General features: G+C 34.8%; 5 protein-coding genes, 1 long non-coding RNA gene and 1 pseudogene across 8 annotated transcripts; 2 read left to right on the top strand and 5 right to left on the bottom strand.

The window, feature by feature from the left end:
- Positions 1-1,163: 1,163 nt before the first annotated feature.
- On the bottom strand, positions 1,164-2,797 carry LOC123721040. Its single transcript, XR_006756129.1, has 3 exons — positions 2,708-2,797; positions 2,434-2,470; positions 1,164-1,238 (listed from the first exon to the last, which is right to left on the bottom strand). It is a non-coding gene; the product is annotated as an uncharacterized LOC123721040 (long non-coding RNA).
- A 13,368-nt stretch (positions 2,798-16,165) lies between these two features.
- LOC123721021 lies at positions 16,166-23,517 on the bottom strand (annotated as a pseudogene).
- A 4,033-nt stretch (positions 23,518-27,550) lies between these two features.
- LOC106708717 lies at positions 27,551-29,055 on the top strand. Its single transcript, XM_045677979.1, has 3 exons — positions 27,551-27,665; positions 28,051-28,181; positions 28,272-29,055. The coding sequence occupies exons 1-3, from the start codon at positions 27,556-27,558 to the stop codon at positions 28,955-28,957; spliced, it is 927 nt and encodes a 308-aa protein (XP_045533935.1). The 5' UTR covers positions 27,551-27,555; the 3' UTR covers positions 28,958-29,055.
- An 880-nt stretch (positions 29,056-29,935) lies between these two features.
- LOC123720922 (ribose-5-phosphate isomerase) lies at positions 29,936-30,909 on the top strand. The gene has a single exon (XM_014500263.2). It carries the CDS (start codon positions 30,059-30,061, stop codon positions 30,854-30,856), a length of 798 nt encoding a protein of 265 aa, XP_014355749.2. The 5' UTR covers positions 29,936-30,058; the 3' UTR covers positions 30,857-30,909.
- Positions 30,910-32,408: 1,499 nt separating this feature from the next.
- Positions 32,409-33,582, bottom strand: LOC106708781 (caltractin). 2 transcript variants are annotated; one of them, XM_014500337.2, is made up of 3 exons: positions 33,505-33,582; positions 32,799-33,171; positions 32,409-32,601 (listed from the first exon to the last, which is right to left on the bottom strand). In XM_014500337.2, the coding sequence occupies exons 2-3, from the start codon at positions 33,136-33,138 to the stop codon at positions 32,438-32,440; spliced, it is 504 nt and encodes a 167-aa protein (XP_014355823.2). In that variant the 5' UTR covers positions 33,139-33,171; positions 33,505-33,582; the 3' UTR covers positions 32,409-32,437. The 2 variants fall into 2 exon arrangements, with proteins under 2 accessions (XP_014355823.2, XP_014355822.2); XM_014500336.2 differs by lacking the exon at positions 33,505-33,582 and adding an exon at positions 33,381-33,498.
- Positions 33,583-34,343: 761 nt separating this feature from the next.
- On the bottom strand, positions 34,344-44,529 carry LOC106708898 (sterol regulatory element-binding protein 1). Its single transcript, XM_014500495.2, has 16 exons — positions 44,336-44,529; positions 43,634-44,263; positions 43,115-43,389; positions 42,269-42,499; positions 41,772-41,964; positions 41,074-41,261; positions 40,423-40,610; positions 39,904-40,140; positions 39,521-39,707; positions 38,920-39,055; positions 38,241-38,391; positions 37,189-37,288; positions 36,765-36,842; positions 36,002-36,163; positions 35,756-35,891; positions 34,344-35,681 (listed from the first exon to the last, which is right to left on the bottom strand). The coding sequence occupies exons 1-16, from the start codon at positions 44,397-44,399 to the stop codon at positions 35,464-35,466; spliced, it is 3,174 nt and encodes a 1,057-aa protein (XP_014355981.2). The 5' UTR covers positions 44,400-44,529; the 3' UTR covers positions 34,344-35,463.
- Positions 44,530-47,000: 2,471 nt separating this feature from the next.
- LOC106708756 lies at positions 47,001-50,887 on the bottom strand. 2 transcript variants are annotated; one of them, XM_045678054.1, is made up of 2 exons: positions 50,716-50,887; positions 47,001-49,437 (listed from the first exon to the last, which is right to left on the bottom strand). In XM_045678054.1, exon 2 carries the CDS (start codon positions 49,418-49,420, stop codon positions 47,921-47,923), a length of 1,500 nt encoding a protein of 499 aa, XP_045534010.1. In that variant the 5' UTR covers positions 49,421-49,437; positions 50,716-50,887; the 3' UTR covers positions 47,001-47,920. The 2 variants fall into 2 exon arrangements, with proteins under 2 accessions (XP_045534010.1, XP_014355793.1); XM_014500307.2 differs by lacking the exon at positions 50,716-50,887 and adding an exon at positions 50,249-50,298.
- Positions 50,888-72,089: the final 21,202 nt, after the last annotated feature.

The raw sequence follows: 72,089 nt of genomic DNA on the forward strand, positions 1-72,089 counted from the left end.
TAAACTATTAACAACAAAAACAAAAAATCCCGATTTAGATATGATATGAACTGCTGCCTTAAAAATAAAACGCTTATTTAAGTACAAATTCCAATTTAATTCTTCAAGCTAACTGACATTCGAAGGAACTTGAAAACTGAATTGAAAATTATATACATTGTGTCCGTTTAACACATGGACACAATATAAATCTATCATCAATTTCACAGAAATTTAACTATTCATTCTTTCTTACAAATAGTCATACAGATTAGATACTAGCCGCTATAAATTCTTGATAAAAAGGTGACATTACTTACATGATGGGAAGATTCATTTTTTTTATTGTCATTACATTTTTCATTATCTTCTTCAGAAGATGATGATGAAGATGACGATGAAGAAGATGAAGAATCATCTTTACCGCGGCCCTGTAATGTTAAGCATAAAAATTAATTTTCTGAATCTTTTTGGCTTTACTCTAAAAATCTAAATAATTAAAATTCAAAAACTTAGCAGCCAGGATCTCAAAACATAGATTAAATTATCTTTCAAATTGAGACATACTTTTAGTTGCTAACTTGCCGTCTAATTTTTCATCTTATGTTCATAATAATAACTCTTAGTTATTCTCAACTCTCTAGAATGTTGATATGACATGTTAAATAATTGTTTATTAAATGGAAATAAATAAAATTAATATAGAATTTGAGATTTGTTACCATACTTACATATCTATTAAACTGGAAAAAATAAGACGGCAAAAGTTGGGGGAACAGTTTCATCATTATTGCTCATTAGAGCCGCAATTGAGGCTCGCTTGAAGAAACCCGCCGCCGTAACGCGAACATTCTCCAAACAAATTGGAGTGTTCCGCTGCGTACACTACAGCAAGCCTCTAGGCAGCCAATATATATAGGTATACCTCTAAAAACTTTTGGTAATTAAAACCCGCGTATTGAACTATAAATGTAATTTAAAATAGCGCGTTTACTAACTACTAAAATAGAATGTACCAAATGAAACTGAAGCATATAAAAAACCGAACCGAAGCAAAAATTTTTTTTTAATTTAAATGTTGAGAATTGCTTATACTTTTCTGATGTGTGCATACATTCATCATAAGACAAGTGTACCCAAAGGTACAAAATAATCGATCTAAAAACTAAATTCAATTACCATACCTTTTTTCCATCATCTTCTTCCGATGATGATGATGATGACGAAGATGAAGACGATGAATCATCCTTGTCTCTATTCTAGAATAAAATGGTAATGTGTTTAAGTATTGTTGGTTTGTTACATAACAAGCAAATTAATACATATCGTAATATATAGATCTAAACAAAGATAATAAATATGAACATCAACAACAAGAGCATAACCTTTGCTCTGATCTAATTTAGTTGTATTTACGATAACCTCCTTTGTATTCAATAAGTGTGTCAATAACAGTTTAACCTTATTTACACAAAATATTAAGGTATGTACTATACTACCTACTGTTGTTGTACTATATAAAAAAATATAGAAAAAGATCGTCGGTGGCTCAGGGGTTAAGCACTTGACTTGCAATCTGCAGGTTCTGGGTTCGAATCCCGCCATGTATCAATGTGTTTTCGATTTTCGATTTACATATGTACATTTATCCGTTATCCGAAAACATGTGATGCAACCTGCACATTTATTTCTGAGAAGAAATTCAATGAAATGTGTGAAGTCAACCAACCCGCACTGAGCCAGTGTGGTTGACTATGGCCTATTCACCTCTAACTTGGGGTAGTCTCCGAGCCCTTCAGTGGACCCACAGTACAGTGAGCTGATGATGATGTAATTATTATTTATAAGCTAAGGGGACATACGAGCAGTGGGAACACCGAAATGTTCATCCACGCCCATGGACATTTGCAATACTGGAGGAACCGCAGATGAGTTGAAAATAAAACGCTTGCTTCTTGAAGGACCCTAAGTAGTAGCGGTTTGGAAATACCGCCACGGACAGACCATTCCAACGAGGCAGATAGCTTCGCGAAAACTGCACGGTTTTGGATTGCAAGCCATCGATATGGTGTGGATGCTATCTGGCGGTCTGCCGTGTCGTCCGTTGACGGAACTCGACGACAGGAACTGTTCCAAATAATTCTTCAGCAATGAAACACCGTCTAGTGATACATCCAGTGATAAAGTATGGTGTATTTTTACTTGTATCTTCTTCTGGTCAAGTTAGCGGGACTTTACATAAGTTTGGCTAAGAAATGATGCTGATTTTAGTGCTCTATATCCAACAATCTAATCTAACAGGTGTTAAAACAACGATGATGATCAATAATTGAAGTTAAGTCTTCAAAACACATTTATACTTCTTCTGTTACTTATTAAATCATAGCTCATTTCAGGGTCTAAAAGCTACAGATATCTTCTAATTAAAGTAAAATTGTATATTGTCGTACTCACCTCACTGCTACCACATGATGAATGAGAAGTTTTCTGTCTGAAAACAAATGACATGTTCTTTTTCAATTAAAACTAATTAAGCCAATTTAGAGTATGTTCTACAAAATATGAGGTAATAGGTTCACGTTATTTTTGTGAAATTAATGTTTTTTTCGTTCTTAAGTTCTTATGATTGGTTATTAGTAATTTTAGTTTTGTCTTTATTAATGTAAAAATATGTCATATCAATAAGTAGCAAATGTCTCAAAAAAAAATTTCCAAAATTAAAACTTACCCCGTGGAACAGGACCTGGCGTCTGTAACCGCCAACAGAACCAACGTACACAATATTAAAAGCACACCTTTATTCATGATGGACTCGTTCGAAGAACTGAAATAGTTGTTATTGAATTATTCATTTAATAATAAGGAGTAACTGCCAAGTTGTAATTTACAAAAAAAAAAACAAAATACTGTTCGATACAAAAGAGAATTGTTGATAAACAAGTAATATTTATTTATATATTTTACTCACCTAAATTAAACAGGTTTCTTACAAATCAATCAACACGCCTGCTTATGTCGAAATTAAGATTTGCACTACAAATCCAAGCAACTAGTTTGGGGTACGACAACAGTGGGTCACTTGATAAGCCGTAGATAGACAACAAATGCAATGAAAACATCGCATTAATAATGCCAGTGCCTAATAACATTAGGGAAACCAAACTGCCAGTTAAGCTTTCGAACAAACGCGTGCTTTGTTTTTTTTATATAAAAATATAACCAATATTAATTTGACAAAACCACACCTTTAGTTACTTACAATCTCTTGCTACTACTTAATATCAAAGTAGAACGTGATTACACAAAAGGGCTAACTATGTTATAACATCCTTTAGCAGTAATTTTTTTCATTTGTTTTTTTTTTCTCTCTTGTTAAATTCTTAATGCTGCAAACCAGCAGATGGGCACCTCTGAACGGGCGCAACACGGCCCACCGGGACAGGCTGAAAACCAGCTCCACAAGATTATGCCTTGCGGTACATGCTGAGTCTGCAGCCCATTGTTGTCATATTTTTTTCTGTTATTAATGCCGAAATATTGTATTCCTTATGATGACAATAAAGTAGATTTCTTTTTATGATTAATTCAAAAACTTTATTAATCTTTTTAGTAAGACTGATAAGTATTAAACGTACTCGTATCATTGTGATTGAGAATACAATAAGAAAGCACTTCAAACGTCCCGCTCAATTATGTGCGGCTTAACAACATTCTTCGATAAACGCTTCACCGTCAGCAAGAAAACAAGCTCCTTACACAAATAGAAGGGATTTTAATATTCTTAAGTAGTGATGATACTGCTGCGCTCTCTATAAAGGACTTGCAAAGTAATCCACTGAAGGCGCGGGCTATCTCGCAAATCTGCTTGGGTCATCGCAACCTTTTCAGAAATAAACAGGTTTTAGTCCTATAAAAAAAAACACTTATTTACGAAATATGAACGACTATTTATTCTTAATCCGTTTTAGGGATCCGTAGGCGAATTTTATATCATCTAATATACTTTTTTTTTACTTATCTTTAAAATTACTAATCAATTCTGATATTCTGGAATTATATGCAATTAGTGTCCGACTATCAATATCTTTATCCTTAGAAAATTTATTTCTTAAAAATATTTATATCTCCCACCGAACATCGCGCGACTTATTCTTTTTTTTACCTGAATTAACTTATTTTTTAGTACAAAAGTAATAAGAAAAATTATTTACTAAAACTTTCAAATACAAATCTTTCTGAAATTTTATAAACATTTGAGCTACAAAAAGCGAGTTTGGTAAATACAGAGTAAACTTTAAAGATCCAAACAGCGAACCCTTACCTGCTTTGGTACTTATTGAATTTAGCTTGAATGAGCGCCGAATGTATTAGTCGCGAGTAAAATTACAGACCGGTTTAAACTTTCCGATGGAAGGGAGTTCGAAAATGGCATTATAAATTTAGCAGTTTACAATCACTGCGCTACTCGGCGGAGGCAAAAAACCTTCGCGGCAAACTCGTTCTAACTTTTCCTATTTTTCTGCGTTAATTTCACCTGAACCCATTACACTTTGCAACAATTCTTAGTGCGAACGTTTCTATTAGGATGTTTAAATTGTATTTTAAATGGCTTTTTCAAAGTTTCGAAGGGACCAGAAACGATTGCGTTTTTAATACAGAACAAAAATCATTTTAAGTTTTTATACCCCATGAAGTTTTATGAAAAAACGATGAAGTTTTCTTAGTGGCCTTAATATGTATTGTGTTTTTTACAGCTTACGAAGCTGGTACCTTTTTACCGTCATATCTTATATATATATATATAAAAGAAAGTCGTGTTAGTTACACTATTTATAACTCAAGAACGGCTGAATCGATTTGACTGAAAATTGGTGGGCAGGTAGCTTAGAACCAGGAAACGGACATAGGATAATTTTTACCCCGTTTTCTATTTTTTATTCCGCGCGGACGGAGTCGCGGGTAAAAGCTAGTTTTGAATATCTCCATACCTTTATTAACCTCGTAATTACGTTTCATACTAAATCAAGTGATTTTTAAATTAATTGCGTCATAAGTCTGTACGTACGTATACTTTTAACTAATATCAAAATGTTATTAATCGAGAAATATGATTATCCAATTGTGTGTAGGCTGCCTTAATTACAGCGAATCAACTTACCTGTAACGAATGAAAACGGTTGTCGCAATAGTAACAGAAAATTGGTAGCAAAGTTGAGCAATGAAATGTTAAGGATGAATAAGTTAATTGGGCCCCGGAGCGTATCGGCGGCCTGCTGCGGCACAGAGGAATGCATTTAAATTGGATTTTAAGAGTAGAAATCACCGGCGCCCCGGCCCCGCCTGCCCCAGCCTTGTTAGACTCAATCTCAAAGTTTACGTAAACGAATAAAGCTTCCCCGTGGAACTGAATTTATTGATATCAATTCGACTGTGCTTTTTATACTTATGTTGCTATTCATCTGCATCACAATGTATTTTCAGTTCAAGGAACGGCTCCGAATTAATTATTCATGCATACGATTATTAAAGCGCTTCAGGCCGTTCTGGCAAAATTTGCCGGAAAAATCAACTTACTTTCTATTAGGAAAATGATACCAATTTTTTCATTCTGTTCGGGTGTTAATTACAGACTGATCAATTGTACAAGTCATTTGTCACGAATGTTATGGAGCGATAAATATGGTTATCTTAACCAATGCGTATGCGTTTTTTGATATAAGCTCTAGTAGAAAGTTTGCTCGGGCAGATTGTGTTATTATTTTCTTCTTTTTTCACAGTACTGTAATCGTTTTTATTTAAAAAATATGAAAAATAAATTGTATTATCTTAAATATTTCTTATACAGTATTATAAATTTCGTGAATTTATAAAAAAAATGTTACCCAGCTAAACTGCAGAAAAGACATTTAACACTACAAGTATAACAAATTAAATCATAACATTAAAATTATTTATAACAATGTATCACAATTTATCCGGTAGGTGGCAGTGTGCATAAGTAATACGTCCCGACTGAAGGAACTTCAGCAGAACAGTGGGTTAGCAAGTTCGGAAAATTTCAACCATGAATATTACATCTTTTAACCCATAAACTTTTAGTTTCAAGACTTCTCTATGTAGGAAACAGGAACAGGTAAATAGTAAATGGTTATATACCCATGGGTAAAATGCCTACCGGACTTTACCAATTCGTGATTTGTGTGTAATTTTAAAATAGAAAAAAAAAACGCAGAACACACATTGTACACGCTCGTTACTAGAAATTAATTACAAAACAATTTATTTTGTTTCAAATATAGTACCAAAAAAGAAATCAGTTAATAAATATAAAAATTCCATAAGGATTTAATTTGCGTAATACATTTTGCTACGCTCATTACATAAATGTAATTTTAATTCCGTCCCTCAAAATACATCGACGCAAAATATCGTAACGGTTTGGTTAATTCCGGGGAAAAACGGCGCGAGTGCCCTCGTAAATGTTGGTTGAGTGTGTAGGGCTGTGGCTGTTGCTGTGGCAAATCATTACGGCCAACAAAAATTACTCCATAGGTAGACCTTCTTTTGTCGCTTTGTAATTTCCTTAACAACATACATTTTCGAGTCAAAAACCAACGTCATTTTAGGAACTTATTTTACATTAGAAAATATTTTTATATTTCAAAAGCATGTTTTGTGAAAAAATAGAAATTAAAAAACAATATTTCATTAATAAAAAGAACTAAGATGGCTCCCTACTTTCTTGAATACTGAAACGGAAATATCTTTAAAGAAATCATACTCTGAATATCTGACCAGTATTTCTTATACATATAATAGCTTACAATTATACTTCATCGTATATTATTGAAATGTTAATATTAAAATCATTACAGGACATAAATAATATTGAAAAATTTAATGTGTAGAAAAATAACAAAATTCAAGTGTTATTTTTAAGATTCATAATCTTTTCAAACAAGGATTCCGTTTTTTATAACAGCCGACCGATTAAAAATGATCGGTATACATAGGTGAAAGTGTAGTAATTATAAAAAGTACACATATAGCAGCACAAGATTATAATAAATGCGAGAACGCAGCGGTGTTGTGTCGGTGCGTATCTCCGCGGAAAGAAAACGGTTTTCTTTACGAGCTATTCCGCTGAGCCAATATTTCTTCGCGACAGTGCGCGCCATCATAAAATAAAACGAAAAATTCCAGAGCGCAGCCCCGGGCCGCCATGAAAATCATAAGAGGCGAGGTTTTATTAGCTATCGGCGCGGCCAGTGCCTTCCTCAGGTGATTAATAACATAAACAATACCTATATGCTTTTTACAACTATTGGATGGAGTCAATAAAACCAGCGAGAATGAAATCTATCCATTCGCAGTAAAGATTTTATGCGGAACAGGTATGATATCAAAATAGACTTGAATATTAGCAGTTTACTTACCAATACTATAAGAGGTTTGTTTAAGTTTTGAACGTTGTCACTGACAACAACCTGTATTTTCCACTGTTTTTCTTCAGGTAATTTCGTTATTACATTCATGTCATACTTAAGTGCGGTCAGAACGAAGCGATCGATACGATGTTTTCAAACAACACAACCAATAATGTTCAAATAATACTCTTTTCCTGATAACATACGTTAACTGCTCTCGGTAACGACGTCTATAAGCGGATTGAGTGCACTCAGAATATCGTCCTCTTGAAAATACTCCAACAACAAATGCTTGACAAAATACTCTGCCAATTATTTACTTCCCCTGCTTCGAGTATTCAAAATAAGAAATGACTTATACAGGTTGTTCCCAAATACGTATAGGTAGCGTACAAATAGTTACATCATGTCGAAAAAAGTATGTCACAACACATCATGCTTAAGAATTGAAACTTTTGTTTTCCCCAAAGAGTTGGAACAAACTACGACCAATTATTTTGTAATTTTTGCCCCAAATGGTTGGTACTCCAAGTTTTTGTGCTTAGGATATAACCAGAGCTGGGCATTAACTCGTTAATCCGTTAATCGTTAATTAACGAAGTTAACATTTTCCTTAACGGATTAACTTTTAAGTTAAATTCAAAAAGTGTTAACGCTCTTGTTAACTTCCGTTAAATTTCACTTCCGTTAATTTAGTCCGTTAATTGTAACAATAGACACTTATTGACAGGTTGTCATTTTATTTAAATTATGCATCAAGCTACATTCGTAAGTTCGGCTATGTTCGGGGACCGTCGGCGAGTCGAATGGTGACCGAGAACGAGAGTGAACGAGAACGAGCGAGTGTGATGCATGTTATACAATACACCAAGCGGCCGGGAAAGACGTGATCAAAAGAGTACCGCAGAATCCTTGTTAGAAAATAGTTACGATTTAACCAAACTTACCTCTATCAAATATTGCGAAGTTTAGGCGCTAGACACCTTCAAAGTTTTTTAATTATTTCACATTTACACAAATATCTCGAAAAGTCTATATTACATTTTATTCACATTAAAACTGGTTTTCATTTATTTAACATCACTTTTTTTTAGAACATGATTTTGTTATAAAACCAACATAAGGTACGAAAGTACTTTATTCTAAATACAATAATTGTACACTTATATATATATAGATAAACACTGCGTTGAATTGCAATCAAAATAATCAAGTGTGCATAACTCTTCAACGTCGTAACTAAATTACAACTAAACTTTGTTGGCGACGAATATGTTTATTTTAATATTGAAGTTTAAAGACAGCAAAAAATATAAAAAAAAATCGTTTATGGTTCATTTGAAAAAGCGTACAAATAGGATTTTTTTGTCATTGCGTAGATAAGAAACAAACAATGAAAAATAAATTTAAAAACACGAAAGACGAAATGTGCACGCAATAAACATTCCTCAAAAACAAAAGGGATTAAGGTGTTTATTACCGTCGTTTGTTTTTTTTGGGGCTTCTTCATAGTCAACGAAAAATAATTTTGCATTTTAAAAATATGAACAAAGGATTAAGTGGACAGCCCGCACACAGAATGCGATAACGAACTCGATGGATTTATGGCCCCAACCCTTCTAATGGTCGGGGATGCACGTGCGCTGCACAAAGACAATAGCGAAGATAATTTGTTTGTTTACAAAAAAAAAGTATACGATAAAACGAGAAAGAATGAGGAAAAAGATAAAATAATTATGTTAGTGAAATAATGTTAAATTGTGTTATACTAAAATTAATATATGAAATGTCGTCGGCACAAGTGACCTTTACAATAACATAAAAAACAATCTCAAACAAAAAGCACTGAAAAGTAACAAAATAATGTCATGAAAACCCTCTAAACTCTAAAGAAAGTTCTCTTCTTTCTTGTAACATTTATTGTATAATTATTGTTATTTCGCAGTCGGTGTCGGCCGAAGTAAATAGGTGACATTTTATATTTGAGATGTATTAAACATACTTACGTTTATGTCTCTTCTTACTGCATTTTATTTGAGATTGATATTCTTTTGAATATTACCATAATACGAGTATGTCTCACTGTTTAATAGAAAACTTGTGTTGTCTAAATTTAGTTAGTTCTCTAATTCCGTGAAGTTGGATGGTCGATAAAAAAATGACTGAAAAGGTCAATTGTCCATCATTGTCAGTGAAGTATATAAGTGTGTGTAACTAGTGCATGCTATGTCATTAATATCGTACAGGCAGTAGTACATCACCCCAATCGTCAACATTTTATTTGAGTATATTATATAACTAAACTATAGATAGGATTAGCGCTCGCCCGAGATTTCGTAAGCGCAGTAAAAAAATAGCCTAAGTTCTATAGAAAGTCTTGACAAAATCAGTCCATATGATTCGGAGATTATTCGTATGGCCATTTCCCGCTTGCGCCCTATATTCGTAATATAAACCAAAATTAACTTTAACTGTTAACTTTAACTTGCGTTAAATTTTCTTAAATTAAACGCTTTAACGATTAACGAAGTTAAATTTTTATTTAACGAATTAACGATTAACGAAGTTAACTTTTTGATTAACTGTGCCCACCTATGGATATAACACTTTGAAAAGTGTAACCATCATGATAGCTTAACAATTTTTTTGTTAAAATAGCAGAGCGTTAAATTAGATGAATAAATGAAAGACGTAAATTGTCGAAGGAAATCATAACAGAGATTTTACTGGCCGACATTCGAAGGCGGAAAAAGATTCTTTCAGAGCTCAAACAGAAGCGAGGCGATAATAACAATGTCGTCACTTCCTCAATATCATTCCTCCAATATTTCTAAAGCACGAGATTCCCAATAAATTTTTATTTCTTTGATTTTTTTCGTTTTCTTTATGGGGTCGTTGTAAATTAAGCTCCTAGACCTATAAGGTTTTGAAAGCTTTTTGCTATCCCTGGAGATCATATTACATTTTTATTTAATTGACAGAGTTCATAAGATTTACGAAAATATTAAAATTCAATAATTACACGAATGCTATTACCCCTTTACCCCTTTTTCTTTTCATTAATAAATCTTAACATGTCTCCGAATAAGTAGTTAAAACAGATCAGGGCAGCTCAAAGGCAAATTCTTTTTACCAAGGAACTTGTTTTGTTCCAATTACGTCGTTTGTCCAACACCCAGCGTGTTTACAAGTTGCTTTACGATCCATCTAATTACTACACAATTGGAGACGGGTTTATTTGGCATATAGCATTAAACAAGAAATTTGCTCACTGACTATTCTATAACAAAACAATATTACTATATAATTTGAGTTTAAACTATATTGTACTCACTACACTGGACTATAATTTATAATAGCAACGCAATTTAACCATCTGCGAAACAGGTGTTGTCGCTGTACTCGTCAGGAATCCAAATGTGTCACACCGCTATGAAGAGCAGCTTATATAATCAAAGTCAATAAAGCAACCGTATCCATTGATAATTCTGCAATACCCAAGCATACACCGGAAATGAGGACAACAACACGACTAATAATAAAATAGGAACACAAATAGATTTCTATAGCCAAATTAAAAATAGATAACAAGTGAGCAAAATGATTAACGGCCTCGTATTGAATCTTAAAAAAACACACTTCGTACACTTTGGAATACCAGGAAGTACATGCCAGGAGCTTTCGGTCTCAATCGGTAGTACTAGTATCAAACAAGTCAGCTGTACGTCATTTTTAGGTTTCGAGATTGACCGCGGTCTCACGTGGGGCTCGCACTTAGACAAGTTATGCGCTAAACTAGGCGCCGCGTGCTTCGCATTGCACCGGCTCTCGCGAGTCGTCCCCGCTGATGTCGTCCGCACCTGCTATTTCGCGACCGTACACTCGCTGCTGCAGTACGGCACCGAGCTGTGGGGGCGCGCGGCCGACAGGGAACGGGCATTCCGAATGCAAAAACGCGCGGTTAGGGCGATCGCTAGGGTACCGCAGACGACTTCGGCAAAACCGTTTTTTATTTCAAACAAGATCTTAACATTGCCGTCGTTAGTTATTTTCCAGGTGGCGATGTTCACCCGTCAAACGCTACGCGACTTCAAAACGCAAAAGGAATCCGGTAGCAGCAGTATGAATACTCGCGGCGCGGACAAGCTAGCTCCAGTGGCGCATCGACTGGCTAAGACGGAGAAGTCGACTCACGTCATGGGGCCTGCTGTCTACAACCGCCTGCCGGAGCACGTCACAGCGGCTACCAGCCTCGCGTCTTTTAAAAATAAACTAAAATCATGGCTTATTCAGAAAGCGCTGTATAGCTACGAAGAATATTTTGTCTAAAATTATGCATATATATATATATATATATATATATATATATATATATATATATATATATATATATATATATATATATATAGTAATTGTGTGCTCATTGTTATTCAAAATATTTGAGTAGTGAGATTTTGCTTTATAAAATAGGTAGATATTATAGCTTTTACTTGTATGACCTGTAATTTATATATTACCAATAAAATTGTAATTGTAATTGTAATTGTAATTGTAATTGTAATCGATATTCAAATAGAGACTTAAGGTGACCGACATTAGTATTTGAAGTAGTCCGGAAGGCCGGGCCCGCACCGGCCGTCCGGGAGATTGTGCGGTACTCTGGGTATTTTACCGGTTCGCTTCACTGATCCCTTTTTACTCGCACATCATTATTCAAGTTAAATGGACAGGCTCGGTCAGGTTAGTGGATGAGTAACGAAAACTCACAGTAAAGAGTAAGAATAATATATCGACCGTGCGGGTAACAGATCACTCTCGACCAAATGTTGCTTCTCAACACTAGATATTCAAACTTATGTGAAAATTTAAAACATTAAGAATGCGACATTAGTAGGTCCAACATTGATTTTGTACTCATCATACCGAGCCATACTATGGTGCGTTTACAGATCTATTAAGTCGCAGTTAAGAATTCAGGTTCGAAGCAGATAATGGAACTTATAGTTCTCGATAGTATTTCACCGACAAGCTTATATATAACGTGATAAAATATAATATCAATGTACTCGTGTACACATAAGACATGTAATGTACTCATTTTAAGGTTAGAAATATGTACACAAAAATTCAATCAGAGCCATACTGGCAAGAATGAAAACATTGAGTACATTTCTCTCCATGAACGATGTGAGCATCTCTGAACGCAGACACAAGTAACGTGGGTCCCAGTGCTGCGGCGCCGAGACGGCGGCCATTTGCGAACATTCAACAATCGCATTGCATCCCTCCAGAGACCTTTTCATACGTCTTTTCTATGCTACAGAATTTGATACAAACATTTGATTGATACAGACACAAAACACTAAATACGAAACGATTAATTTGTCTTCCATTTCAATTATTTTGTAATATCTCGTGGCGTTTCAGAGAAAGCTTTTTGTTGTAGATGAAATATGCCCAATTCGTTTTTTTTTTGCGAAGAACGTTTTAATAGCTGTCACTTTGTGTGGTTTTTGCACAATTCATCAGCATTTGTTAGCAATTTACACCAGCAAATTGTTTGGTAAATGTTAGACAAAAAATCCCGTCCCGAATAGTTTCCATTTCAACATATTTTCGGTAAGCACAAATATATTCATGTGAATGCCTAAATTTGTCCGTATTACGGGACAATGTGCGAGCACTTGACCCCGAAATGATAGACGATTCAGACGTAAGTGATTTAAATAAATGTCTGTTATATATTTATCTTTCATGACAATTTTTTGGTATGGGTCTCCAATTTACTTACGAGATTTAGATTTCTGATGTAGTTTATTTATTTGTAAAGTGAAATGAAGATTAACTGGTTATTCTTTAAGATCCATTTAACTACTTGATTGAGCTGTCATGTCCAACCGATGCCTTCTTTTTTAACTAAAACAAAAAAATTAAAGGCATAGATAGAAAATATTTGACAAATTAAAAGACAATATACTAATATTACAATAATAAAAAAGAATCGTTAGGTTTAAATAAATACATACAGTATGAAAAACCAATCTCACCTGTTTCCAAAACGTGCAAGTTTTGAACTAATCGCATTTGGTTCGAATTCAAAGCAAAGTATTCGAAATATAGAAACTGGCGCACAATCGAATCACTCTAATTGGAACTAAGTCGGATCAGATATTGTGTTGGAATTATAAATGTCATACTCCTTACTATATTTGGTCATATTAATCAAGTAAAAGCAAAAAAAAAATGAATGTACTGTAGTGTAATTTATTATTGAATCTACGCACTCCCTTCTTACACATATCCTCTTTCACACAATCTGTGCATACATTCTTCGGTCTTCCTCTACCTTTATAGCCATCCACATTCAATGTCATCTAGGAACTATATTTATAAGAATCAATCCAGGAAACGCCCAGAAGCGTTTTTTAAATTTTTTGAGTTATGAACTTTCTGCACAATAAATTGTATTGTAATAAAATATATTTAGTTTTTTACATTCACTCTAGCTGAGTGAGCTGAGTCCATAAGAAAAATATTAATAGTCCAAGGTAAATAAAGTCGGTGATTATTACGCAAGGAAAGCGTGCAGTCATCACTCTATGTTGCCATTAACGTAATAGTGCCTGCCGTGTGAGAGATGACCTACGTGCCCCTCAAATGAGATCACATAATTATCGCGTAAATGAGTTTACCTAAGTAACAAATTACCTTTGCCTTATTAAACGCCTAAAGAAATTCGCCGTATTATTTGATAAGTAAGATAAAGGTGCAATCATTACTCCTTATTACGTTAAGTTAGCTTCTTACAGCTACTACGTAATCTAATGGTTGGCCAACATAAAAGTCATAAGTTTAAATGAGTATTCACCTATTTAATACGATCTCTAGAAATTATCAATATTAAAAAAAAAGGAATGAAATGTGTAAAATTTGTTTGTGTACATTAACATTAAAATATGTGAATTACAATGCTAGAGTTAAGACATAAAACTAATAATTTTCAGTTTTTTCTTTTTAATTTTGTGTGCCCAATAAAAGTGGGGTGTTCTTGTAGCAATGGGGGCAATTAGATAGCTCGTAAAGCGACTGGTAAACACGCCGGGTGTCGGCTAAACGACGTGATTGGAAGAAAACAAGCCGTGACTTAGGGGATATCGGCGTCGTCGCTAAAGACAAATTGTTTGAGGAAGACATTACGTCACGTGGCTTAATGTAATGTGATCTCCTTTCAACGACTTGTTTATAACGTATCACACGTTTAAGAAGTGAAAACACCTTTTCTTCATCGCTCACGTCGTCTTATAAAAAAAAATATACATATATCCTCATAATATGTAGTAATATGTAACTCAAAAAGGTAGGACGAAATATTGATTTCTATTTGGCAAGATGTTAGCATACCTTGCTTCTTCCTCAATCATACGCGCATACATACTATGGACGCCAGTAAATGATCCATTTACAACATAAACTCGTGGTTTCGTCATGAAAATTATTTTATTTAAGAACTGATATAGTCATTATTCAGTACCCAGCAACTCACAGTACTATATTGCGCAGTGAAAAGTAAGGGTATGGCATTATTCATAGCAGACTTTACTAATGCATTTTATGGTCGCGGAAAATATTTACGAGGCGCAGGTGAACGCAAAAAAAACGTCGGCAAGCTCCTAATCTTCTTTTATATTAGGTTTATGGGCTACAAAACTCTTAGTCTGAAGAATTCTATTTTGGTATTTGATGTTTTGAGGTCTGATTGAAATTTAAATATATAATATAATTTTGGCTGGCGCTATCTTACTCGTTGTTAAAACTGATTTGGTTTTCATGTTTGATCCTCGAATATAACTATACAAACTATTGAATGCATGCATGAACATAAACCAGATATACTAGCTTTAAGCGAAACTTGGATTCAAGACGGTGAAGAAAAACATATTTCAGTCATTCCCAACTTCCACTTTAGATATACCCCGAGGCGCACTGGCCGTTGTGGAGGAGGAGTAGGGTTCTATGTTAGCTCTGATTTGAATATGCGTATCTGTTCTTACCCGACTTCGGATCTGGAACAGATGTGGCTCGAGGTATCAGTACTAGGTGGAATCAAAGTAGCAATAGGTACAGTGTGCAGAAACGGCACTTACAATCGACAACTCCTTGGATGCTTTAAGCGAAGCAATGTATAGTTTTGCACATTGTGAACACATTGTTATAACAGATTTTAATGTGGACATATCACAACCTAGTAAAGCCAATACAATCAAATTTTTAACCCTGTTAAAACAACGAAACCTGCATCAATTAGTAGAAGAACCAACACGTATAATCACTCTCATAGACTTAGTCATAACTGATACACCAACAGTACACGATAATATAGTAGTCATACATATAATCCTTCACTTAGTGACCACGCAGTTATGTTTTCAGAACTGAAAATAAAGCGCAATAGAGAAATTACAGTGTGTTATTAGACGATCATTACATACTGTTGATTGAGATATATTGTGCTCCGACGTCCTACGTGAGATCAGTGACATAGATGAAGTACACACAATGGAAATCGATGAACTGGTATTTAGATTCAATACGATAACGATCAATGTTTTTGACAAACACGCGCCTGTACGTAAAATACGACAAATTCGAAATTCGGCGTTAAGACGAGCGTAAAAATCCAACCTAGAATGTCACCGCATATACTAATAGAAAGAGCCTTAGGAATTCGGTGTCGAACGCAATTCACAAAGAGGCTTTTTTTACTCATTCTCTTCTGTCTTCTCTTCGCTTCTGTCTTGTTCTGTTCTGTCTTCTCTTCTGTCTACTCTTCTGTCTTCTCTTCTGTCTTCTCTTCTGTCTCATCTTCTGTCTTCTCTTCTGTCTTCTCTTCTGTCTTCTCTTCTGTCTTCTCTTCTGTCTTCTCTTCTGTCTTCTCTTCTGTCTTCTCTTCTGTCTTCTATTCTGTCTTCTCTTCTGTCTTCTCTTCTGTTTTCTCATCTGTATCTATTCTGTCTTCTCTTCGCTTCTGTGTTGTTCTGTTCTGTCTTCTCTTCTGTCTTCTCTTCTGGCTTCTCTTCTGTCTTCTTTTCTGTCTTCTCTTCTGTCTTCTCTTCTCTTCTGTCTTCTCTTCTCTTCTGTCTTCTCTTCGCTTCTGTCTTGTTCTGTTCTGTCTTCTCTTCTGTCTTCTCTTCGCTTCTGTCTTGTTCTGTTCTGTCTTCTCTTCTGTCTTCTCTTCGCTTCTGTCTTGTTCTGATCTGTCTTCTCTTCTGTCTTCTCTTCTCTTCTGTCTTCTCTTCGCTTCTGTGTTGTTCTGTTCTGTCTTCTCTTCTGTCTTTTCTTCTGTCTTCTCTTCGCTTCTGTGTTGTTCCGTTCTGTCTTCTCTTCGCTTCTGTGTTGTTCTGTTCTGTCTTCTCTTCTGTCTTCTCTTCTGTCTTCTATTCTGTCTTCTCTTCTTACTTCTCTTCTCTGTTCTGTTCTGTTCTGTTCCGTTCCGTTCCGTTCCGTTCCGTTCCGTTCCGTTCCGTTCCGTTCTGTTCTGTTAAAGAACAGTTCTGTTCTGTTCTGTTAAAGAACAAAGGGCAAGGCTTTGTTGGTCTTGGTCTTTTTTTATTGCAAAACATATATGTATTGTTAGTGCCTAGATGTTAGTGTGAACCATCAAATTTATCTTATTCCCCTTAATATAAAATAATTGAAACAAATTTATTCATTATGTGACCATTTATATACCAAAATGAACTTAACAAAACGTAGATTCTTATGACACTAATTTTAATTCAAAATGACCTCCGTGATTTTGAATACAGTCCTTCAATCTGCGCGGCCAGTCGTCTATCGCAGCACGAACGAGGTCCATGTAATAGCGAGGATGGAAAATGACCTCGTTGGACACACGGAATACGGTTGCTCGCTTCTTTACTACTGTGTGCGTACACCTTATCATTGGATGTATCGATGGATGTATGTTTTTAGAAGGTATCTCCAGAATGGCAAAACGGATCTCAATGCAGTTTGGCATGGATGTAGTACATAGTATTGAAGAACACATAGGCTACTAAGTTTTGAATTCCGCGCGGATGAAGTCGCAGGCGTTTGATAGTTTGATATTTTTTAATATAAATGAATAAAACATATTTAATATTCGCAACATTTATAGAAATCCAATAATTCTAAGAAAATAAAACAGTCAACATGTTGGTATCGAACAATAGAGGCAGGTATAAGACTTTGCTGATCCCGTCCGACATACGTTCCACAATATGCTCTAACCGCTCTACGTAGCTCCGGCAGTGGACGTGTGGAGTGCACTCAGCGTGTAGTACTCACCAAAATGCTAGTCGTACGACAAACACTTGACAAAATACTCTGCCAATTGTGTAGCGACCCCGCCCTCAATTGTTCGAGATGAAAAATGGCTCATTCGGATTGTTCGTGAACAAACGCGTGGCTTTCGGGTCATTACGCTTTGTTTTAGAAGTAAGCACAACAAAAAAATCGTTGTAAAAAGCTAAAAATTTTTACGCTTCCGCCCTCTACAACAGAGAGCACCTAAGCAATATTTAAACTACGGCCAATTGTTTCGTTCCCGAAATTCGTAGCGTAAAATGAAATTAATTTTTGCATTGTTCTCTACACCATTGTTTAAATAACTGCAAAGATTGACTGTTTGTTTTTTTCTTCAACGAATTTCGAGTCTATCAACACTGGCTAATGCCAGATTTCTGACATAATATTATGTCAAAGTACCACTTGCAATTTTATTTCACGTTTAGTAAAGATCAATCGTTTTAATGTTAAAAAAGTTATAAACATAATTGGCGTACTTAAATAAGTTATATTGATCAAGTACAAAAATAAACTGATTTGTGACGCAAATAAACAATCTTTTAAGAAGTGATTAAACAATCACTTTAAACTAATTCGAGATACGGCATGTTTTTATAAGATGCTTGAAGTGTGGAAGTCTACGTGATACCTTAGACCTGTTTCTAAAAATGTATCATTATATTAAATAGCTTAAACACACAGTCAGGAAATATTTAAGAGAGTAATCATGCAGTAGATAAATTTCAAGTATCACTCATCTCCGTATTAGAGACGTGCTAACTCTCAGAGCTGCCTTAAAACTCATCATATTAAACTAACCGAGAGGGATGAATGGCCATTAATTAATTAAGCCAAGCCCTTCGTGATTCCTCTCAGAGGATCCATTCATTAATTAATACCATGTGCTGATTTGTACGAGTATTTTTAAAACCCTACTTGTTTAAGTTTATTTGCAACGATTTATAATAAGAGAATTGAACGAAAAATAAACTAAATTTCTACTTTAATTAGTCTGAATACCCTTTATAATAAATTTTATTGGTGATTTCGCCATTACGTTCATTATCACCAAGTACCAAGAAAACATGATCATCTCCCTGGCCTTATCGCACTCACGTGGGGTCGGCACACAAGGTTTAATAAACCAAGAAAACATCATCATCGACCAAATATTGTCTATTACTGGATGTAGTTATACATAAACAAACTATTTAGACTATAGCCGATTTCAAACTAAACACGAATGACCAGATAGGATTTCCTCAATGAGAAAAACAATAAAAGACCGGAGTCATACCTAGAGAAAAACTAACCTCAACACACTTTACAATCTTTACTAACAGAATCAACGGTGAAGAAACATGAAGACGTGAGTATATAATGTTATATTTCAAATATTATGTAGAACCTAATGTCGCGTGTTATAACGCTATATTCCTAAGCCAAAGGCGAAGGTCTTGTCATTATTCATAACAGACTTTACTAATGCATACCATGGCCGAAGCAAATACAACGTACAGGTGAGCAAAAAGCGGTGACAACCTTACTTTAAAGTTAGTTTTACTACAATACAAAAGAGCTTGCATTTCATATGAGTACATTTTGTACTTAATATATACCTTAATTAAATAAAATGAATACAAATAGCTAGAATTATACTAAAAATAAACACTTCAGGACGCCCCCGACGTTTAATCCTTTGTAATATGCAGAAATCAAATTTCTTTAGCTCGTTATTTTTCGAAGGGCAACTCTAATTGCTTGTTATCTTTTATTTTAGCGCCAAAGCTTTAAGAAGCTATTCTGTAATCCCAGTATTAAGAATTATGCGTGGTCGGGGATTTGAGACGTGTTTTTCTTTATTTTCTTTTTTCACAGGGCAAACCGTCGCGTCCCGCTATCCTCGGGGATTCTATTCCGAAAAACCCCCATAAATATTTCTTACAGTATTTGTATCTTCCTTGGAGTATCGTTAGTAAGATGTTTTCTTTTTTTGCGGAATGAGTTACCATCTGCTTATGGCAATGTGCAACTGGGGTATAAATGCTTTTTTGTAAAACGTATTCATATATGAGATTCCGGTACGTGATGGAGTGATTAAAGCTCGGCAAAGGCAAACTTACATATAAAAACTTATGCTCTTACTACTCTTATTACTCTTTATAAATTTGAGATTTCTTTTTATATAGATTTGTGAATATTTAGGCCCTTCGTACACAAGGCTACGTAAATCTTCGATGCGTCGCGAGTTCAGTCATACAATGTAATAGAGGTTCGCACATACGAGTAGCGCTCGTTGCCAACATTTCTATCTATCATCGTCAAAGATAGTCACTCGCAACCTGTTGAGAAAATTTTCTGCGATTTTCAACATGGCGGAACAAATCTATACAGTTGAAATGTAGTCGCTATTCCTGTACTAACGACGAACACACACAACGCGATTCTCGCGACGCAACCATACAACTTTGCCTTATCAATTTTGACGATTTACGTTGCCTTGTTATTAGATATACGTTCACCTTAAAACATAGATTTTCTCTATCAAAACATATTTTATAAACCAAAGCACAGCAAATCTTATTTAATCCTAGAATTTTGCCCTACAAGAAATGATCACTATCAAACAATAATTACACTAACTGTTCACAACGTCATAAAGAAGAACAAAACGAAACGAAAACTCTGATTGAGAAGAAAAATAAGTGGCAAATAAACTTAACTTTTACAATGTCGTTTAAAAGGGACGGTGTAATACGACGGCGTAAAATGAAGATAACACTCAAAACGCAATACCGCGGCTGTCCTACGAATGTACGTAACATTATCCCGTGGCCGGGGTCGGTCGTACTAATATATTAACGCTGACTACATTCATTAGCAATTTGTTGAACTCTAGGGATAACAGTTTCAATGTCATCGTATAGTGGAATAATGGTTAATTTAAGAAACAAAGAAACCCGACTCACTTATAACACTCCTGGAAAGAATATGAATCGATTGACATCTCATTCTTCAATATTGATAAAACAGACGTCTAATGCTACAGTTTTTTTTTTACTAAGAGTAGGAGGCAAACGAGCAGCTGGAACATCAATGATTACCTGATTATAAAAGTCATTCCTCGTCTCAGAAAAGCAAGTCAAACAAAATACTTATACTGGAGTCGTCATCGCGAACCGTCATTGCCAACTGTTACCACTTTCCGATCCCGTTTTATACACTTTGGCGTTATTGTTTGGATCTTAGTACCAATAAATTTTACTGCATATATTTTGAAGGTATCGAAAATTCGAAGTTAATTGTCAATTTACGCTGTTCGCGTTTATAGTCTCGACAAAAACATCTGGCTGGCTGATTGCTTACGTTTTTATGTTCGTTTTGAAACTCTGCCAGCGCGCAACTCGCAAACATTTCTATTTTTAAGTACATCATAAATGCAATTATGAACCTAATAATTTAAATACATAAGCCCTAAAGTGAAATTATTAAGTTAATACGTCGAACATTTTATCGATACAGAGACCTTTGGCAAATGTTTGAAGCGGTAAGTTTGTGTGAAATACGAGATATTCTTTCAGGATCGGCCCTGATTAAGATCTTTAAGACGTTCCGGCACCTTGCCTGTCTCCATTAACTGATTAGCTTTCTTTCTAACCCCATTACTTTCCGATCACTTCCTTTCTATACGAATCTTATCTTTTCAAAGTTTTAAGCTCTTTACTCAATGCCTTTAAATTTTATTTTACCGTATATTATTGGTGTTTTAATATAGCTACAGATTTTTAAATATTATTTGCATTAGTATATTTAAAATATTTTTTTCTTTTAAAAAACCCTAAAGAAAGAATTGTTTGTATAAAGTTGTCTTTTTATAAGAGACAAAGATTTACTTTTAATGTGACCGATATAAAACTGTGGACCTAACCCCCGCCTAAAAGCAAACGCGTGTCGTAGAGTCCTTGAGGGTATTTCAGTGACCACATCCCGAGGGTCAACTGAAAGGTTTGACCATACTACGGCATTTGTAATTCAAACAATGCTCTCACACGAAACAAATAACCACATAAATTAATTTTAAATCAAGTATAAAGAAATCTCTATAAAAACAATTCACTAAAAAAAAAGGATTAGGAAAATGAAATAAAAATTAATAGAAAGAGGAGGGAAAAAGTGCTCTTATGAACTTAAAGTGTTTATTCTAAATTAGCGGAAACTTCGATAGTAATCAGCTTCATCAGCACAATCGCAATGTTCAGTTCAATTCAGTAACGAATATACGCGGAGGATTCAGTGGGAGCAGGATATAGCATTTGAATAGCCCTACGTTAGTTATTCAGCGCGTGACCGGTCCGTGGCGCGGGCGGCCCCGCTCCCTCGTAAATCAAACTAGCCATTCGCTATTCGCTTATGCATTATACAATTTTATTTGTGCTAGTCCGCTGAATAGGTAATAAACTATGGCAGGTGAAACGTTCTGCCGAATGCCGCGAGAATTTGAATCGTACGCAAACTTGTTTACCGGACATAGATTTACTATGCGTTTCGTTCCGGACGAGTTTTGCGTGTGTAATATTTCTAATATTTGCATATTTTTTCTGCTTTAACCCTTATTACATATGTAATGTTGTGAGCAAATGTTTTATAACACTCGTTCTAAGGATTATGTTTTTATGTATAGAAGAAACGTATCCTTAGTAGCACTATTTTTATGTTGGAAGATTACGAAAGAAATTTTCTAGTAAAAAGGGAAAAGGAACAAATATCTCCACTGTTCTTAAAACATCTATCATAATGTCCAGCAGTAAGTAGAGTCATACTATTGTAAAAAGGGAATATGGAAAAAGATGGATACTCGTAATGAATTAATAAATATTGAACATTTCATGTTTAATTTTCTTGCTCGTACCCAGAAAACAAAGTATCGTTTACCTTACAAAGTATACCTTATAATTTGTACCTATAACTTAATTTCCACTACTAGCACTAGTTTGTTAATGAATACCAACATTCTGTTCAGATCGTTGTAAAATTCGAGTATTCGTTGTCAGACTTTATCCGGGCAACTATTAGTAGTTAGTTTTGCCGAGGTCTCTTCATCAGGGGGCGCGGCGGAGCGGCAAATTCACTCCGACCCTCGTTCCACACGTGGCTGCCTGCATCTCAGACGCGTCTCACGATTATCCTTACGTTTAATGTAATTGCTTAAATTGTTATACCGTTTATTTTACTTAATTTTCCTATAATTTTATAAAAAAATATGATATATATTACAACATTTAAGGAAAAAAAAGGCTGTAAAACTAGAAATTTAAATTTTCTGTGAGTTGGGTTTCCATTTCGTTTGATTATTTGTATCCACAATTACAGTTAATTAAACTTTAACTTCGTTTATTCTTTAAAACTTATTGTATCTTTAACGTAATTTTGCTTTATTAATAACGGCACTGGTTGTTTCGGTCTTTTCATTAATAACTTCCATATTTCTATAAAATCGTGAGAGGAATTTAAAAGCAATTTAACAGAAAGAATTGTGATATAAACGTGCTGCCAATTATAGTTACAACGGGCAATTAAATTAAAACATCGAAATTTCGAACATTCTGGAGCGTAATCACCTCTTGTTACAATTATCATTATCAATAAAGCTATTGATTAATTGAAAACAATGCAAAACGCTGATCCCCGGTTATTTTAATGAAATTGGAAGTGAAATGATCATAATTACGGGGAATGTTTTTACTGTATTGTAACCCTCGTTGGCGGAATCACCTGCCATTACCATTGCGACAAATATTAACGACAAATGACACCATTCACTTCAGTACACCAGAAAATTGACATTACAGACTTACAATTTACGAAACTTTTTTTAATAAGTAATGACGGAACATTATTCTTACTAAATATTGCCAATTAACAATGTATTTGGGCAGTGACAAACAAAATAGTGTCCTGGAACATTGAAAATAAATTATTTTTACGATTGTATAACAAATACCGCAAATTCCATAGAATAATTCTATGAATTTTGCAATCTAATATATAAAATTCTCGTGTCACAGTTTTCTTCACCGTACTCCTCCGAAACGGCTTGACCGATTCTCATGAAATTTTGTGAGCATATTCAGTAGGTCTGAGAATCGGCCAACATCTATTTTTCATTTTTTTTTTTTAACTGCGCGCGGACGGAGTCGCGGGCGACAGCTAGTATTCTATATAATTATTCCATGCTATAGTTGAATATGATTCTCATGTTTTCGAGGTGTTGGTTTTATAATAAATGTTTGTTTTCCAAAATGGTGTATTTTATATCAAATAAAAACTGTGTTTTCAATATGAATTATACCTATTAAAGACTTTTCGAGATTTTTAAATTAATTGAAAATATTTTGCTAAATTTAAAGCCCTCTAGCGTCCAAACGAAGCCACTTGGATATAGGTAAGTTGGGTTAAATAGTCATATTTTCAACCAAGGAATCTGTATTACTTTGATGTACACGTATTTCCCGGGCTCCCTGTATATATAAATATATATAGAAATACATGTCAGTAGAAAGATATTTAAAGTATGGATAAAATGGTCTAAAAATATTTATGTACGAATTACTGAAAACAGCATACAGCCAAGCCCTAAGGACGCACTTTGTTCTTACAAAGAAGTTTCAGAAGTTGTTCAACAGATGTTCTGCGTCACTTTTATACCCAACACTTGTATAATAATAACATTTCTTTAGTTTTTGTTAGGAAAATAAATATTGTAAGTTTATTATGACTAATTCCACTATAGATTAGAAGGTTGTTTGTGTTAAAAAAATTATAATATTTTTTTTATAATATGCTAATAAAATATTCAAATAATTTTCGATGCTGGCTATTATTCATAATATTGAAGAAAAAATTATACTGTCTTACTTATTTTTTAGCAGATCATACTTGTACTGATTTACTTGGGTGTAGTAAATACCAGCTTTTGTGTTCCTATTCGAAACAAAAGCGACAGCTATAAAGAGAGTGATGTAAAAAGATTATAATTAAATGCACTGCAAGATTTTAAAAAGAAACTTCGAAAAACTCTCTCGTGTAATGGAAATCGTGCCCCACGGCCCCGGGGGTATCGCGGACTCCCAACACAAAAGATTCAACAAAAAGGTTCTGCCGTCACATGAACATTGTAAAACTCGCCCTCTTACTCACTTCTAGCAACACACACAAATACAAACTTTAAGCCCATTGATTAAGTTACATTTTCGACCTGCGCTAATTGTGTACGAACAGTTTTTTTCCAATCCGATAATGCGACCTTAGCATCGGGATCATGGTTTACTACAAATTGTATTAGAGTAGTAGATTTAACTATTTACGCGTGTCCGAACTGAATACCGGCTACCTTTACAACCTACAAGGAGTAATAAAACTAAATATAGGTTATAACTTTTCATTGTTTTAATTCCGTAAGCTTCATTAATACCTAAGATGAAAATTTTTATGCAGAAATATTGTTCCTTCAACAGAATTATTTAAATTAGAACTACGTAGTAAATATAATTTCAATATAATAAATATTTCATTTTTTATATCCTCATGTCTAAAGTTCGACATTTTCAAAGTTCACGCGGGCAAAGTCGGGAGGTGCATCTAGTATTTGTAGATAAATTAAAGAAAATTTCATGTAACTTTCCAGTTCGTTTCTAGCAAAAATTACAAAATGAAAATTACGTGGTAATTTACTTTCCTCTGCGAAATTACGAAACAATACACGTGGAGTGAACCGTATTACCCTTTGTCGATTGCGGTCCAGACAAGAGAAATACGTAAACCGATACGCGATATATTGCCGGCATTATGTAGTGCGGGCCGTAATTGAGTTATCCAGCGAGTTGATCCGAATGAGTAGTTATATGGGCGAGTAGTTAGTGATTATATTAGCTGGGATACATCACTTGCGTCCAGAATGCAGCCCTCTCGCCGCTCCAAGCTTCTTCACAAATCGATTATCTCTGACCGTCTCGCATTCCACGGATATCGTCTTGATCTCGCTTCCACTATGAAGATGAGTATTAAATATTTATCTAGATGCATCCATGCTCTGAATATTTTGTTGCAGGTATTACTAGTCTTGCGTTTCTCTCTCGTTTCAATTTTTTTATGATACTAGATAAGTAGAAGTGACTGCCCTTGTTGATTGTAGAAGCTGTAGCTTATTTTTATGCTTTTTTACTTTTTTAAGATGTCATATTAGTTTTTAGTAATTAGATGATCGGCACCTTAAGATGACACATTATGGAGATCTGTTTAACCCGAACTTATTAACAATTTAAAAAGGCGCCAAAAGAATAATTATTACACTTAAGCAATAACACTTAGATGGCATATGCTCGCCCTAATGCTCTGTTATTTGACGATACGATAGTATAATAAGCTGAAGCTTTCTCCCGAGCAGACACGCAATGGATTGTTATCTCACCGAGGCCTGTATCAAATCTTGAAAATCGCTCGGTATTGTTGTCTTTTGTGTTCATGTCCGCATTCGTTTTCCATCGCACACCATTATTCACATTAAGTGGACAGATCTCGGGTCAGATCCAGGCGCAAGAAAAGCACAAAAAGTGCCCGCTTTATCCGACCATGATAAATCTACTTCAAATCCGAGAATAGCGTCTTTTATGAAGGAAATTGAAATAAACCGACCGTGCGGATAACGGCTAAGTAAGAAGATCGGAATCCTTTTAGAATATATCGGCGAATCATTTTCATTCATTACGATGTTTTAATGCTCTATTATCATATTAATTTTTTGTTCATTATTATAGCGACAATTGATATTACTGGGCTGATACAGTGTCCTGCCCTATGTGTATAAAATCCAATATAAATTTACCGGACACCAGTTGATTAGACATCATATTAACAACCTATGTAATATTTTTAACGTGTATTACTGTACAAAATGTTTAATAAGATTTCTTTTTTCGAAACAACATACATATAGATTTACGTCCCTACTTTTAGTGGCGGGACAGAAATCGAGCGTGAAATGGTTACCACACGGAGCAGTTGTCTCGTGAACAAACGAAATAGCAGATCGCCGGACGGCGTTTGGCGGAAAATTGGCTGGCGCAACTGAATATAGCATGCTCGTAACTTTAGATAGGTCTACGTTTATTACTGGCAGAGTGAAATAGAAAAGGTCATGTAAACTATTTTTATTGTACCTCGCATTGCTATCACGTTCATATAAAACGATTACATTTTGTTGCGGTTTAATCTAATGAGTAGAGTTCCACTTGCAAGGCCACTTATAAAATAATTTAAGAAGAATTAAGCAAATATTGCGTGCATGTAATCCTACATCCCTATTATTTTATAGATATGCGTAATTAAATAATACTTAATTTTGGAAAAGAGCTTTTACCAAAGCACCTACTGCTGAAATCAAACCCTCAATATCTTTAATCTGTACACCCTGAATTTTTTTATGTTGTGTCTCAAATCATCAAATCTCCCAATTGTAGGGCCTTATTGACCTTTTTTATAAATTATGTATGATAACATCAACACAGCATGACAAAGAAAACCGGGTCAGACAATTAAGTTTAAAAATATGTTGCGTATAATTGAGATAAGAATTAAGGGGAAGTAAATTTTTCCATCTTGCTATTTAATGCAACCTGTTTTATGAATATCAATTGTTGTTGAATAATTTTCCTTTTTTAAAGTGTCAAAGACCATTTGACAGTAGCATTTTTAGTGATATTTTGATGTATATAAGATAAAATAAATTTTTGCTGAATAAATTGATGTTCCCAAAATTATATTGAACATGTCAAATAAAGAGAAATGTATGCAGTTCGATCCAAGTGATGATACTGAAATTGTTGACAGCAATGTAATGCGTCAATCTTTGTCTTCCATCACAAGAGAACTACAAAGGTCAATTTTCTACAAGGACTATAAGTTTTAGTTTGTTATTATTAACCGTTTCATCGTTGTTTTAAGTCTGTAGTCGTGTATAATAAATGAGCCGCCAAAACCATAGGTGCACCAGTTGACTTTAATCAGGTCTCCACGACCTTTATCTGATCATAAAAGACCCTTTGACACTTTCATCATCATCATCATCATCTCCCTGTCCTTATTCCACTCACGTGGGGTCGGCGCACACGGTTTTATAAACCTTAATGATTTGGCTTCATTTTTTTCGACCGGCCACCTGCCTTTCACCAACCCTACTTGGTTATGTTATGAAAAAAACCATTCTTAAAGGTTTAACTGCTATCCCGGAACTTTCTTAGCGGTCTATTTTATCTATTTTCAGATTTCATTTCAAAGATCAAGATTCCAACGCTGACCGTGATGTATTTGAAATCGTTAAGCAATGCAAAGAAAATTTACAATCAAAGAGGAAGAAGATGAAAACATTGAACGAAAAAATCAAAACTGCTTGCTGTTAGTACAACGGAAAAATTTTTACAATAATTAGTAACTACTAGTAATTTACTCAAATTGAGTGTTAATTTTTGCAATTTATTTTTGTAGTCGTAGCAAGTACGGTTATGTCAGCTAAGGATAGAGAATCTGATAAAATGAAAGCACTTGTTGAAACTATAGAAAACAATACTGTCAAGGTTATTCAAGACAATACAAAATTGAAGCAAATTATTCAAGACCTAACCAAGGAAAACTTAAAGGTTTACAATAAAATCGACAATCTTAATAGCTGGATTAAATTGGGATATGAAAAATTACAGAATCTCCGTAATCAACCTGTAGAAGATATAAGCCTATTTAATAAATTAAAAACGATAATATTTTATTGTGGTCAGTATTATGCCGATTACCAAAATGAGGTTCAAAGATGTGAGCAATTAGAACAAAAAACGCGCTTCTACTATAACAAGCTAAAAATTTTAGAAAGTGATTTTAAGAATGTTACTAATGAAGTTAAAAGTTTACGACATCAGAATATGAAGCTACAACGCATAAAATATAATGACAAAAGACTTATCACAAATACACCAGTAGTACTTACTGGAAGTACAGTAAAAATTTCACAGAAAAATGCTTCCGAGGAAAATCTGTCAACGCTTTGTAAACATGGAAGAGTACCGGAACCTTTTGATTTATCATTGCATTTATCCATTGTTCGAAAACTGCTTCATGATCAAAGCATAATGATTCAAAACTTAAATCAATTGTCGGAAGAAGTTAATGCATGTGAATAATAATTGTAAAAGTTGAATAACTCATTTGTTATTAATCATAGTTAGTGATAAACTTTAAACAAATCTGGCGAGAATCAATGCGTATCATACTTGACAAAAAAGCTCCACAAAACTTACCTACTTCACACATTTAAAATACAGCTGGAATGTAAGGTATGTATTAATTTAGTTTCCTCGTATTCATACTTTTTCCATTTCTTCACAAAGTTTCTAATGCGAAATATTAGTTAACTAGCGCTTGACCACAATTTGACATGACCTTATGTTAATTTGCAGTCAAAAAATGGTGCGCAGTAATAGGTAGACACCTATTTACCTATACTATTGAGGGCACTGCTCGATATTTTGTTGACCTCTCTTGTTCCAATAGTTCGAATGACATCGAGACACTGACACTGAGAATCTCGTTAAAGTTTTGGAAATTTCAGCTAAACTCATTATTTTCAGCTATCATTAGTCAATTACAGGTATACAGGATACTAATACTTCATAACCGAGTAAATCATTTTAATACGAAAATAATTACAAAGTGGGCTAGTGACGTGACAAAGTTACACAAAATTAAAGTTTAAATATTTTTAGCTAGTTATAAAATTTTATTTAAAAAATCTAATAGTGCTGGCACTTAACTTACATTCTTGATAACGTTAACATAATGGCATGCATGAAAGAACGTTAGTGAATTAAGTGTATCGTATCTATCATGCGACGACATTTATTTTTTGTTACAAAAAATTAACGCCTCAAAGTTGACACGAAAAAAAGTAAGTTGACATATATATATGCTTTGAATTTATTAAAAAGTATATATTCAATATTTGACAAAAGTGTCTATTTTTTTAAGAGTACCTACATTCCTACGACAAATATTTAAACATCTTTATACTTTTCACTTTTAAATACTTTATATTACATGCTCTATGGTTATAGTTAAATACTACTTTGATTTGACTTTAGGAAATATTTTTAATCTACTCTAAAAGTCTATAACCTAAAGGTTTACCAAAGTCGAAACTCGAAAGCCAAAAGCCAAGCGAAATACTTCTCTGTAAACGTATATCGTTAAGTTTAAATTGAGAGGACTATAAATAGATGTAATGAATGTTATTTAGGTGCAGAGCAATCGGATTCACAAGGTGCATCAAGCTCACAGAGCTGTTGCTATTTCGTTGCCGGTCAGTAAACGCAAGTAAAATGTCTTTAGAGAAAGCAAAACAAGTGGCTGCATTCCAAGCTGTGGATGAATTTGTGAAAAGTGACTGCATCTTTGGTGTGGGCAGTGGTTCGACTGTTGTGTATGCAGTGCAACGTCTTGCAGAAAGAGTTGAACTCGAAAATCTTAAGGTTGTATGTATACCAACTTCGTTCCAAGCTAAACAACTTATTATAAAGCATAATCTGACGCTCGGAGAACTCGACACCAATCCTGTGATAGATGTTACAATTGATGGCGCAGATGAAGTTGACTCGAACATGACATTGATAAAGGGTGGTGGAGGATGTTTGTTACAAGAAAAAATCGTTGCTTCCTGTTCAAAGAAACTTATTGTCATAGCTGACTACACCAAAGATTCTGTAAGACTAGGCGATAGATATAAAAAGGGAATACCTATAGAAGTGATTCCTATGGCTTATGTTCCAATTAGAAACAAAATAACACAAAAATATGGCGGAGAAATAAAGTTACGGGCTGCTATAGCAAAAGCTGGACCAGTTGTTACAGATAATGGCAACTTTATTTTAGATTGGATGTTTACTAATCAAGATCTGGATTGGGAGGATGTTTGTGCATTTGTAAAAATGATACCCGGAGTTGTAGAAATTGGTCTTTTTGTGAAAATGTGTTCTAAAGCCTATTTTGGGCAACCAGAAGGTACCGTGGTGGAAAGATCTGCTTAGGTTTTATATGTTTCTATTGTAAATTATAAGGGTAAATCTCAATCAATTTTATATGTTCCTGTTTTTGTAAAATAAACATTTTTTGAATAAATATGTTTTACTTACTTAAAAAAAAAACAATCAACTTGTGACTCAATCCTTTCAGTCTACTGCAAGGCATAATCATTTAACTAATCATATAGTAATATTATAAATGTAAATGTTTAGATGGATGGATATTTTTTAAGAGATCAACCAGAATGGCTCAATGGATCTCAATTAAATTTGGCATAGATGTAAAACATAATCTATAAGGACACATACAAATTAAGTTTTTTTGATCCCACGCAGATGAGTTGCAGCCGACAGCTAGTATTCCTGAAATCCACTTTGTCTATCCTCAAATTGGCAACCTCCACACATAAACATTTTATAAATTTAATTAAAAAAAAATAATATACTTGAATAATTTAATACTTTCCAATAGAGCATACAAAAATCAATTTTTTTTATAAATATTTCAAGTTTAATTTATTAAATGCCAGTAATAAGCTTTAAAGTAAAACTTAAAATCTACTAGAAACTAGACATAGACAATGTGTTATGCTGTTTACTAATTCTTATCTCAAATTATTAGGATATTATTTTATTTGGATTATTATTTGAACAATGTTTAAAATAAACTGGAATGTGACTAGATACTTTAAAAGCTGAATTGTTGCTTACAAAATACAAAGGAAATGAATACATTTATCACAGACTGTAAATAGTTTTGCAACAGATTTCTTATAATTAGTGTGTATGTGAATTTTAATTCTATTTGTGCGCAAACAGAGTAAAAAGCAAAGATGTCATATAAAAATAGGTTTTAGTAGTTTGCACATACAACAAGTATAACATTCAGTGTAAAAATTTAAAATTTTACAACCATACAGTTAATATTTGCTTGCACAAGGAACAATTAAGCACAAAATAATTAAATACTGCATATTTCAAACTTCTTAACACTTTCTATGACTTTAGACCACTATTATGAATGTTTAATGTTGATTTTAACTAGGTTATAGGTGTTTACCAGGGGTTTTGTTAGACCAGGGATCCCCAAACTATTTTGGACAAGTGACCCTCTTTTCCAAAATGAACCATTAACCACAGACCCCCATAGCCAAATTACCTACTTTTAAGATCAATTATTATTATTCATTCTGACTTAGGTCAATACTTCTATTGATGAAGACAGAGTGAGAATTAGAAATGCTTTAAGTTCAATATCGACCCCTTTGGGAATCCCTGATATAGACCGTAGTTGCATACAATAATTATAATTTAATGTAACTGGCCATATAATTTAGTATCAATCTACAACTTAACAATACAAACTACAAATAAACCATATCAAATGTTCATGTTTAAAACAAAAATGCATTAAAAACTCAAAATTTAAGATCTATTTAAGACATTAATACATTAAAAACTGAAAGAACCTTAAATGTAACTACACATTCTTACACAAATTTTATTTGAGATTTGTGATATATAGATCAATCAGGCTTTACTTATTATTACTAATAACTGTAATAAATAATGAAAAGTTTTCAATTATTAATACAAACTAGTTTTTTTCATTATTCTTAAAAACTCCTCCTGATTAATTTCACCATCGCCATCTCTGTCCGCTTCATCTATCATCTCGTGGAGCTCTTCATCTGTTAAATTCTCACCAAGCTCCTTTGCCACCCTCTTCAAGTTCTTAAAAGATATTTTGCCTGAAATAAAATTATTTTTCATATTTAAGATTAATACTAAATATACACAAAATAAAAAAGACATACAAAATTCTATTTAGAGTAAAAGGTATTAAACATAAATGCCTAGCAAAAAGCTACATAAATCAACTTTGAATGAAAGCTTAAGTGAAAATTTATTGTTTTTAGTCTAAGCATTAGTGATAACTATATCTCACCAGTTTCATCATCATCAAAGAGCTTAAAAGCTTTCATAATTTCTTCCTTAGTATCTTTTTCGGCCATTTTTACAGTCATCACATCAAGAAAATCTTCAAATGCTATTTTCCCATCACCCTTATCTATTTCTGCAATCATCTTTTTGATTTCTTCTTTCTTTGGCTCAAAACCGAGGGCTCTGATGGCCACTTTCAATTCTTTTGTATCAATTTTTCCTGTGTTTTCAGTATCAAACAAATCAAATGCTTCTTTTATATCACGACGCTGTTCCTCGGTCAATTCAAACTTAGGTCCTGACTTTTTACGTACTCCACCTGGTGCGGTATTATTTGAGTTCATACTTTTCTTCTGTGAATTGTTCACTGTCGTTGTCTATAATGTAAAAGCGAATAATTTTTTAAACAATTTCACATTTTGTAAATAAAAATGAAACCCTGAAGCATAAGAAATAGAATAAACAATTTAACTAAAAAAAAGAATATTTACCGACATGGATAGTATTTAGTTTATTTAAATAATCCGTACAATCTATATTATAGATAAATGTAATCAACAAACGATTAACTAAGCTAAGGACTTACCATTGCGATGTGTTTTATTAACGTTGATATCTTACTATATTGTACTGTGTGGAAATTGTCTATTAAGTAAATCTCTAAAATTTTTGTCGTTTACTATAAAAAATAACGAAATTGAAATATGTACCTCTAATCTGAATATATATTCCTGGAAATGGACAAATTATTAAATATATTTATTAACGAGCCGGAAATGTCATATTCTTTGACAATTACAAGTTTTCTTCACTGGTTTTGAGTTTTGACAGTAGATTTTTTAATGGCCTGGTTACGAGACATTTAAGCCGTGCGAATAGCAAGAAAACACACAAGATGGAAAAAGCGCTGGGTGTAAAAGGTCCTCGAAATTTAAAATACGGAGTTAAAAAAATATCTTTCATTCATAGCTTCGTTATCTGTTCAGGCAGGTCAAAAATATCGCAGTAGGTCACATCATAATATCTATGCAGTATTAACAAGGTACTTTTTTAGCGTCATATTCAAGATAGTAAAGACTGTTAAGACGTTCATCTTCTATCGTTTGTTTTCCTAATTACAATGAAGAGGTAAAATGTAATATTAAACAACATTTTTTTCCAAGAAAATTATTTTAATTACTGCTTATTCTATTTTTTTAAATTACAATCATGATTTTGATAACATAACATTCATTTAAATTGCATTAGCTTATGATACTTGTGTGGCATTATAAATACAAATTTATGATTTTAGTAATAAAAAAAACATATGTTTCATCTAAATATTTTAAACTAAAATAAAATTCATATGAAAAGAACAATTATTTATAGTTATATAAAAACAAATAAATTGTCTCTGTTATCAAAATCTAAAGGGCTACCATTTAAAAACTATAATCTCTTACTACATTTTTAAAATGATTTGTAAATGACTATATTTAACAATATGTTGTAATTCATAATGTAATTGTATACCGGTAATATGGAATACAAAATGTCTAATATGTTTAAAGATTTTAAAATATTACATCATAAGTATTTCGATTCACTGTTGTAAGGCACTTATTAAAAATAATAACAAAATTTATAAACTACTAGTGATGTAAGAATATTGGGATTAATAATTAAAACGGTTGTCTAATATAATTGCTACTTATGTATTAAAACTAAAAAAATATATATTCAACAATTGCATTACTTTTACTGTGCAGCAACTGTGGTCAAGCGCTAGCTTATTCATTATAAAAAAGCAACATAGTGTGGTGGGAGGAGGGAGGATAAGAGGGGGTTATTTCCGAACAGCTTGCCAAACTGTCTCTAAAAATTATTTCGCATTAAATTAAAAAAAAAATATTACTAATTATAGTTGTAAACCCATGGAAGGAGCTCAAAATAAATTATTGTTTTTTAAAGAATTACTACTTGGCGTACTACAGAAATTTGATTTTTGGACTCGCTAAAAATATTATTATTATTGCACTCAACATTTTATTCATTACTTAGCCGATTGTGTTTTATTGCGAATTCTTAATTCTCGCTACAGTACAACCCCCAAAAGCATTTAGCCTATGTATTACACTTATTCCTATTAATCACAGAATATAAATTTTCAAACAGGTTTCATATATCTAATTCTTTAATTTTTTCTACTGATTATAAAAGCGGTCAAAGACTTTTAAAACGATCGCTGGCAGAATCAGAGGCACAGTTTATTACGAAGTAGTAGACCTAGACTATGAAAAAAACCTAGCCTGTCATTCAAATACTACAGCTCTTATGTTATGACAACAATCAATGATGACAATGTCACATTTTAACTACTTTTTTCCATAAGTGTTATTCATCAATGTGGCTAGGTTTATTCCTGGTCATACTATACCGCTATGACGGAGTCGGTTAGCATCATAAAGCTGCACGTGTCATCGTGAATTTCAACCATCTGAGCACACATAAGAAAATTATTGCTATCTCTGTTTTTTTTTTTCAAGAAAATGAGAGGAATTAACTGACATGACGGTCGATAGATCAATATTTAGAGCGAAAACCTGATACACCATCTCTGAATGGAATAAGGATAGGATGAATAAGAGGAATGGCAAATTGTGACTCATGTGCTAGGTGAGTATGTGTCAATGGCCGGCGGGTAACGTGCCGAGAGACTTCATGAGGTGGTAGCAGTGCGGCAGTCGACTACGATGTCCGACACGCTGCAAGCTGGCGGCGGCCTGTGCCAGCATGCCAGCGCGCTCGCCCGGCGCCGCCAGCACACCAGCAGGCAAGTGTTTGCACGCCATGTACAACGCCACCGCGCGCTCACCCTCCCCACTACCTCCCTCCAGCGCGCGTTCTACATTACAATTATATATCAAATTATTCCAATTTAAGATACAAGACAAGTTGCTATTTGGCAAATTTCTTTACCTTTTCCGCATATAATTGAGGAGCGATTGAATCTAGGACGCAGGCTGCCGTCTAGCAGCTGCTGAGTGCGACGTGGCGCCGCGCCCGCCATCATGCGACACACCGCCGACTGCAGGAACACACGCGACGTCACCCACTGGACGTTGCAACCGAAACATAGACTCGTTTAAACGTCGCATTTTGTTCAACGTAACGAGTACTTGGATTCATTGTCAATTAAATATTAATTTGATGGTGACAACTGACCGGTAGATTCTGCGACAGCCTCCTGAGCGAGTGCAAGTCCCTTTGGAAGGCCTGCAGCTGTGCGTGAGGTGCGGGCGGAGCGCCCTGCCCCGCGCCAGCTCCCGCCTCCCACACTCCCGCGCGCACCTCCAGCACCCAGTCGCAGCACAGCACTTGCATCAACTAACACCACAAACTTCACTAACTATTCTTGACTAAATTCTTTAACAATATTGTAAGGCCTGGAGAAATCTTTAAATTACAAATAACAGAACAGATTTTCAATAGTGACCGCGACAAATTCTATTTGTTTTACGTAAAAGATAACAATACACAACTCTAATGTTTCTAATTTTTAAGAATAGCAGATAAGATTTACGGTAATCAAAATGCAAACACAATAAAATAAATCAAAATAAATACAAATTGTAGCAAAATAAGGAACCGAAACGATGAAAGCAACTAAAGCGAGAATTGCCTTGTAGTAATATTGCACAAAAATGGTAACAAGTGCAATGCAACTACAATGCACTCCCGCAATAGTCAACATGCCGCTACCTCCACAACAAGCATCTTCAATCAAGCTAAATAAAAAAAATGGTCTTAAAAAATAATGTAGCTGTAAATGTAAAAACATAGCTGTCAATTAAAAAAAACAGGGAAAACAAAATTATTTACCTAAGATAAAATAATTTCAAATGCCACTATGTCTAATATACAAATCTAATTTAAAATGATAAAGCAAAAAAAGATAAATAGAAAAATATAGGGAACTTTTTCATACCATCATAAGTTGAGTTGGTTTTCTGCAGCAATAATACGCCAATGAATCTGCTAATCGGGCTCCAGCAATATCACACATCTGTACAAAATAATAAAAGACCTCTTGTCTACAACTGCAACTAAGATTTTACATAATTCCAGTCCAGCGGTCGAAACCATTATCGCTGGATTGGAAGAATGTAAACGTAAAAGTGAATTTTCATGACAAGAAAATCTAGATACTAGATGATATAATAAAAAATACATAAATTTTTATTCACTACACAACCACACAGTTTTATAACAGAACAAAAAAAAATCCTTAAATCTATAAACACTCTGTATACATGGAGATTAGAAAACTAATCACAAACTGTTGAATATCACACTGTATCACAAATTAGAATTAAATAAAGTATAATATAAATAAATAAATAAAACCGCACCTTGAGAATGGTTTGCGAAGTCCTCTCCCTGAGGCGGTCATCGGAGCAGTGAGCGAGGCTGAGCAAGGCGCGCCGGCTTTTGTATGCGGAGTGCAGCGCTCTGTACAACACTACTGTTTATTATTACTACCAAAGACAATAGTTATATAATAACCAAAGATATAAACTATGTTCATGTTTATAAAACAATATCGAACTAGAAATTCTAAATCGGACGTCTGTGAGAAGAGCTTACATTGAACAATGAGCATTACTAAGCGTTTATTATAACTTGTCATAAATTTTATTTTCGAATTCCGATGAGAGAATCGATTGTTCACAAAAATGACGGCGAGTGGTAGATATTTTATCTTTAACGTTAGATATTAGCTGTCCAAACGCCGCGACTGTTAGTCGGAAGAAAAATACGAGGAAGTTAAAGATTCCAGACAATCCGTATCAGGAGTTATGAGGTACCTTATTTCGCAAATTTTTTTACTTAATTCGACTATATATTTATATTGTATTCTTTAATTCCAAAAATTATTAATGATTCATAATTTTCTACTTTTTTTTTACCAATTTGAAATCGACACAACTATTTTTAATACAGTTGCGAAAAAATGAAGCAATTTAACACAATAACAAAAAGATAACTTTTGGAAAATGGCGCCAAGCGTAAAATAATATTAGCAGACATTTTTTTTTGTTTACTTCACCCATTCTAGGTAGGCAAAGGGAACTATGCCCATACAGCCAAGTCTTCAGTAGATTTTTTATTGATATGAAATAAAAATGAAATTTAATGAAATAAAATAAAACCTAACCTAACTAATTGAATGAAATCATTAAATCTGATATTGAAACAAATTATAGTAGCTTCTTTTTAGAAATATTTGCATGAATCATAAAAACTTTTATAAATTTTTTTTCGTAAAAACTTCGTGGTTGATTTTTTTTCTTTTTAATAGACAATCGTCCCTGCAATACGTCACTTTTTGAACAACTGTATATTTATAAAAAATATATATATGTACATTTTTGTACATTTAACTAGACACAAGTGTAATTACCCAGGCAGGGGGTCCTCGCAGTTGGCGAGGGTCTCTGGCAGCAGCTGCAGGCGGTCGGCGAGCTCGGCCGCGCGCGCCGCCTCACCCAGCAACCACGCCGCCGCCACACCCACCATGTTCGCCCACCACTCCATCACAGGGTCCCAACAACCTGCACATCGCAGTACAATTTATAACCATAAATATAGTCAGTCACCACAGAGAGGCCCAGAGACTAACCAATTTAGGAGTGACTAGGCCATAATCACGCTGGCATAGAACAGGTTGGTTGACTTCACACATATCTTTAAATTTCTTCTCAGATATGTGCGATAAATGTATATATGAAATACGAAAATCAAACACATTGGTACATGGCGGGGATCGAACTTGGATATTTTTTGATTACGGTCCTGTCTGGTCAAGGTTTTAACGACTGCCAATATATGAAGTTTAGCAAAGACGAGGTGTAACTTTAATTACAAAGTTTTGGTTATGAAAAACAGTATATAATTTTTCTGTAAGTTATTCGTAATATAGAAATTATTGTACCAAAAATTGTGGGCTTTCTTATTCTGTTTGGGAAAAATGAGATAGCAAACGTTTCACTGAACACTGAACGATATTTTTAATACATATTGTTGTCTCTGTTTTGTGAAAGGGAATGTAAGGGATGACAATACATGAGTAGTGCACAAACCTGTATGTTGCGGCGAGTCAGTGGAGACATCGTCCAGTATGAGTTTGACGAGATCGAGCACATCCCGCGTGCTGCTGTTCTCGTCCGCGCTCAGCAACATCTGTAGGCTCTTCTGCAGCACTTCCACGTGGTATGCCTGCACACACACACACCATAATATAATGTATTTCAATTAAAATTGTTCACGTTAATTATCTAGATCAGGGATTCCCAAAGGGGTCGATATCGAACTTAAAGCATTGCTAATTCTCATTCTGTCTTCTTCTATTGACCTAAATCAGAATGAATAATAATAATAATTGATCTTAAAAGTAGCTAATTTGGCCATGGGGGTCTGAGATAACAGTTTATTTTGGAAAAGTGGTCACATGTCCAAAATAGTTTGGGGATCCCTGCTTTAGATCTATCAGAAATCGCTGGAAATTTGATCTCACAGATTGTATCGGCTTTACTGGTTTTTTACCTTATTTTTCAATTTGCAAGCTATGACGTCATAGTATTGCATGGGATCATATATATACACACTCTCTCGTTAGTTATTTGTTACATTTAGACAATCTTAGGAAGTACATTTGTTTTACTATAGACGCAGTTAACGTACCCGCATAGCGTACGCGAGAGGGTCAGCAGGGCTGGGCAGACGGGAGAGCAGCGCGTGCGGCGCGCGCTCGTAGCTCCAGCGCCGCGTGCGCAGGAACCTCTGCCCGCGCGCACTGCCCGCCCACCGCAGTCTCACCTGCGTCTGCGCACTCGCATCCGAACACGTGCCGCACAGCCTCAAGTAGTACCTGATGCAAACAAACACATAGTTCACCCGAGTTAATACGCGTAAAACTATAGAAAATTAGTTATAAAGAGTGCTAATTATTTGAGAGATGGTTAATCCTGACACATCACGGATCACGAGAGAATTTCTTGTGGCAATGCAAATTCAATTATTATTTCCTATCAAAAAATACAATAATCCCTACTAATAAACCTTACCCGCACAACCAATTTCCAATCTTGGGCATGTAGTCCTTAAACACCAGTGCAGCGGTGACATATGTGTCAGACATGAGCTGCCTGTTGCCGGTCACCTCGGCCAGGTTGATGGCCTGCAGCGCCAGCAGCACGCGCTCGCTGCGGCCCTTGTGGCTCGACAGGATCTCTAACTGCGCCAGACGATTAGAAACGTTCGCTACTTCAGCGGCCCAATGACGTGTCGCTCGTCTTGCGGGGCTACAATAAGAAGAATAATTTATTTAGTAAACAATGGTACAGTCTGCAGAAGTATTAACTGCTGCAGGAATGTTCAGCTCGACTGGTGCAATGCCACGACTTGACAGAAGATAAGTGGTAGTGATTCCTCCCCACACTTTATTAATCATGGGATAGGAAAAGGAAATTGGTTTACTTTCAATTGCAAGCCTGTAGTTTGTTGCAAACGTCTAGGTGTAGCTATCACTTCGTTCTTTGAACGATTCTGCTCGTTCGTAACTAGAGTCAAAATATATGTGATACCTATCGGTCCACAAGTCGCCCGCCCGCCTGGCGAGGAAGCCGCCGAAGGGCAGCCGCTGCAGCATCTGTCGCAGGGCCGCTGCGGCCAGCGCGGGCAGGCCGGCGCGCCCCGCCCCGCCCGCTTGCACGCTCTTACCGCACACGCTCAACGCGCGGTGCAGCTCCAGGCGACCGTTACTTAGATCACCCTAATTTCATTTAAACTTGTTGTATTACATTTTGTAAATGTATTAACTGCATTCGTAAAACGTGTGATGTTATCACATACGTCCCCACCGAGGGGCTCGGAGCCTACCTAAAGTTTTTTGCAAGTCAAGTGCTCAAAAGCCAAGAGCCACCGACGCCATTAACATACACAACAAACAATTAGTGCCAAATGAATCGAAAGAGCAACCTCAAAATATACACAGTGATACTTGACAGAACTAAACATCGCCTGTAGCTATTTGACGCACAGAAAGAGGATATTTGTTTTTCCTATGCGTCCCCTCTTCCGCCAAATCGAAGTGGATTCCCATCCCATCCTTTCCTAATAAGAAAAGGGTGTGAAGGGAAAGAGGACTAAAATTAGACCTCTAACATAAACATTTAAAAGCCTTTGGGTAAGTAAGACAAAAATATAAGGTTCAGAAGACATGAAGGTATCCTTACCTTCTTTAAATAATTATCAGCTTGATGTTTGTGATTGTAAAAGAGACCTGCTTCTTTAGATTGTGATTTCGGAACAGAATCTCCATATACCAATAACTTTATTAGACACAGTGCGAGCACCGCAAAGTTAAGTAAATATATAAAGAAATTGTTGAAGAACCATGAACCCCAAGTAATTCCAACTGAGTCTGAAAAATTACGGAAAAAAAATAATCTGTAAAAACAGGAATTGAGACAACCAGTTATTGCATAAAATGTAAGAAGAGTCTTTTTTACTATATTTATAAGTTAAATTAACTTTTCATTCTCCAAATCTTATAGTTTACTAAAGTTTGTCAGTTTGTTATTGCCCGCAATTCCGTCTGCGCGGAATCAAAAAAAAAATTAACCAGTAGTCTATGTGTTCTTCCAGACAATGTTTTACATCTTTACAAAATTTCACCCAAATCAATAAGGTTTTCTGGAGTTACCATAATATATGTAACAAATATCCATCCATCCATCCAAATATTCATATTTATAATATTAAAGTAAGAATAGGATTACTATGTTACTTGTAATTTTACTATGATTAGTAAATTCGAAATATATTGAGGTAAATTTTGCAAACAATGGTAAATACAGTATAGACAGTAAACCAGCAAGGTTCCTAACCAGTGTACAATATTCTGTCATGTTAAAAGGGTGCAACAACTTACCAAAGTTTTCATCTGACAATATTCTTCTCTGATCAATTCTTGTTGAATAAACAGTTGATGTTGATTCAAACATGAATGCTCCAAAGAAGGCACTGAACGGATTAAAAGCAATCAAACCAACCATAAATGCACAAAGTGCTAGCCTAGAGTGATCACCCATTCCAATAACTACTTTGGAATATTTGTCTTCAACCTGAAAATCGTAATAAATAAAATGGTGAGTAATGACATACTTCAAAAATTAGATTAATTTCTCTAAAATAGTTCTAGAAATTTGGAATCAGATCCAATTATGTATTTATATAATTTAAACTCACAAGGTGTAAAAAAATGACTTTTAGTAATTTTTAATAAATTTTTCTGTGAGACTGCTCTGTATAACATTGCAAATATTGCAAAAATCATTTACACGGAAAAAATAATGCAATCTTAAAAAAGGGGTAGAAGCTCAATCCATACAAAGTCAAAATGAAAAAGACAAATACATATAAGACTACCTTGAATTCCGGTGAAGATGGTGAATCACTATCAAGTGAATGCGGTGACTGGTACGGTGAAGAGATATCGCTGTGTGGTGGAGTGTAGGCTCCTTCGAAAACTGGCTCCTTTACACCAGACTTCTGACAAGCCAACTTTAACGCTGCATTCTCTGATTTCAATCTGGTATTCTGATTTTGTAGGTACTTGATGTATTCTATTGTTTTTCTTAATATTGCAGATTTGTTCAGCTAAAAAAAAAAAAACATTTTCAAAGCTTTTTCTTAACATATTAAAAATCAAAACATTAATTGCATGGCACTTTTTGGTTACCTGTTTAAAACACCTCTTAATTCTAAAGCCGTTAAAGCAAACAAAACCAAATAATAACCTAAAATTATTAACGAAAAAATATATATAACCCGACAGACTGAGGTTCTAATGGATGAAATAGCGCCAACTATTTTTCTGCATTTTAAAGGAAAGATTTTAAACTTTTTAATTTAAATGCAGTAAACTGTAATGTTTTTACAACACCTTATTATTAAGCTTATACTCAAAAACATCGAAATTCTTTTTGCAATGAAAACAAAAGTTATTGCAAGTGAGATTTAAACACATTCTGTTTACTATTTTTTAGAATTACATCCCTCACATCTACTGTGCTTGTGTCAATATAATATACCCTATGACATATCAGGAAAGGAGATGAATCGAATGATACCACACTCTACTCAAATTGGTTTAGTTGTTTAGGCTCTAGGCTGTCACAATAGAATTTATATTAATATACCTATAAACCTGAAAAACATTACCCTCTTTGTCAGTGGTGTAATAACCATAATTTAGGATAATTTTAACATTACCTTTGCATCTTCACCAACAAGCATATTCTTCAATTCAACAATTCTATCATTGATACTAGTTCTGTATCTCCTTTCAATTGCATTATGAGCACTGCGCTTAACCTCTTTAACTTTCGGAACACCCAAATTTGTCTGGTTCAAAGCAATCTTATCTCCATCAAGAACTACAGGGATCCCAGTCAGAACTGTTGGTGTGTTATTACTTGCAAAGAATGTATGGATTGGTCTGCTCTCAGTGGTGGAATTTGTGTTGGTCAAAATGCTTTGAGTGGTAGCTGAAACGAGACAAATAATTTTTGTTTATACACCCATTACCATTTAAAATTAAATTTTTTATACCTACCTGGGAAACCACAAAAAGTAACAAATTAAAATCTTTAAAAGGATGAGAGACCTAATAAACAATATTTAGTCATTTTATTTTTTGATAGTAAAACAAAAAAAAAATCTTTTCTAGCAAAGATGACTTTTGGGTGATAGCTAATTATTTTTCATATGTACAATAATTAAAGTAGTTACCTTGTATTGGTTCACTTGTATACATCAGTGTTTGTGTTTCTGGGCTAATAATATTAGATCTCAAAATAACTGGAGAGTAGTTTGCATCTTGAGTGTTTAGAATAAATGGTGTCACAGTCTTTGCATTACTTGGTATCAAAAGTGGTTGATTAGGTTGATTTGTTTTATTTGCTTGAGTCAGTTGTGTACTTCCATCAATAGGAACAAATGATGTTCTGCCGTCGGGAAATTGTTGTAAATTTGCTCTTGTAATGTTTACATATACCGGGCTTTGAACAACTTGTTGAATAACCATTGGTTGCTGCGGAGTGATTTTTGCTTGGCCATGTTGGGTCACATCAGGCAAAGGTGCTGCTTTGTTAGGTGGTGGCAAATTATACCCTTCATTCCTACTATAGACACCCAGCACTGGACTACTCTTTGGTTGTGACACATTATGTGCTGGTTTACTATTTTGTGAGTATTGAGAAACTAATGGGTTTCCATTATGTTTAGGTTGAGGAGATTGCTGCGGTTTAGTTTCAATTTTTGCACTATCAACGCACCAATCTAAACTAGGACTATCATTGACTAATGATAGTTCTTCTTCTAATTTAGTCATAAAATCCCCGTCGTACCCATTAAGAAAATCTGAAAACATGCAATAGTTACATCATATTCGGTAATTTAAAAGAAATTATCATAACTACGGAAATTATTTACCTTCTAATTCAGTTATATCGTCTGTATTGAAGGCATCGTTAGTAAGAAGTAGTTCCTGATCCATTTTAATTAATTCTTGAAAACTAAATTAATTTATTATCGTATTTATCGCAACATTCCAAAAAATTATAATTTTGCACCTTGTTTACGTTTGGGATATTTTGACAGAACTGAATTCGCCAATCAAAAGCAAGGTTAAAGTGGTGTGATTCTACGTCTAAAATAGGCTCATTCATGATTCACCGACATTTTAGCAAAGTATGAAGAAATACATTGAAAAATACTACTTACAAAATATTTTTATTTAGTTTTATGATATTTTGCTATAGTAAATTCGGCCATTATTTATAGCTTATACAATTTCCTTAAAGTTTATTGTTTTGTACTTTTGCAAGTTGTGTCTTAATTTGATCAAACCAATAGTTAGTGCTATAAATTCATTATAGATGGCTCTTATTTAAATTCCGTAAAGTCACCGTGATTTCGTTCAAATCATTAGTTTTACTGGAAATAAACTTTTGTGTTTCTTTTATTAATTAGTTTTTAAAGGTGTTTTTTTTTTGTTTTTAAAATTTCTTTACAATGTGTCTGTTTAAAGAGAGTTGTGTGCGTTTAAAACTTATAGAAATAGAAAAGTATTCCCGTGCAACTTTATGTTGTAGTGAGCAGGGTATGTCTATTATTTTTTTATCTTTTAGAAGCATTTGGAAGTATTTTGAGCAAATAAAACATTACACCAAGATACTTCTAAAGTTTTTATATGTAAACATTCTCAAGCAACAAACTCTTCTTTAAAAAAATATAGTTAACTTTGTTATTCCTTAATACACAAACCTCCCTTAGAACTGCTAATTCTGTTTTAAATTAAGGAAATAAGTAAATGTAATAACTTTCTATAGAAGTAGGTTTGGATTTTTGTTTGTTATCTTTCTTACTAATACATTAAATGCGAAAGGTTGGATGGATGGATAAATGTTTGTATAGGTATCTCTGGAACGGCTCAACGGATCTTGATTAAATTGTTCGCAGATTTAGAACATAGTATTTTTTTAATTCGGCGCGTCCGTGCCTCAGTCCGGAGTCGGAGGCAACATCCAGTAACGACATAAAAGTGGAAATTGTTAGAAACCCTATAGTACAAGTCAAGTGTTACATTAAGCACATATTCAAAGTCAGCGCCTGGTCAATATTTATCAGCAAATTTACTTCGACATTCAAAACTACATTCACGTAATAGCAAACATGTTGGTATTTATTGAGCTTGAGTTAAAATAGCAATAGGAATTAAACGAATCGCTCGTCCATATTTCTTTTCAAATATCGATAGCTTGTACGCTTAAAAAATGCAAGCTTTGCAGGATAGAGCTTTCACATTTTTTTTTTCAAATTATGTTTACCAGATGGCGGTAAATTGCAGTTGTAAACTATCACTCATGTTTTCGTTAGTTTTATACAGCTGAAAATGTATCTACATTTTTTTATTGTATCTTTCAATATTTATTATTTGACACTACAATTTAATTGAAACATATTTTTCATTAAATACCACTTGCTAAAAAATTTTCGCAGTGTGCCAAAGATATGAACTAGACCGATTTTTTGCCCTGCAGTAACGCTTTTGGAAATTATCCGATTTCGAGGGTATATTATTTATTGTGATCTTCTCCTGCTCTGGTCTAGACAATAGCCTAAACCAAAGTCAATATGGAAGAGAAATATTTTTGTTTCGTAAAACGTCATATTAGAGCAGTCAGGGTTAATCATAAATTTTGTTACTAACATTACTTATTAAGCCTTTACTAACCCTAGTATAATAATATGTATCTTTGTAGTCTGAATTAAATAAACATTATTATTATTATTATTATAAAAAAATACCAGTAATTCCAATTAGAAACGACTAATGCGGGAATTAAAACAACGTATAAGATATTAAACGTTTAATTTATATATGTAACATTATATTATCTGTAAATATAGAGTTCTTATTATAATATGTAGTTACGAGATAAACAAACTCGATTTAATTTAAACTAATTGTAAACATACATAGCCAACTACTTACAAATACATAAGATATTTTGCATTCACAACTAAATGATGAACTCCAAGTGCATAACATCGTACTTAATAATATATGTATAGGCACAAAATAGGTATTAAAAATCACATAACATCTGAGTTAGTTAACAAAACATTGAGGTATATTATGACTGAACAAACATGAGCGTAACAAAATTCATTTATCTGTATCGAATACATGCGATGTATTTTCCAACAGGAGGCTTGTACTCTTTCGTACTAGATTTTATATATTTAAAAGGAGTACAGTGAATCTTTTGGAATGTCCATAACACGTCTCGAAACGAAGGCACGGTACTAACGTTTTCGCCATGTAGTATCTGGTCTACACGACCAACACGGGACCAACTTAAATATAAAACATAAGTAAATACTAACTCGTATCTATGGCATTTTCAAACTAGACTACAGTAACAAATCAGTCTTCCAATCAATTACCAAAATAATAAGTAAGAATATTATAATACAATTAACTTAAATTTTATCAAATGATTAACATAAATGTAAATTTATTTTATAGCAATTACAACATAATTTTAAAATACAATATAGGTTATTATTCTGCAAAATTAAGGATGGAGATGTGCATTTTTTTACAATTTTAGGTTATCGATTTCATAAAATCTTTTAAATTAATTTTTACGTATTAAGGTTTTCACGAGTCATTATCAATTATCCTTTCATTAAAATTATTAGTCATTTAAATTATGTTAAAATATTGAGCATCCACACCTACTTAGTGATAAAACACGCTAACTCTAATAAGAAAGTTCGTGCGAGTGCAAATCAATCGACGACAACGTGAATACATCTAGGCATCAACAATGAACAATTATGGCAAATCGCAAACAATTATTATTAATCTTAAACCACAACTTTAGGAATTATTAGGTAGATATTATAAATACGTCGCTTGTTGTAGTTGTATGAGCGCGCACGCGACACGGTGCGTCGCGAAGCCGCAGAGACGACGCGGCGGCACCGCGCGGTACTCCGACTAGAGCTAATCTGCAGCAAACGTGAGGTAATGGCGGCGTTTCAGTCTATAAACATCACAGTCGCGGACAACAATTGCACGATAACACGTCGGTCGGGCCAGCAAGGCGTCTCGGCGCGGCCGGCGCGGCCCGCCTCACCGCGCCCTTTCCGGTCCTAGCTTCGATTATAATATACTTACTCGCTAATTAAAGCTAACCTATTCGCTAACCCATTAACAAAGACGTAAATGTTATAAAACATAAAAAAAACCAAAAGAGAAGAAAATAAACAAACAAAATCACAAAAGACACGCCACGCCGTTGGACGGAAATTTTATTTCGTCGACGGCTTCGGTGACGTTTAGAAATAAATAGAGAAGAAGAGAGGTAGAATATAAGTGGCCGCGGGGCCCATTGCAATCGCCCGGCCGGAGCGCCCGGCGGCAGCCTAGCGGTCGGTGCTTACTCTAACTTTGTACGCCTAAGTCAGTCTTTTCCAATGTTCGCAATCGACTCTAGCGGCGATTCAATCTCTTTCGCTGCTGCAGTCGAGCGCAAAATTTCGCGGCGGCACGATAACTCCGGCAGGGGGATCAACGTCTCTGCGTCGCGCAACCGAGAGGTCTTCGACATGGTCGTCGTCGGGCGGTGGCGTACGTGGCGAGTGCGGTGCGGAGCGAGGCGGCGTGCGGGGCGCGAGCGCGGCGTGTGCCGCCGCGGCCAGAGCCATGGCGTGCAATGCCTCCCGCCCGCCGTCCCTTGTGGCGCCTTCCAATGCTTGTTGCAAAAAAGATGGATCCAGCAGCGGTGTGGTTGGCGAACCTTCGTCGTTGCCTCCCGTGCCACTTAAACCATAGGGGAAGGCGGCTCCGTTCGTTTCCCTCTTTACGCCTCGGCTCATAGGTCGGCTCGTTGTAATACCGAGTTTCTTAACTTTGTCATACAGAGTGCGCGAAGGTACTCCGTATTTTCGCGACGCTTGCAACGCACTCATGCCGTTCCTAACGCATTCGATTGCAGACATTATATCGGATCTCGTATACTGCTTGTATCGTTTCCATTCCGGTTTCTGTTGCGGCGGTACGTAGGGCGCTAGACCTGCTCTTACGTCTTGTTGGAAATTCGGCGGTGGAGGTGATGAGTGGAAATTGCGGGAATTTTCTTCTTCGAAAGAACGTTCTGTGTACGGTGAATGAGCGTCTTCGGAGCGATCGGATCTGTTGTAGTGGGGCGAGGAGGCTCTAGAGGACAGTCTGCGAGGACGATAATCGAAAGGGCGTTGGGGGCTTGGGGGACGGTCAGTTTCGTGAGCAGAACCGTTGGAGTGAAGGCGAGGAGGTACGTGCTGATTCACAGGATGGCAGACTAGAGACATCGGCTGAGAAGAATCAACGGGGGTAGTCTGAGCCAGGACGTTGCGCAAAATCGGAGTATCTCGAGTGGCTAACATGCTGGATAGTTTTTTTCGCTTTAGAGGGTTCATATCGGGGGATTCGTAGGCGGCGGACAGCACTGGCGCGGTTGGTGGAGGCGGCCAGCGACAATTAGGCACGGGAACGGGGACGGGAGGTGAAACACTTGAGGGCGCGGCGGGCACTACTCTGGGCGGTGACGCGGCCGGCGTACGCTCGCTGCTGCCAGGCCGACGGCGTAGTTCGGTCATGTCGAACAGGCCCTTAACTTCAAGCTCCTCCGCCACCTTCATAATGCGTGGGATGTGCGCCTGAGTCACGTTCACTTCACCCGTGTACATGTACTCGAGTAGGGCGCGCATCTCGAAGTCCTTGACGCCGGGGAAGAGGATGCTGCAATGGTCCATAGGCACGTCAGCCAGAATGGACTGAAAGTACGGCGAGTTGGCTGCTAGCACAACTCGGTGCGCTTTGAAGGTGACCTGATCATCTACGACCAGAGTGCAGTCGACGTAAGTCTCGACTTTGATGAGCGCCTCCAGAATCTCCACCAGGTTAGTTTTGTGGTGGTTCCACTTCAGGCAAAACGTCTGTTGCCCTTCACTGCTACCCATTTTTCTTAAGTGCGCTTCTGTGAACAATAAAACCAGTTTTTATATGACATATTTCTTTTTAACTTAAATAACTACAAAACAATCAGTTCACTTATAGTAGGCAATAGCAACAACTAAAAAGTGCAACTAAAACAGTACAGTAATACAGACAATGCTTAATAATCGATAGTTATCTTTTATTATTTAAGGTTCGACCTTTAATTTATTTGAAATTAAACAGATCTAAGTAATCAATGTCATAATAACTGACCTATCGTTTAGAGAACCGTAAACCAAAAGTTTGAACATTAATATAAATTATATTATTAAAAAATAATATTAAAAATATTAAAGACTATTTTCCAGATAGTAGTAGATATTTGATTTAAAAAAAAAATACATACCAGATAACGCAATATTAGGATTATTATTATTACAGAGTATTTCTAATTTGAAATAGATTTTTTTTTAATAATAATAGACCACATTTGTGAAATTATAACATTTTTATAATATTTAATCAATTGAAATTTCAATCAATTTAAGTTGAAATTAAACTACCGGATACACGACTGTGCAAAGACAACAATAGATATTCAAGCGCCAATAGTTCGATCTTAAAAGTTACGGACTGCGATACATGAGGTCGTGGGTTCGAGATTGGCATGTGAATTTCTTTATAAATCATGGAAAGACCTAAGCTTAATCGGAATGGTTAAAATAATTAATGGTTGTGAATTATTGCTATAATTAATATAATATTAATACTAAATTAAAATCACAAGAAAAAATATTTTTCTTAAAAATAACATAACGTCAAAATAAAAATTAACCCAAAAGAAGCTGTACCTGGTAGGACATCACCAAATGTAGTAGTGCCTGGATACATGTTGCGTGAGTTTGACAAGCGATGTAGTGCGTACTAGTGATGTTCCGCGAATGTGCGCTTTGCACCGCGCCACTGAGCCGTGTGTACACACTAGACACGTACGTCGCGGCCTACTGCCGCTGTTCGACTGCACCGCCCTTCCCCATTTACATATTTTGCCTCAAAGCCCTTCCTCGCTGCCAAATTGACTTTTTACCTTTTATTCGACAGGTAAATCGAACATAGGGGACCGATGAAAGCCGCTACGATGCCGGCCCTCTTCCCATGTAAACTTGTAAATTCTGCATGAGTAATCCCTTTGCCCATAATACCAAACAAAACAAGATATCGCAAGCTAAAACCGACCTTAAAACTCCTGCGCCGAGAAATGTAAACTACGCAAAAACACCTAAATTAAAAATAAAATAAGAAAATAAAATTTACATACCTTAATTTCCAAATATTAAATGCACTATCCAAAAAAGCGAGGCAGACGTCGCGAACGCAGGAACGACGTATGATAATTTCGCATTGGCACTATAGGAAAGTTCGTAACACGATCGTTGGTTAGTTTCGCGAAGGGCTTGCTGCATCAGCCCTGCGGGGGCGGCGTGCTCTGACGAGCGTCTGGCGGTGACTGCTGGTTGCAGGCGGGCGCTTGCGGTCCTCCGCGCGCACCGCCCCCGCCTGCGCCCCCGCTCTCTGCCCCGCGTCCCTGCCCTGCGTGCGCTTTTTACGCACGACGCGCGGCCGCGGCCCAGTGCAGTGCAATTGCGTGCGGGGGCCGAAGCGCGGCGCGGGCCCGACGAATTGCAGCGCCGCCGCCACGGAGGGCGCGCGCCGGTGTGCGTGAGTGCGTGCGCGCAGCCGACACACGCGCCTCACACACACCAGTGCTCCACGTAAGAGACCGTAGATTAAAGCCGAATTCAGCTCATAAAAAGCCGTAGCCTCGCCCCGGCCCTTTGTATGCTAACGTTGAACTTCGCGTCGTGCCATCGATACCGACTATTTTGTTAGTTTGCGTTGCTAATTATCATAAAAATCAACTTAATATGCCCTATAGCGGTTACATTAGATAAAAGCTTAGTAGTTTCGTAAATTTTTCTGAACCCGAAATTGGTGTCATTTGTGTAAAATAAAATTTTAATTGAAAAGAATCGGAAATATTGATACATATAATTCATTTTAGATACATTATCTTAGACTATCGGAATAATCTAAAATGAATATTAATCTAAAAAGATTAAACTACGATCAAGAGCTTTCAGCATCACCAACTCAGTAAAAACTAAAATATTACCTACAGAGCAGAATAACAATAACGAATGCGCCTGTAGTGTGATCTACGTAAAATGTTTACAAAAAATAATTTAAACGAAACTACTGAAGAAAATACCTCAACATTTGGGTGTGCATGGAACGGCCCAAAACTTTCCAAAAGTGCGTGAACAAACGCCGCGAAACGGGGTCATTGACACATTGCCTGCAGAGGGAACGCCAAAATAGCGCGAAATGCACTCAAAAATAGAACAAGCTGTGTGCAATATTTTTTGTTGAACACGGCCCGGCTTCCGTTGATTCTCACTTCTATAGGTACTCCCAATTTTATTTTACACCATGACTACGAAAATTGTCAAAATATATATAGTTTCTGATTGATAATTTATTCATTTCACTGACTTCAAGCTTTACTTATCAGTCCTGCGTTAACGAGGAATTTTCAAGTTGGCTCATTTCTGTTAGATTAATCTACAGTTCAGTGTATCGTATATATTTTTGAATATTATTTAATTGAAGGAAAAGACGATGTACAAATAATTTACCATCAAAATGTGTTACTTTTGAATTCATAGTTATAATGTACTAGCTGTCGCCCGCGACTCCGTCCGCGTGGAATTAAAATAACTTAATTAGTAGGATATGTGTTCTTCTAGACTATGTTTTACATCTATGCCAGATTCCTGTAGCCGTTCTGGAGAAACCTACTGACAAATATACATGCATCCATGCATGAATTAGTTGTTATTATTGAATGTTAGTAAGATTTACCTTGTTATTTGTAACAATTTTATCTTTAGATACTACCGACCTATACCAGAATATTATTTTGAACTAATAACTACAGTGTTATTCGCGTTATTGTTGTTAAAATTAAAGAAATTATAAAAATAAAAAGGTTTATGATGATTAATCTAATTGATTCTCTTCGTTGGGAATTATTGAATTTGTAATAATTTCTCACGGTGTAATTGAAGTTAGAAATAGCGCGCTGTAAACAAAGGCAGTAAAATGCCACGAATAATATTCGTCACTTGAGAGATGCATTTTGTAGTGCACTCGACGCACTCGTTTGCATATCGATGACGTTCTCATGCCCCTCCTTCCTTCCCACAAATAACGATATAAATGACTCACAAAACAACTTTCTGTATACATATTATAGCCTAGGTTATTGTCGAATCAGAGACGGCACTATTATTCTATTTGATGGTAAAATATAAATAATAGGTACCTACTACTATCACTAGAAGTACTTGGAAGGTTTGGATTTCTATGTTTTTAAATTGAAAGAAGTTTTTCACTAAAACAAAATTTATAATTGCAAATTGTCTTTATTTATCAATTGTAGTTTAATTTATCAAACGTTTTAACAATCAATCAGCGGTCAACCACACGACCGTTAAAATCGGTCGACTATTTGGTTATTGGCCTCGAAACACTGATGCAAATGTGTCTTTGTTAAATACAACTAACAGTATGACCTCCGACATCGCCGTATATAATTACAAGTGGTATAGAAATTCGCAGGTTTATTGCCTTTTATCGACGGGTACAAACTCTGGCGAGGAAGTAAACATATTTGCAATTCACATTTATTGTAGTTTCGGCGACAATTGGTGAACAATGGGGTTAAGCGATGCATAAAGCGTATTATGCTAATACCAGCATAAGCAGTGATGTCGAGACCTATCCCACGGCGCACGCGCAGCAAAAACAGCGAACGAAGCGGGGGTTGAGGGAAAAAAGCTAATAAAAAAGCAATAATGCGATCCCGCATGGTGGCTCGTTGACGATCCGAAATTGACGCGACTGATGAAGCGAAAGCTAGGGACCGACAATGCTCTATGCACAAATTACCCTCTTATAGATTGTCTATTACTATACTAACCCTTCCTTAATAAATCCAACGGCAATCATTGATTTTCTTTTACAAATGTTTCTTTGTGTTTTATTTTATGTGCAATAAAAGTACAAAATACCATAAGTGCTAAAAAGAATCGAAGGTTTTATTTCTCATGTAATATTTTATAGACACACGAAATATAGATTGCGGAATAAAATTTAAATATTTACCATTTCTAAGATGAAGTGCAAGTAAATACTTTGTAGTATTCGGAAAATACGAGTCATAATATATACAGCAGACTACTAAATATTGTCTTAATTCACCTCTTTCAACAGTACAAAGTAACAGATTATTCATAAATCATATTTTATTAATATCTCTCGTATTTCTCACTTTTCATGTGTAGGTAACGAATTCTTGAAAAACTTAGTCAAAAGGGCAATAGTAGTTTCTGGAATGTACTGAACTACTTACCTACTTAATGTACACATTAGACAATATGAGTGTACAATGTTTTCATTTTAATTTTGAGTGAATTACAACTTGATAAATAAATTTTGTATGTAAAATATACACTGTTGATAACATTGCATACTGTACGTATTGTTGGCAATGGCAATTAATACATTAACTTTGCATAATTAGAGAAGGGTTGTTGGTTGGGATAAATAGATAATTATAATTTCACGGCGAGCCGCGGCCTCGGCATTTGTCACCAGCATCCTGCCACGCGCCCTCTTTGAATTTATTATATTGTATTATATCTGGGGTGATCAAAACCCCTTAATCCCTTATATTAACTGCTGAGAGACAATTAAATGATTCACACAGAGATATAACTCTAACTGGGCACATGAAACTAACCCTCTCTATTATCTCTGTATTAATTACCTTATTCGTTTATAATTTCTATCTATCTTTGTCTACGTAATTACATCCTTTTTTTGTTATTTATCCTTCTTTAGCAAATCATTCGATACGAATGCATTGATTTTAACACTCACTTCTTCCTACTAGAGTGAAGATATTCTCTAGATAATTCCCATTTAGATTTTTGCAAAAAAAACTATAAAATTATAATTGAAACAATTCGATATTGGAAAAAGAACTTAAAATTCGGTTTTTTCAATTAGAAATATTTTTTAAAATTGTGTCGCACATAAGATTATAATGTAGATATCAAAGACAATTTTTAACGTAACGGCATGCGCCTAGCTGTTCCCTAGTATTATTACTAGCATCAAGTTCACCCTTATAAAAGTTTGAATTAACTAAATACAAGTAAAATGGTGTGTGGGTGATAGCGGCCGGCGGGCGCGGCAGGAGCGTCCGGATGCGGCTCATTGTAGCGAAACTCCCCGGACACCGCGCTGTGAAACAATGCACTCTTTCCTGCGATTGTCCGATCTGCCAGGAACGACCTTTGCTATTACATACTAACGCTCTTAATACATTATTTTATATAGTAATTGATATAGGGTGTAATTGCCTTTACAGATTCTTTACTCATGAGTCTACTTCATCACACTTTTTTAAACATATTGCATGGTTGTTTAGAATAAAATATTACTTTTTTAAATTCAGTACATTTATAACAAGGTGGCCGAGTGGAAAACTAGTCAACCTTTAAATTTGGAGACCTCGGATTTCCGAACGACGACTTACTGATAAATGTTATCGAAGTTGTAGAGTTTCGTCGCGTTGTCAGCTTAGTTTTTTTTTTTTTTGTTGTAATTTTTTCTGCTTGAACGTTTTTCTTGATTCATCACTTAAAAAAATATTTATGTTAACAAAGACATGATATCGTAAAAACATTATTTATAATACAGTGTCAGCAGTCATAACCACTATATCAAAATTTGGTAGAGATAATATCAGCTTGTGGCGGCGGCGCGGCGTTCCAAAATGGGACAAGTCAAGAGGCTCGATGTAGAAAAAAGACACTGCTATTAAAATAAAAAAACGGCGGCTCTTTTATATATTTAAAAATATCGAAAAACACCTTGCAGACATAAAGGCGCTTCAAGAAACTTGCAAATATTTTTTTCTATTGCAATATATTTTACAATTGTATTGTATACTGTTTACATATGAATTGTTAACTGTTAACAATAAAATGTTAACTACATCCTACAATCATATTCATATAGTCATATGCACATCACAATGTACCTATATTCACAATAATTCGCTCCTCAGTCGGCCATCTTGCTTTCCACCGAAGCTCGACAAAATAAAACAACCGCAAGCTCTCGACTTTTTTACTTTTTTTATACAGGATCATTTTTCTTACCGGAATTATTATCGTCGGATGACGTTTAAAATTAAAGCTTTTGGGTATGTGATAAGGTTGCAATTAAAGTTTCTCTGTTGCGCCGGAGTGGACGTCCTTGGACGGACTCGATCTGCTAGCGCGAGATCGCCCACCGTTGCACGCTGGTCGTTGCACTGATACGATACTTTTAAAAGCCATTGGAAAGTAGAAAACGTAATCGTCGAATATTTTTTCGGGGTTTGGTATTTATTCGATTCGGAATAATTTAAAATTAGTTCTACATTTATTTAAAAAGTTATAGTAATTTTGCGTGTTTGTTATGGATTGAAACATTACAATATAAATAGGTAGTTGAATCAATAGGAAACACTTTAAGAGTTATTGATTTTTTTCTGGAACAAGAAAGGGTTGATAGTCAGTTATAACATTTTAATTAAAACATTATTTTATTTCCAAAATGAGAGTATGTCCAATATTTAATATAATTATAGCAATAATGGAAGAATAGCTCTTTACATCCTACATATTATTCCATCCAGCGGAACAATGACAGGTAATTACAAGCTGACTTTTAGGCTGAAATATAGTTTCTTTTTAAATAGGGAACATTATTTTAGTTTGGCAATAATTTGAATTAGCTATATAAAAACTTTTCAATATTTGAAGTTAGTACGTAAAACACACTAACTTCAAATACGACTAAATCTTTTTAAATGATTTTAGATACGATGTCGTAAAAATCCTTCAGTTAAAATGTAGTAAACAAAGTGGCAGCAAGTTTTCGTCACGCCCATCGCTAATGAGAGATAAAACGTTCTACTAATTTATGCGACTGTCGCCAAAAACTTAAAAAACCACTTTCGTAACTCTGCACGAAACTGCCATTTACAAGTCCACCTCGAAAACACCGTATAAACTTTCCATTTATTCTAATATCTACTCTGGTTAAGAAACATTTCTTAAAACGTTGCCTTATATATTACTTGACCAGATTACTACTTATTAGATTACTTGACCAGATACGATAAGTCAAATATAAAAATCACACATTTGGAGCGAAAAGAAACAATGCGTTTTACCTTTAAAAGTAATTTACATGCATTTTAGAAATTGGCTATAGTGGTAAGCAAGATTTTAGGTTACAAAGCTGACAAAATACGATGAAATAGGCAAAAATACGTTAAAAGGCAATATAAATATGTTTATTATGACGTACGAGAACTATGACAGCTTCAATAGAATACAGGGATGTCAATTTTTATAGCCTTTTGTCTTCTTCAAAATAATTATAGGTACTTCTGTATATTTTTCTAAATAGACCCTACTTAAAATTGGACAAAGATAAAGCCATATGAAGGAATTTAAAACATTTGCAAATATGCTCACCACTAGCCTTCATATCGTTTTAATTGTAAAAAAATCAATACCTGATGGTCATGTCGGTTATTTCCGTCGCGCGTGCATATCGCCACCGTGGGCTAGATCCCGGCACGATATGCGACCGTCAGACTATAATTACAGGTATCAATCGCAAAAACTGGTCTACTTAATACGACACCATAAAGATGAGTAATGTTAAACCTATATTATGAACGTATTCACTCGACCGCTTTTACAGCTGTATACATTGTGATTTTGCAGTTTTACATTTCAAAAATAAACAGTGTATAATTATAACTTTAATAAACTTGATCAACCGGAAAAGTTTGGTTTTTACTAACACTACTTAATCTTACTAATATTATAAATGCGAATGTTTAGATGGATGGATGGATGTTTGTTTGAAGGTATCTCCAGAACGCTTTAACGGATCTGGATGAAATTTTGTATGGATATAGGATATAGTCTAGAATATAGTCATAGGCTACTTATTAAGTTTTTTTTTATTCCGCGCGGACGGAGTTGCGGGCGACAGCTAGTGTAATGTACTTGGAAAAGTAATCAAATACCAACTACCATTTTAACGTCAAAAGGTTATTTTTCGATTATTTCTTGTTAAAATCAACAGTTTTCTCCCTGCCTCTTTTAGCGCGTATTTATATGTTTATTTAAAATCGAATAAAAAGCAAAAGCCTCGTAAACCAAATTTGATAGAGATCCGATGTTCCCGAATTTGACAATACTGCGCGGTAATGTCCAACATATGCGGTATCGAAATTGTTATGAATGTGTTTTGTAAGCGCTTTATTTGCAAGCACCCCTTGGCAATATTGACATGGGGCTGTGGCTAAAATTGTATTTTTATTATAATCGCTACGCTTGATAGAGTGGCGGCCGGTTAGGGAAAATATTAGGGTTGTTTTGGTACAAATAGACAGAGTAAAACCGTATTAAATAATTACCAATGAATAATAATGTCATTTGATATTTTAAATATTCTTTAAAAAGTTGTGACCGCTCTTTGTTTGCAATTTTTTAACAAAATACCAGCTTTCGAGCACAAAACATCCAAATGAAAAATACTATACGATGATTTAAATATATTATTTTTTGCTACCTTGATGCAGCAAGAGAACGATTAAAAGAAATAATATGAGAGAACCTACAACTGCAACTTGTCAAGTAATTTTAACCGATGTAAAATGATTCGTCATAAGTCAATGATGATTGGTGTTGGAGCATGCTCATTACCCTGAATCACAATATAAATTATATTTAACTTAGTATTCGCTGAATTTATCGTTTATGTTATGTTTGCTATGGTCCTTTTTTTACATTCACAAAACATCACCGCATAGCAGAGCATCGCCACTAAATATCATTATTTTGAAAATAACCCGACAGTTTTATTATCTAAATAACAGCAAAAAACAAACTAAGCGAATATCTCTTCCTGTCCGAGTCCAATTCGACCCGCATCAAAAGGCTTAATGTAAACCCCTTTTCACATTTTTATGTCAAAAAAAAGATCGTACATGACTATTTCGTTGCTAAATGCGATTTGATTCTTTTTAGGATTTACGTCTTATAAACGTGACACAACTTATAAAAGGCGAAGAAAATTATATTTATTTTATACTATCTTTTGCTCGCAACTTCGTCTAAGCTGAATTAAAAAAAGCATAGTAAGTGGCCTATGCGCTATTCCAGAAAGTAATTTATCCAAATCCGAATAAGTAAGATTAAGAACAATTAAGTTATTAATAATTAGTTGTTTATAAAATGATGATCAAACAAACATTGATTAGAAGTCCGTCATTAAATGTCTATATTTAGAATACATATTTAAAATGATCCATGTCTATATCGAACCCAAGACAAAGTTATTGGTTATACTGGAAACTACTAAACCACTGTTTTTAATTATCACATAATAGAAATTATTATTGACTGTCACCAGGACAACAGAAAAACAAAAACATCGTTTTTATTTACGTCGCAAAAACCTTTTAACGACTGTAATTTACAAGTTATCTGATATTGCATTTTTGGTGTGTTGTGTCGTCGGCGATATTGCAATTTGTCATTTCGTTATCGTGCACTATCTGCCTGCAAAAGTTTCTCCGTACCGATAACATTATCTCTCACTACAATCCAGTACTGTATTATCGTACATCGTAGAGCCGTAGGCATATTGCAGAACAAAATTATTATTATAATAAAATAACATCCATACGTGAGGAACAGATAAAGATTTCGAAATATTGCCACTTTCGCACGCACTGTATCAGTAACGTGCAGTAGTATTGTATTTTAATTATTCAGGTTTTGCAATATAACGTCTTGTTGCTTTCCTGCTACATGAATTAAAATTACTAACAGAATAAATATAAAATACCCATTAAAACAACTCGGTAACAATGACGTAATATTTCACTGTAATAATATAACAAAATATTTTTGATAGATCTAATTTACATTGTATTTATTTTCTTATCTTTATAACTATAACTGAAAAGTTAACCTAACTACTGAATGTGTTATAAATAAAAACTATAATTTTAGTCTGTAAAGTTTTAATAGGTTATTGTCACATTGTGGCTACATTAAATGAAATTATGCGTGATGGTCCTGCAATAAATCTATGCAACCTAGGAACAGTACATTTACTATTTTCATCATTACAAAAGTGCGTAACGCATATTACTGTATTTCACAATGAATATCACGTATTGTGAATTCTATAAACAAGTAATTCGTTTGCGAAAGTAATCTTTTTCTACGCAACCGTATTGAAAACGTGCGACGAGGCGGAGTGCGTATCGCGCAAAATGCAATGCGCACGCACGATGCGTTCGCGTTGATAGAGTGCGTACGTTTTGATAACGTTACTATTTGCTGATAACAGCATACAGATACCGCACATTAGTTTGCCGAATTCAGTCGACCATAGAAAAATAATTCCCTAAATAAGTTTCGTCAAAATTGTGTAAAGAGCAGCGAAGTATCACTAAAGTCATGTCTACGCACACACGCATACGTATCAGGTGTAATCATACAGTCACACATTTAAAGTAGAGTACAAAGACCTTTTCGCTCAGTAATTCGCACAGTTATACAACATTGTCGAACGAGAGGGTATCCCCGACCTATAAAAAATGCACAGTCGTTGTTTGCATCGTCCACTTTTATTGTGCAGCCACCGTATGATGACAGACAATGACGAATGTTTTGCAAGTTGGCACGTGCCCTTGCAAAAAAAACTCTTTGTTGTGGGCGGATGGTTACGTCAATTTCGCACAATTGTACCAGGAGATAATGACTACTTAGGAAGTCTCAATGAAAACACTGCAAAAAAATTACTGTTGTACCGTTTAATAACTGGTTCTTTAACTTTGTTTTCTCATTATCTTGCGTATTAATTGTATTCTTTAACCGTTAACTGTTAATGGCACGAATTAAATAACAGTTTTGCTTACTGCAGTTTTTAAACTTTCACCGTAATAAGTGAATTAAATATTTGTCGGGTCTCTGATAGAGTTATTTGCTTACTTAAAGTCAATCTGATTGCTTAAAAAAATGTTTCCTAAAAGTTCTTGTTTGCCTTTTTAGAAATGAAATTGCTAATTTAAAAGTTGAACAGTTTGCGAATTTGTTCTGAACCCTTGAAATTTGTTAACTCTCTTGTTACTAGGATAACATAAGTTATGAGGAGATAATTCGCAAAGCAGCCACAAACCGTAGGTATTCTAAAGTATATATTTAAAGTATATGAGACAAACAATTCTATTAGGGTTCAGTTCCATGCATTTAAATCGCAACGAGATACATATGTGTAAGTTTAAGTAATGATAACAATATATTCCATTTTTTATAATATATTAAACGATAGCAAAATTACCAAAACTTTGAATGACAGACAAATTATGCAATTCTTAATTGAAATTTTTGTAAGGAACCCTTTTATTGTTTTTTTTTACCAAGAAACAAAAACAAAACCAAGTTCGAGCGCTTGTACCTATCGAACCGTGCTGAATCATTTTCTGATGTTTAAGAGGGCGGTGCCAATCCACGATATTACTTATCACATATAGTAGTATGTGTATACATTTCGCACACAGTCGCAAAATTCCAGTTTGTGATAAGATTCTGTGCGCCTGGTACAACGTGTGACTATATACGTCGATGATTACGTACCCGGATATTTTAGGAATTCTCATACGTATTGTGTTACGTATGAATTTCGTGTCTGATTTAACCTTGAATAATCATCATTTTGATTAATTATGTTTGTCTATGTCTGTATTATGATATTTCTATGAATTGCTATTTATTTTTATTAACTTAAAATAAAAAATAAAAATATTTATACCTATTTCATTTTGTAGTACTTTTACCTTTAAATAAAGTTAAAATGTCGTGAAGAATTACGCGATTTTTCTCATTTCAGTTGTCATGAATCCATATTATGTATATTGTAAAAGTATACTGGAAATATGTGAAATGACTTTTCCAACCATTTATATCCCAAATTCATCAAATGTGAGGAAATGTTTAACAGAAATTAAGATTTGATATTGTGGACTAAATGTTAAAGAATGTTGAAAATTAGTCGTGATTAAAATACACATTTCAAATCTCTTTTGTGCTGTCTAGTCTGTCATATTATCTAGTGCGGAATTTAAGTCGAATTATTTTTCCTGGTTCTGAAGTAAATTAATAACATTGAGTGTTGATTGTTATTGCTAATTCAAGAAAACATATGCAGGAAATTATAGTTAAATACATATAGAGTCCGCCCGTTTATTATGAGGCTATACTACGCTTTATTTTTTAAGATCTTTGTCCAATAGTGAGTTAAATATAGGCTGCTGCTAAATACATCTCTGCCCACTCCTGGGTCATGGGCGTGTTTATTTTAAAACAGATACTCTATGTTTTTTTTTTATTTTACTATGTTCTTTGAGATGTAACTGTGAGGAATTTTTTGTTTTCTTGGTAAAGATCGATTATTATCCGAGTTTAAATTACTGCATATAAGTAATCATAGACATGAAGAAATCTTGCTACTTGATGATCAGTTGTAGAAATGTAGTTTAATATTTTATAGTGCATTTAATGAAAACCATTGTCTCAAATGACAAGTTATTATTTTGCAAGCGTATTCACCATATAGGGTATAGACAACATGGTATCTGAAGATTTTAAAACGGCAAACAACGGCACAAAGTTTTAGAAATGATTTTTTTTTTTTTTAGTATTAACACAAGAAAATATTTAAGAAGGGTGAAGCACATGCTTGTTAGTATAGTCTGTTCAAGTCTTTTTGTTGTTGAATAAACCCGACAAGGCAATTTAATTGTGAATGGTTAATTACAATTTGACGTACAGTACCAATTTTGCCAGAGCTATAGGTATACGCTGTTTGTAGCTCAAACAGATCTGGTAAACACGAATTATGAGCCGACGAGGTTGCGTAGAGATTTTGAGGCCAAGGTCTTACGTCTGATATGTTGATATTTTTACATAGCGATAAACACTTGTTACGTATATGATGGTTACAAATATATTTATATTATTTTTTTTTGTATGTAGAGGTGAAATGTGTTCTTCAGAATAGGTCCTTTTATAAAAAAATAAACTGTACTTTTCTTTAAAATTAGGAAACTTATACAAATTTATAGTAAGTACCTACCTGTCTCGGTAGTTTTTCCTAAACTTTCTAATGAATCACGAAGAATATTTTTGTAAATTTAATATTATATATGAAAAATATAACGGCATTGTAATATCTATTTTTATAGTATACACAATATCTATCAGTATAAATGGCCTCATTTCGATAAAAAAAAGTGATTTAAAGATTGTGTCCATTACATGGCTGACATGTTTTTAGTGCGTTAATTACGTCAACCCCTTGATGGAGGTCGTTATTGACAGCGAAATATTGTAACCGCTGCCGGCCGGTCGGCCCCGTGACCAGAATACAGGCCATGAATAATTGAAGTCCACCGGACCTCACTACCACCACAACCACCCCTGGCTCCACTTTACCATTTTATATGTCTTACCATACTAATGGATTCTATGTATATTGATAACTATAGTATTATTTTGTCATACAGCAAAATATTACTAAAGCTAAAAATGTTAAATAAGCATGCAAATCAAGAATCAAATAATGATCCATAGGAACTTATGCATGGAATAGGGGTTAAAATATTATCAAGAAAAATTACAAATACTTTAAATGCAATTCCCAGTAAAGATAATACACTAGAGAGAAAGTACACTATATATTAGAATACCTAAAGATATTTCGATTATATTTGCCTTAGTACATAAATGTAAATTGATTGAAATTTTCTTCTATAAGGAAAGTTTCCATTACTATAAATTTTCATACTATTGGTCATGGTAGCTCAGTCCTTTAGTACTCGTAATTATAGAGTAAGATTTCGTAGGTCGGTGCGTTGAGGGGCATCTATTTGTCTTCTACACGCAAATGTGTCGGGAAAATTTGTTTAAATAATTGATAGGAACGTGTCATTTGGCAACCCCCTTTACCCCCTCATTCACACCACAAACTTTACCGACCACCTCGTGTCCTTTTAATGTATCGTAGAAATACGATCACATTGTAATCTACTCATTTGATTATTAAAATACCACCCTGTATTTGTCCAATGGTTGAATTATAATGCTTTTATCCAATAGCATTCGCTATAGCTAAAATAGCTAAAAACACACAAACCGTATACTTCTCTAGGAAACACTATAGTGGTACTCATGACTCAGTACAGACCTAAAATAAAGAGATGGTTTATCTCAAACGAGTTGGTTTGCAAGAATATCGGTACATAGTTTTGGTATTTTTTAACCTAGATCTTTAATTTTGTCTTTAAATAGAGTCGTACCTTATAGAGAGAGGCAAGAATTTAAATATTATTACGCTTAAAATGTATAATGTCAGAGGCCTGCTCACTTTGTCTTTGGAATTATCTTAAGACTTCAAACTCAGCTGCGAAAAATATGATAAAAACGCATGTAATTAGAAATACTAAGAAAGTTGCATATCTATGTGCTTCTTTATTTTTAAATTTTATACCAATACGGGATGTGAACGCCGCCACGCACACGGTGGTGAGTGGCGATGCCCCACATCGATATTTCGTACATTATTGAGTAGTCGCGTGCGGCCTCCCGAATTTCAAATGTTTGGCGATTGATGTGTAGATTGACTTTTGTCATTTGCCTCGACAGCCTCGAACGGTTGAAATACTTTTTATACTGTCCACAAATTGTTGGGCTTCGAGTAATGGACTCGGCCGATTCGAATATGCCTATTTATTTATTTTTTATATCTGATTGGTCTATGATGGATGGAAGTTGTCCGTTGTTTTCTCATGGGCCCATTTACTGAAAAGCTATCGATTATCGTTTAAATTATATTTTCAAGCAAACTTTTACAGAACGTAGGCTAATAGGTTAGAATGTTATATTTGTAATAATAAACAATTGGTAGATATTCATGTTTTTAGGTAAAATAACTAAAATTGTTTTCTTTTCCGGCAAAATATTAATACGAAAATACAAAAGGAGTTGTGCAAATGAACAAATGCGCATTGTTGTGTTATCTCTAACATTAACAATGAGTGTTAAAAATGTATTGAAAAGCCCAATGTGTTGTTTTTTCTGCTTCATTCTTTCAATCATATAGTGAGGTTAACTCGTAGTTTTTGAACCGTTAAGCAGCATTAGTGATAAGAGTTGAGTTAAAGTTTTGCAAATCGAACGGGTGTCCGGAGAAAGGTTTGGGACGCGAGTCATAAAAGCGGCGCCTTTAAAAAGGATGATATAAATTGTCGGCACCTTTTATGCTCATCGTTGTGAATAACTTTTTACTTCGTTGGAAAGTTTTATTTCGATGAAACAGTTATGTATTTTACTGATGTTTGTTATGTTCAAGATTTTGGCTCGGTTTTTATCGGGATACTCATCTTGTGGGGTAAAGTATCCCGTTAAACACTCACTAATACGTACTCAGTATCAATACCAGTATTAGATGAGTTTCAAGGATTGCTTGGCACAATATGCATAAACACACGAATTACGTATTCGTAAAGGCACACTCTACCCACCAATAGAATGCAAAAATTTATTAAGTTGATAATTTTTTATTACATGTTTGTCGACGTCATCGAATACTTCTTAGAGTTGTAACAGTAATTAACATTAAGATGTTTCGAGTTCAGAGGCGGCAGCACACGTTAGCGCTCGTGATAAATAGTGAGCGTCTCTAAAGACGTTTCACTTATCTAATAACGTATAATAAATAACCCGGCCTCCATTATAGTCATACGAGAGAGAAATGCCTCACCAGCAAGTACCGTTACGGTCCTTAAAAACACAGTCAAAATTATTATAAAGAGAGAAAGCATTTAACAACGTAACCCTTTACTGGCAATGCACATTTTCTGCGGAGAATAGCGCAATATTTTATTGCTTTACTACCCATCTATAATATTGCAGAACTCCGCAAAGACACCGACTCAACGTCTGAATAAAAAGGGGTACAATAAAAACAAACGGAAAGGGTTTATACAATGCGGAAAAATTACGCAATGCTCAGTTTTATGACTTTGTTAAAAGGCGATTTGTATACAAAAAACATCAACTTCGCAGGTACGAAAAAGTTTCTATTGTGGCGAATAGGGTCGAACGCGCCTGAAACGTTGAGGATGCGGCGCGAATACTACGAGAGACGACCATTCACTAAACAATGAACGCCACATTTTTTTGCGTAGGATTATTTTGGAACAACAATTGATCTAATAATGTAAATCCTAGGCGCCGTCAATGTTGCGCAATTTAACAATTTTCGCAACCACAACAATAGATATTTCGCACGCCTAAAAAGTTGTTTAATAGCCTGTTAATTTATCGTGGAATAATTTATGTATATTTACACAAAAACAATGAAATAATTATCAAAATCGGTATACAAATTGAAAATTAACGAACTAATACATCGTAGCGTGCCTTTAATTTTGTCCAGCCGCTCGCCGCACTAGCATTTTTCGAATGCGCGTAGTTTTTAATTATTTAATATCTCCCAAACTATTGATCAGAATTACATAGTTTAAAGGCTAATGTAATCTGCATTTAATACTCTAGCCATCAAACATATTTATTTGGATAAGGATTCATATCGAATGTACTATAATAGCGCCGTAAGCTTACGACGCTGTTTTTCGTGTGCATTTTAATCGAAGTTTGTTCACAATAACATGTTTTTTGTGAGACATCCATAGATGATAGATATATGCCACCGAAGACTGTTATTTAGAAAATTTAAGGATCTATAATTACTCCATACATCATTTTTATGTAAGTCATATAGTTTGACCTACGTAAGCCCAGAAAGCAAAATTGTGCTTTTCGTGTAGCATTTTTCGTTTCCGCGTAATTTTATTCTTACGATATCTCCTAAACTATTAGACAGAATGATATAGTTTCAATTGCAAATATAATCTACATTAAATTCTCTTGATAATGAACATGTTTATTTACATAAGGGTTAATACTGAACTCGAATAATAGCGTCGGAAATAGGGCATGAATTTAATTGATGTTTCTGAAGAAAAAAATGGTTATTGTGAGAAAACTATAAAAGATAGATATATGCTATCGCTGACTTTTATTTAGCACATTTAAAGAGCTACAATTCGCCATACATCATTTTTATGTAGGTCCTATAGTTTAGCCTACGTAAGCGCTGAAAGCAAAAATGTCCCTAATTTTCGCAACAAATTTTGAAGCTATATTCAAAATCTACTAGTCTTCTAGTTATTTAAAAAAAAAACAAAAAAATGGGACCCACCTGCAAGCACTTCCTTTCGATTAAAATATTTTTCATCAAAATCGGACCACCAGGGGCGGAGTTTCGCGGTAACACACATAAAAAAAAAAAAAATACAGTCGAATTGATAACCTCCTTCTTTTTGAAGTCGGCTAAAAATTACACTTGATTGAGTCTTTATCAGTAATTATTTCAAAATACCTTCAAATGTTACATAAAGACAAAAAGACTCAATGAAGTGTTCTAAGTCACTTAGAGTACCTACATCTGAAGACATCGTGCGTTTGGAATTTACACTTTACAAGAAATAGTTTACTGTCATATTTAACGGGCCACATCTTTCACTTAACGAACCCTTTGCTCGGAAGAACCCTGGGAAAGCATTCCTTTGTTTTGACGACATTGAGCCAATAGCTTGTGGTTGGACTTAAAAATAACATAAAAGATAAAAAAACATAGCAACTTGTAAGTGCAACCAGTGTTTCATAAAAGTTTTATAATATTGCAACTTATAATGTATTAAGAAATTTTAGACTATAGTAATAATGTCGACAAGAAGTAGCCATCGGATTTTCCATTTTTCAGACAAAAGCAGTTTCACTGTCCAATGTATAACATTCACACAACACGAGTGTTACAAACAGAAAGTTCATACTTTGTACCTATATATTGGGAGATATTTTTACATCAAAAAGATTTTACATATAAGGCCGTAGTGTTATTTTTATTTTATTTTATTTAATATTCGGACAACTTACAGCTACCTAATAATTAAATTTTGATATAAATATAAACTTAAGGCTAATTAAGTTGTCACAGATTTGTGTAAATGCAGGTAATGAAATTAGAGGTTATATGAGTGTATTTAACGAGATTTATTTTTAAGTTTTTTTTAAACGAATTTTTCCTGTTAATTAAAGAACGAGTGATAGGCTGAGGTTTAAGTACTCGTTTTAAAACGATACACTGAGGCAGTTGGCCCTTTGAACTTGATCTTATTATCAAATGTGGCTACGAACCCGAAAATTATATCAGCGTCGTTGCCGCATTCCGCGTTCCCGCACACATTTACAGAGTGTAGTCCCCTACACAAGCAACACGCAGAACGCAAGTCTTTACCATGATGAATTTTATAACAAAGTAGGTTAGAAAGAAAATGTCTTCAGTACACCGGTTATTTGTTAATTGATTTGATTTGGCAATACAAATAAATAGGTAATGCATTAATCACTCATGTATACATAGATAGTACAGACCATGAGACATTCGGACTACGTTCAATGAAAACTAACAATAATCAGATAACATATCAAAACAAGGTTGATACATTTGTAATGAAAATAAAAACAATTCCGTACTAAATTTAAAATTGGAATAACACAGTACAGTCAAAGAATTAAATTCGCTTCCCACTTAGGATCGAATATAGTACAGCAAACTGTCATCACAAGAGCTAAAATTTAGCACCCATGTGTGTTAGTATGATCAGCTTTCGACCTAATTAAATTGTGAACATCAAATGATATTTTACCGAAATGGGTAGGAAACAAACGTCCTCGACTGTACATATGTATAACTTAACAATGAATATGTGTGTGTAGGGCCGCACGCGCACAGATATACAGGAAAGTTGCGATGAGGGAGCGCGCGCGGCGGCGCGGCGGCGCGGCGGGCGCGCACACACGCATGCGCTAGACACGAATATTGCTCGCTATGCTAATGCAGCGGAGATTGGGCAGGTCGTTGGCCGCTCCCGGACGCCACAATACAAAGTCTTTCGGCAGAACCCGTCGTCCACCCTCGGTTCTTGCTTCTCGCCCTCGCGATCGTTCCGTTTCGTTTGAATTATCTTTAGATCCTTTAAAAATTCCCAGACGCCGCAATGTCGATAACGTATGCTTGATTGTTAAGACTATATTGCAGACGGGTCTTCTTAACATTCAAGTCGTACTAAAAATGTTATACTTATGCAACATTGTAATTACTTTAGGTCATGGTTTATTTCATAAGGATAAGTTAGTTCCATAAATAACATTTTAAATTAACAACAGTACTTTTTTGCAAAATGATTTTACCGGGGACCATTATGAAGTAAAAAAAACTCTAGAACTTCACAGTTTATTCCAATTGCTGGTTCTGAATCGAATTTTTGTAGTGGGAAATGAAGAAGTTAATATTTTACTCCGTTTATATATCCATTTAATGCAATAGCAAAGCTAAATTAACTTTAGAAAGTCTATGCGACATGCAGACGATTTTAAAATTGGTTGCTGGCGCGTCATCGGTGGGCAGTGACCTTGAGTGCAGCGCGGGCGCAATAGATTACTTACGCACACATACACTGCACTGTAATAGGCACTTACATTTAACTTGAGGGCCGATTGTCGCATTTAGGAGCGACTTTCAAACGCGATAACATGTATTATACTAGAAGTTATCAAGAGACTTTAGTAGGTATCTTTTATTTCGTACTGCACAAATTCTTAATGAGACATAATGGTCTAAAATGTTTATATTTTATTGTGTGAAATGATTCCTACCGATGTTTCCGCATATTTTAGTGCGATAAACTACAAATTCTACCTTGACGGCTGATATTCTTCAATATTTTACATTGAATTTCGCATGCGTAAACCAACGTTGTCTCGCATCATCCTCGCACAAATTTTGTTTTCTTTAGTTTCTACGCCCGCTAGTAGCCGGTAAAGTTTACCTCCTGTGTTTAAAAGTATTTGAATGTTAAGATAGCAGCAGATCGAAAGCTGTGACAACAATTATATAGTAGCCCTTCGTCACGTTTTTAAACTGTTTAAAAACCAATAAAATCCTAACTTAATTCAATGTAACGTACAGTTCCACATCAGTAAAAGCGTTACAAAGTAGAACACGACCACCTAAAATCCCTCGCCTTTCCAATAATCGATTTCTTCGTACATGACTAAACTTTCAACGAATGAAAATAGACCAAGCCTCGTAAAAATTGCATCGATTCTGTATCGGCTTACATGTAGTTTTATCTAGGCGTAGGTGTACAACGCAACATTGTTATGTTTAATAAATTCGGTTAATTTATTTTTTATTTTTATTCCAACTTTAACCTGTTAGGTTTTATAATTACCTCCAGTACTAGAATTTTCAGAAAAAAAATTGTTTCGGTTACGAACTGAATCCGGAACTCTCTGTGCCGATAAGTAATCTCAACATTTTGGTTTCGGTGACAGTGTCGATTACGAAAAGACAACGATGCGTATAAAACGATCACCTATTTGTTTGCCACAAACATCTCGAGACACGCGTCATGACAGTGTAAAGAGATGCATCTCAGCCGTACCTTGTGAAAGTGCACTCCGCAGCCTTCTCTGACCCTTTCTCTCGTCTATCAAATACGCAGTCGTCCGTAGTTTTTTTTTCTAACCGAACATTAACAGATTATCCCTGGCATTTTATTATAATACTCTGTGTTAGAAATAAATTTAGTTAATAAAATAATCAGTATTATTAAATTATTTACATTTTTATAGATAGTTTAGATGGAGAAGTGCTCAATCTGGTCGAGTTCATCTGTGAAATAACAATAACTACCAGAGTATCTGTATGCCTTTCTTCACTTAGGTTACGAGTATTGCTAAAGAGACCGATCTCTCACAACGAATATAAAATTTAGTAATTCTGTCCAGTTGTTTCAACAAGTTGGTCCTTATACGAAAAGCTAAAATTGTTATCGTATAATTTGTGTAGACGTCCAGCAGTTTCGACATGCGATAGGTGTAGGTAGGTAAGCTCGGCAGTCAGCAGTCGTGATATCCTGGCAGGACGAGAAGGGGGCGGCGGTGCAGGCGGGGGCGTAGGGGAGGCGGGGCATCTAAACGAGTGGTTATTTCGGTATGCACATTGCATACGCCGCCATCGCTGCACTTGCCACTAGAAATAGTCAGGTCAGGGACCGCGACCACCGCTCCGATCCTTCACCAAGGTCAAGACTCGGCTCGCTGCCACCGGCCGCCGCACACGTCCCTCATGCACCCCGCATCCCTTCTCCAGCCCCCTCATCCCCTGCACCCGTGTCACATTACCTCACTGGCCGCGCTTGTCAAACCTAAAGTCGGTTAATAGGCCTCGTGATAAATACACGAGGTATTTCAACCTAATACATTTCTCCGACAATTTATTTATTGTCTGTTACTGTTATTATGTCAGACAATAAGTTTAATGTAAGTATTTTATCGAAAATAAACATTCATCGGACACAATGGACGTTTCTTACGAATTCGTTCATCGTTGTTAATGTTAGCAAACGTGACCTTACAATATTAATCGATTCTTAATTGCAAATAATCATTAACATCGCGAGATAACAAAGAACTCGGTGAGGGCAGTGTCCATTATATTTATAAAATTCGCGATAAGCGTAATTGTGTAACTAAAGTCTCGGAAAACGCAGATACTCGGTATGTACCGCAAAAATTTGTCACCCTTTTACCGTACCTGATACATTTAATTCATTCAAACTTGCCTTATTTTTTCTTCGTCATTATCTTTAATTGTGAAAATTTTATAATAGTGCAATATTACAACATCGATAACTATTAAAAATAATTGATGAATCCATTATTTTTTTTTTATCTCAAATGCCAGATTGCATTTTAATTATTTGTGTTATTAATTTTAGTCTGCGACGTTATTGCAATAACTGATTACATTTTAAAGTATTTTTCGTACTTGAGGAATCATCAGTAAATAGTATAAAACACGCCAGCAGTAATATAATAACAGGATTCACCCTCGTATTGGTTAGCGTTAATTTTTATGGCTTCATCTTCCCCTATCGTTGGTCATCGACACCGAAATGTTGGTGAGTCCTTAAAGCCAAATGACACTAATTAACAATCCCTATCTATCATTACAATTTTACCAGCATAGCAAAATATTGTACAATAAAAACAAGTTTAATGACTAGAAATCAAGAAAATCTACCATTTGAAATCTTTTTTCTACTCAAGACTTCGTTTTAAGTAGCTTAAAGTTATCGTAACAAGACGTATTTGCAAACAAAAGTTGAAATAGGATTTTGTTTAATGCTTTTCTGTAAAAAAAAATGTTCAAATTTTAGGTTGATAAATTTTAGATGCGCGGGCGATGAGAAATGAAGCAAGACATCTCTAGTGCGACCGGCGC

The sequence above is a fragment of the Papilio machaon genome, chromosome 5, assembly GCF_912999745.1.
Source record: "Papilio machaon chromosome 5, ilPapMach1.1, whole genome shotgun sequence".
Lineage (NCBI taxonomy): Eukaryota > Metazoa > Arthropoda > Insecta > Lepidoptera > Papilionidae > Papilio > Papilio machaon.

What these genes read in the sequence shown, in the direction of transcription:
- LOC106708717 (XM_045677979.1), top strand. Translation starts at nt 27,556, where the DNA reads ATGTCAAATAAAGAGAAATGTATGCAGTTCGATCCAAGTGATGATACT. An exon ending in ATCACAAGAGAACTACAAAG is followed by an intron (nt 27,666 to 28,050) that starts GTCAATTTTCTA and finishes ATCTATTTTCAG; the next exon opens with ATTTCATTTCAAAGATCAAG. An exon ending in AAAAATCAAAACTGCTTGCT is followed by an intron (nt 28,182 to 28,271) that starts GTTAGTACAACG and finishes TTATTTTTGTAG; the next exon opens with TCGTAGCAAGTACGGTTATG.
- LOC123720922 (XM_014500263.2), top strand. Translation starts at nt 30,059, where the DNA reads ATGTTATTTAGGTGCAGAGCAATCGGATTCACAAGGTGCATCAAGCTC.
- LOC106708781 (XM_014500336.2), bottom strand. An exon ending in CTTTGATGATGATGAAACTG is followed by an intron (nt 32,602 to 32,798) that starts GTGAGATATAGT and finishes ATTTTATTTCAG; the next exon opens with GCAAAATATCTTTTAAGAAC.
- LOC106708898 (XM_014500495.2), bottom strand. Translation starts at nt 44,399, where the DNA reads ATGGATCAGGAACTACTTCTTACTAACGATGCCTTCAATACAGACGAT. An exon ending in GGCGACTTGTGGACCGATAG is followed by an intron (nt 40,141 to 40,422) that starts GTATCACATATA and finishes TTCTTATTGTAG; the next exon opens with CCCCGCAAGACGAGCGACAC. An exon ending in TGACTCGCCGCAACATACAG is followed by an intron (nt 38,392 to 38,919) that starts GTTTGTGCACTA and finishes TGCGATGTGCAG; the next exon opens with GTTGTTGGGACCCTGTGATG.
- LOC106708756 (XM_014500307.2), bottom strand. Translation starts at nt 50,288, where the DNA reads ATGTATCCAGGCACTACTACATTTGGTGATGTCCTACCAG. An exon ending in ATTTGGTGATGTCCTACCAG is followed by an intron (nt 49,438 to 50,248) that starts GTACAGCTTCTT and finishes TATTGTTCACAG; the next exon opens with AAGCGCACTTAAGAAAAATG.